The sequence below is a fragment of the Lygodium microphyllum genome, chromosome 17 (assembly GCF_053477565.2).
Source record: "Lygodium microphyllum isolate KBCC chromosome 17, Lygodium_microphyllum_v1.1.10, whole genome shotgun sequence".
Lineage (NCBI taxonomy): Eukaryota > Viridiplantae > Streptophyta > Polypodiopsida > Schizaeales > Lygodiaceae > Lygodium > Lygodium microphyllum.
In genome coordinates, this window is record NC_141151.1 from 79,776,178 (window position 1) to 79,848,266 (window position 72,089).

Here is a 72,089-nt window from a genome sequence, read left to right on the forward strand (position 1 = left end):
CTTGTAACATGTATTTGATAAATTGGGAAGATTTCAATATCAAAATTTTATCTTTAATGGAATATTTGCCATATGAAGTTGAGATGTAACAAGATTATGAAATGCTTTGATTGCAACTTATTCAATGTTTAGTTTATGTATGAATAATTTGAGCATATAGCCCTAAAATTTATTGGATACACTAAAGCTCCAAACATGTTTTACAACATCTATAGACAATGAGTCTTGATTTTTTAAAGGACTTTAATTTCATGAGTCAAAATCATAGCATGTATTAGAACTAATATGTTGGCAATTATTTTAGAGATTGTTGATTAAACTTATACATTAATTCTTCTTTTGTTTTTTCTTATCTAGGATAATATTGACAAGCATTGGCTGTTGAGATATCGAGCTCCACTCGTGATACGCCAGGGTGATCGTTGTGTATTTATGTCACCGACTTGTCAGTTGCAGATGCGGTTGGTACACCGCCCATGAATAATAGCTACATGATAGCTATCCTTATCTACTCTAGTTCATGGCTCAGTTAGTATGCCACCTTAGTTAGTTGAGTTTGGTTTGAGACCCATATATAGGGTTCTTCTATTTCTTTGTATTAGAGTTCTTTTGGCTTACACAACTAAGAAGAGAAAAACTGTTTTTAGCCTCCACCCTTGTGTGTATTCCCCCATTATGCAAGCAAGAAAGCTACAAGTGAGACTCCTTCCTTCTCTCCCACAATCGTGACATGGTATCAGAGCCTTGTTCGTGGTAAGGAGCTCAAGAAAGCAAGCCAAGCTCGCGGTGTTCTAGTAAGAGGAGCAGTGTTGCTTTCATTTTCTGTTTTGGGAGCAGATCTCTGCAGGTAGCACAGCCAAAAATTGCAAGAGTGCATTGTCTCAGGTTGAGACGCCCTTCGCGGTGAAGCAAGAGGGCAGTATATGCTGCGGGTGAGAGCTCTAGCTCACGGCGACCCTGTTTTTTTGATTTGAGGCCATTTCGGGGCCTGTTTTGAAGGCGGAAGTTTTCTGCACGCACTCAGGAAAAGGCCCTGTTTTATGCTGTGCGACCACTGTTCTACAGGTCGGTGAAAAGTTACCACAGAGATTGCATCGTATGCTTGTGTGCAGAGACATTGGGAGTTACAGAATCATCCCTGTTGCCTGTTGATGCAAAATCGTCACTAGGAAGTGACTGTGTGGTCAAATACTACTTTCGCCAGTTTTGCAGATTTGCCCTTGTGAGGGTGAAGCTGTGTTTTTTACAGTGACAAATTTTTTTGCAGTATTCTGTAATGGCATCTGATTCTCTCTCACAGATTGTCACTGAAAAGCTTGACAAGAACAACTTCCAAGCATGGAAGTTTAGAATGACGAATTTCCTTATGGGAAAAGGATATTGGGAATTTGTTGCAGGAAATGAAGAAGAACCAGTTCTTCCTGATGTTCCCAATCAACAGCAAATGCATGCATTTAAAGCATGGCATGAGAGAGCCAGGAAAGTTATGTACTGGCTGTCTATCAATATTTCAGACTCTATGATTGTGCATATTCATGATGCAAGTATGCCAAAGGAGGCATGGGATACTTTGTCAAAAATGTGTAGTACAAATACTCAAGCCAGGAACAACTCAAGCAAGAGTTGCATAATGTGCAAAGAGAAAATATGAGCATCAATGACTACCACATGAAGGTGAAGAAGATTGCAGATGCACTTGCTTCCATTGGGTCGCCAGTGGAAGATGATGATTTAGTTTTTGTGACCTTGAATGGTCTAGGAAAGGATTATGCACAGTTTCGAACATCCATTTCTGTCCGTGAAAGATTTCCTGATTTTGAGGAGTTGATTGCTCTTCTAATTTCTGAGGAGCAGAGAAATGGTGGTGCATCTTCTTCAGGAGGAACTTCAAAAGAAGCTGTCTTCTACTCAAATGCTGGAAGAGGTAGAGGCAGAGGTAGAGGAGGTCGATTTGGAGGCCGTGGTAGAAATCAGAATATGCAGCAAACTCAAGAAAACCAGTCCTATGGAGGAGGACGTGGTAACTCTAGAGGCAGGGGGAGCCAAAGAGGTCGTGGTGGATGGCAAAGAGGTCAAAATGCAAATAGTAATGTTGAATGCTACTACTGTGGTAAAATGGGTCATATGGCTAAAGACTGCTATAAAAAGCAGAATGACATCATGAATGGAAAACTACAACAAGGGAATTATGCATCTTCTAGTAGACAGGGTGATGACAGAAATGAGCATTTGTTCATGGTGCAGCACATGAACAATTCTGTGACAAGTGCAGAAGAAAGCAATGATGTATGGTATGTTGACTCAGGTGCATCAAACCACATGACAGGTCATGCAGAATGGATGGAGGATGCAAGAAAAATGGAAAAACCAGGATTTGTGGAGACTGGTGATGATACTGCACATCCTATTGTGCAGATTGGAAAAATTCCCTTGTCTATGCAGGATGGGAAAAAGAAATACCTGTCCGATGTATTTCATGTCCCGAATATCACCAAGAATCTGGTTTCTGTTGATCAAATGGTTGAGCAGGGCTTGCAGGTCAGATTTAATCCTCATGGATGCTTTGTTGAGGATATGAAAAATAAAGGTCGCTTGATAGCAAAAGGAAAGAAGAAGGGTAGAATGTTTACATTGGATGCAGACATGCCTGAATTGAGTGCATCAATGTTTGCACATGGGACCGGTGTAGTTGCAGATATTGATATCTGGCATAAACGCATTGGTCATGTTAATGTACATCGACTTAAATCAATGCAGGCCCAAAACATTGTTGCATGATTGCCTAAATTCAAGGTTGCAGAAATGCATAAGGTATGTGAAGCCTGTCAGTTTGGAAAACAGGCAAGGAAACCATTTCCTAGACATGTTCAAGAGAGTAAGAAGCCATTGGAATTAATCCACTCTGATGTGTGGACTACTAAAGCTGCATCTCTTGGAGGCTGTCATTATTTTGTCAGTTTTATTGATGACTATAGTAGAAAAATTTGGGTGTATTTTATGAAAAAGAAAAGTGAAGTTTTTGGGCATTTCAAAACTCTTAAAGCTATGGTTGAAAAAGAAACAGGCCTGCAAATAAAATGCCTAAGGTCAGATGGAGGGGGAGAGTACCTCTCAAATGAGTTTGCAAGGTTCCTGCAGGAGCATGTCATAAAGCAGCAATATTCATGCAGTCATACCCCACAACAAAATGGAATTGCAGAAAGGAAAAATAGGCATATTGGAGAGGTATCTCGTGCCATGCTCAATGAAAAAGACCTGCCAGATTTTTATTGGGCTGAAGCAGTTGCTACAGCAGTCTATATAATGAACAGGACTCCCACTGCAACAATACATGGGGTGACTCCAGAGGAGAGGTATACTGGTAGGAAACCAGATATTTCTCATTTGAAAATTTTTGGTTGCATTGCCTATGTACATGTGCCAGATGAGTTGAGATCCAAGTTGGATCCAAAAGCTGAGAAGTGCATCTTTATTGGTTACTCTCTGCAGCAAAAAGGGTATAGATGCTATAACCCTTCTACTCGTAAGTTTACAGTGAGCAGAGATGTTGTTTTTGATGAGATGAGTAGCTGGTATAAACCAGTAAATGTGATTGATGATGTAGATGCACAAAATGGTAATGCTACACAGAATTCACAGCAGCAGTCACAAAATATCAGTGGACCTGGAGTGTCCTCTAGCAGTGGTTCACATTCTTCGCCATGGACAGGCAGATTGAGATCAGGAGAATCTTCTCAAAGTAATGCAGATAGTGGTATGCAGGTATCACGAAAAGGAAAAGAGAAGGTTGATCAGCCCATGTTTGATGTGAATGCAGGTCACTCTTATGTGGATGGTGAATCCAGTGGCTCAGAACAGAGCATTGATGATGAGTTGGGTATTCCTTCTATTGTTACACCTAGAGTAAGGAAGACCAGGGATGTTTTGAGAGCACCTGGGAGTGAAGCCACTTTGTGCAGGTCTACCAGAGTTAGGTATCCTGTGGATAGGCTGAAATATGATGGATTTACAGCCATTCACTATGCATATATGGTCAAGGTGATACAAGAACCAGAACCCACCTCTTTTGAGCAAGCCATGGGAAAAGAAAAATGGGAGAAAGCCATGGATGAAGAAATGGATGCCTTGGAAGCAAATGCTACATGGGTATTGGTACCTTTGCCTAAAGGTAAGAATGCAATTGGCTGTAAGTGGGTTTATAAGGTGAAGCACAATGCAGATGGTTCTGTGAACAGATACAAGGCAAGATTAGTAGTCAAGGGGTATGCACAAACATATGGCATTGACTATGAAGAAACATTCAGTCCGGTTGCAAGGATGGCAACTGTAAGAGCAGTCATTGCTATGGCTGCATCAAAGGGATGGTCTTTACATCAGATGGATGTAAAGAATGCCTTCTTGCATGGTGATTTGCAAGAAGAGGTATATATGGAGCAGCCACCAGGTTATGTGCATGCTGTTCATCCTGAGTTTGTTTGCAGGTTGAAGAAAGCCTTGTATGGCTTGAAGCAAGCACCTAGAGCATGGTCTGACAAGATAGGACAGTATCTTGTCACTATTGGCTTTCAGATTTCCAAGGCAGATTTCTCACTTTATGTGAGAAAAACAGAGAAAGGTATTATGCTACTTGTCATTTATGTTGATGATTTGATTATGACAGGTGACAGTGATGAAGATATCCTTCATGTGAAAATGCTATTGAAGCAGAAGTTTGAGATGAAGGATTTGGGAGAGCTGCGTTATTTCTTGGGCATTGAGGTGATTAGATCACCAAGTGGGATACAGCTCTTGCAGAGGTAGTATGGATTGGACATGCTATCCAAATATGGGATGACAGGCTGTAAGCCTATTTCAGTTTCTTTGGAGCAGAATGTGAAGCTGAGCACAGATGCAGGTGAGCTTCTGGAAGACCCTACTATATACAGACGCATAGTAGGAAGTTTGATTTATATGACTATTACCAGGCTAGATTTGAGCTATGCTGTTGGATTGGTAAGTCAGTTTATGCAGGCTCTAAGGAAACCGCATTTGGATGCGGCTAGACGCATACTCAGGTATGTGAAGTCCACATTGCAGTATGGACTATTTTATGAGACTGGGGTTTAGATACAGTTGCATGGATACACTGATGCTGATTGGGCTGGTAGCATTTCTGATAGACGATCTACCAGTGGATATGTGTTCTCTTTTGGGAGTGCTGCAGTCACTTGGAGCAGCAAGAAACAGCCTACAGTTGCCTTGTCGAGTACAGAGGCTGAGTACAGGGGTGCAGCAATGGCTGCATGTGAGGTAGCTTGGTTGCATAAGCTACTTTATGATATGCATCAGTTTACAGATGGGCCAGTTGTCATTTATTGTGACAAGATGAGTAGTATACACTTGGCAAATAACCCAGTCTATCATGCTAGAACAAAGCACATTGAGGTGCATTATCACTATGTGCGAGAGAGGGTTTTACTAGGTCTTATTGATCTAGTTTATGTCAGCACAGAGGATCAGGTAGCTGACATATTCACGAAGGAATTGGGCGCAGAGAAGCTGCGCAAGTTCAGAGACCTGCTTGTTGTGCAGGAATTGGGATTGAGATCGAGGGGGAGTGTTGAGATATCGAGCTCCACTCGTGATACGCCAAGGTGACCGTTGTGTATTTATGTCACCGACTTGTCAGTTGCAGATGCGGTTGGTACACCGCCCATGAATAATAGCTACATGATAGCTATCCTTATCTACTCTAGTTCGTGGCTCAGTTAGTATGCCACCTTAGTTAGTTGAGTTTGGTTTGAGACCCATATATAGGGTTCTTCTATTTCTTTGTATTAGAGTTCTTTTGGCTTACACAACTAAGAAGAGGAAAACTGTTTTCAGCCTCCACCCTTATGTGTATTCCCCCATTGTGCAAGCAAGAAAGCTACAAGTGAGACTCCTTCCTTCTCTCCCACAATCGTGACATTGGCATCTCAATGTGAGTGGCACTAAAGTAGGATATTGGATGGATGATTACATTTCAAACCTTCAAGAAGAAGGTGACCTTGTTACTTCTGGCAGTGTAGTGGAACTTAAAAGCTTGCACCCCCACCCTAGCACTGTTATGGGTTTTGGAAACTTTTCTTCTAGTAAATTTCCATGGGTTGCATACCAAAGAAGGATGTTTATCATGGATAATAGTAACAATATTATTGAGCCTACAAGTGACATGCTCACTTATTCTATTAGTGATGAGGGTTGCTATGATGGTAGATATTTCATAGATGATAAAAATAACTCTACATGGGGATCATATGTGCTCTTCATTGTATGAGCTACACAAAATGAACCTCTTGGAAGATGATGTGTATGGAATTGTGCAAAAGGGGTTTTGACTAATCTTTAAACACCATTTATTTTTTATCATAACCTTTAGATAGGTTGCACAAATGGCTAAAGTCTTCCCTATGTCCAAATCTCTTTTGTAGGCTAATCGAGATTATTATAGGAGTTAAAAGAATAAAACTCAAAGTCTCATAGGGTTAAAATTTAGCCTCCAATGCTAAAAGCTACAATGTAAGGCTTTATTAACTCTTAAGACACCATTTTTTTAAATGTTAGACTACATATAAACATTGCTATCCCTCAAGCAAATCAAGAGACTGACATTCCTAGTCATAAGCTAGGTGGTTGTAACTATATAGCAGTAAGTCAAGTCTACACTTAAGGGTATGGATCTTCAAAGGGTTTTTGCTAACATTCAAAACTAACTACATATAAACATTTACCTGAGCATTATCACTCATACTACTTAGGGGTCCTAGTCGATAATGTCTAAAAGATAATCTTACCTATGCCCTGTAGGAAAAGTTGTAGTAAGTATTTTATAACATGTAAAAATACTATTGTGGTTTATATTTCCTTAACATAGAGTATATTAGGCATTACAAGATACATATGTATCTTCAAGTCTAGTTAAAAGACCAAATAAAACTACTATAGGTTGTTACCACCACTGTATACCTAATAGTTGTAACATAACTTATCTATGGTTATCCTAAGTACCATTATGCACATTATCTTTATGGCAATGTTTACTTACCATATCCAAAAAGAGGGAATCAAGTACAACTATGTAATGAAAGGGAATTATACCTTTATTTTTAGTGAGAGAAAATACTCTAGCCACAAAGACATGAGTATAATATGTAAGGGGATAAATATTTGTATTATTCATTCAGTAATATAAATCCTCTTTATCTTTGAGATTCTTTCTCAACATCTATATCTTTCTCTCATTTCTCTCTCTTCTTCTTGTCCTTTTCTCTCTATTTCCAATCCTTCTCTCTCCTTGCTTAGAGTTTCTCTCTACTTTGCAAAAATTTTCTCTCCTTTCTATCTCCTTCACAAGTAGCATCAAAGCTTAGTGCTCTTGACCCATTGATTTCTTCAATTTTCATATAATTTTTCACTAGTTTACCTCATAAAATCCATTATTGCACTATAAGGGAACATGACAAGTACTTATGAACTATCTGCATGAAGCGAAGACTAATTTGGGAGCCTTGACATGAGTCATGGAGGAGTTTAGCGGGACTTAGAGAGACTAAAACTTTAGTTACTTTTTGAAGTAGAGATTTCTTTGTTCTTCCTTTAAGCTTTTCTTGAAGCTTTCATGGAGTTGTATAAAAAATCTTCTCCTGCTTCATCTATCTTTATTTCCCTTCAAGAATGGATGGTACTTGGCTTGCATTCAAATTTCTTGCTATGTAATTTTTCTTTGTTCATTCACGTGGATTTTCCAACATGATTTGAAAGTATTGCAATCAAGAATTAGTTCAAGCCTCAACACCTTCCACGTATGCAATCCTAATATCTAGTATATTAGAGGAATTTATTGTACAGTATTATAACCAAAGGCTTTTTTTGATAGCTATAAACAAGATAAATTGATGGTATTATTACCCTATTGTATGCAATCAATATTATTGACTAACATGCATAGATTAAACACACCCATAGTATATTGTCTCTCTCATTCGAGGAGTAATGTGTTGCCTAGATTGGTTGAATGGCCTATTACATACACAAAAAAATGTATGTCCAGTTCTATAAAAAACTTGGAGCTAGGCTTGAAGAGCCATGGTCTTTAATGACTTATCATGAATATTTTGCTAAGGTGTCATAATAGTAATAACACATAACATATTCAATAATGTCTAGAAAGAAGTTTTCTATGTCCATGAAATTCATATCTAAGTTACCTAGATCTATTTTTTAGCCTATTAGATGCATAGCATGATGATTGTCCAATTCAAACTTTAATGATTTGAAAGTGCCCAGGTTAAAGTTCATCATGGCTATTTTGTTGATTGCTAAAGTGTTTAATGGCATCATTTCACTAATAGCCAAAAGAAGGATGCCTAAAAATTTAATTGCTTGAGCTAATAGGTTGATTTGTTGCATTGATGTCCAAAGTATAATTTATTTCTAGAAATGGTTTGTCATGATTCTTGAAGGGTATAAGGATAATGGTGTATGGGTGCTTCATGATCACCTAACTTGAAGCATTGATTATAGCCACAATATTATAGGCTCCTAGGAGCAAATAAAGCTAACATTCTTTTAGGTTGATGTATATACTTGTATAAAGCAAGGATATTATAAACTCCTGAAAGCAAAAAAGCTAAAAAAAATTTAGGCTAATGTATATACTTGTAGAAGGGATTTTTGGAAATGTAAAATTTTTTAATATTGGGATGCCTTTTCTTATCCTTAGTGAAATTATCCATGACCATATACATTGGAGGAGAGTTGTATTAACATATGCTTACTATATTAGCATCAACTACTTCTGAGTTGCTGATATATGGTTCATGAATAATCATTTATGTATTAGGATGCCTATTTATGTTTTCTTCTATCTCACTAATGGTGTGTGTGTGTGTACATACATACATACATACATACATACAAATATAGGATATATGGCTAGGTTGGTACTTAAGACTATAGCTAGGCACTTGCTTACAACAAAATATATTTTATGTCTAGGGACATAATAAGGAAGTCATGAACTTAGTTGAAATTGAAGGATTTGGTTTAAAACCACGAAACCCTTGCTAATGATGGCCTTGATGGGCAATTCATATTTGTAGCACGATACCTATATCAACATATGATTACGATATAAGAATGACCTTTCAATTGATGTCATGGTTTGTTGCACTACCAATTATATGCATGTTGTATTAACATATGCTTGTTGTAGTAGCATGGCCTCCTTGTGACTTGCTTATAGCAGGATATACAACTCATCGCTAATCAAATACATATTAGGATGATTGTTTATGTTCTTTTGTGTCTCACTATTGGTTATATACATAGTAGGATGCCTATATCAACTCATGATTGTTGTATACACATGAGCTTACCGGAGGATATTTCTTAGTCATGAACTTGTTTGAAACTGATGGTTTTGGTTTATAGCTTGAAAACCTTGCCAATGATCCTAAATAGCTTGGAAACTCTTTCCAATTATCCAAGATAGACAACATACATGGATATATGGGGTGAATATTTGAGTGGTTTTCTTTAGGTAAAAATAGGGTACCTAGATATTGCCACTTCATCACAAGTTGTGCTAGTATTAGTCTAACCTAGCACCAATTGTAGCAGTTTGGGTATTACAAAGGCAAAAATTCATGGGCATAGGCACAACTAATATTTTAATTAAGAAACCAATGCTATAGAAGCATAATACTCTTTTTGACTTGCTTGCATCATATATTGTATATTGCTGGTCATACACATCACAAGAAGCTTGGGTATGATATGTTCTATTTCTTTGCTTTTTGACTTGCTTACGAAGCTTGGGTATGATATGTTCTATTTCTCTGCTACTTATATACATAGCAAGATGTTTTGGTTTATACCTAGAAAACCCTTGCTACTAATGGCCTTGATGGGCACCATACATGGATATATGGGCTGAATACTATAGTGCTTTTCTGTAGACAAAAATGGGGTATCTCTTAACTACCTTAGTATAGCCACTTGATCACATACATGAATAATAAAGTAGTTTGTCTGGATAATATTCTAAGTTGGCATAAATTGCAGAGGGAAACAATCCATGAGCATGTACATAGCATGATGCTTGTATTACCAAATGAAAGCTGTAAAACCATAACCTTATTTTTCCTTTCTAACGATATGATATATGGCTAAGTGCTAATCATATACATAGTAGGATGCATGTGTATATTATTTCACTATACTTAGTAGGATACTAATGCTCAAGTATAATTATTTGGTCTTGAGTGTCTTTAATATAGATCCAATCTTGAAGGACTTACACAATTGAGTTACGTATTTATGATACCAATAATATGGCTTGTTTAAACTTATAGGGCAATACTAAACTAAAAGTCTACATGTGTGACATTGTGTACTTGTTTAAACTTATAGAGCAATACTAAAGTTAAAGTCTACATGCGTGACATTATGTACTTGTTTCTTCTAACGTGGAACCTCCTTTTTTTTCATTTTAGATTTAATAGTGCTCATGTTGGAAATGATACTATTTATATCAAAATCCCTCATGGGGTGTAGCCTATTAGTTTAGTAAGGTATCCATATTTGGTACGAGGATAAGTGTGTTCATGGATGAAAGTAATTGTAGCTTTTAATAGAAGTCTTCATATATCAATCTCATGTTGATATTACCTTAACTAGTAGCCCAAGTATAATACTTGGGCATGACAATTAAATATTGTTGAAGTTAGAGATTGTTATTTTATAATTGATGTTTGCAGTTCTTTATCCTTCATATCTAGTTGTAATAAAGTAGCTATTTCACACGTGTGCATTTTTAGCTAGGCTTATTCATCTTGGTTCCTAATGGAAGCTTCTTCATGTTTTCATGGTGGTCCTTTATACCCACTTAAATGAAATTGACATAGTAGTTTTTCCTTTAGGAAGCTACTCTTAAATTGAATGGTTGGTTTTCCAACCATCCCTTAGTATGGAGTTAAGAAATGTTTCTCTAACAATATGAGACTTGTTTGAGTATAGGGTTAATAGGGTCAGTAGTTAGTGTTATTATTGATATTGATAACAAGTGTTTAAAAATGATAAAACCTGTAGTCCCACAAATGCGACTAGGTTTTTATCTAATGATCTTTGGTGGATGGATGCATGTATAGTTTTTAACATTGCAATACCAATGGTTGTGGATCATAACTACCTCAAACTCCTACAAAAAAATAATGTTGAAGACATGTTGCTGTCTTAGATTGTTTACATATTCACAATATTACCATCATCCGTTTGATTTAATACAATTATCTATTGTTTTCAATTATTTTTATACTTTAAATATATATATATAGTTCAAATTTTACAGGGATTTGTTTATTCAATGCAAGATGGGTCTCCACCATCCCCGTCGAAGTCCGTTCTACCCTCGTAATTTATTATTACTTTCACTCATACCTCCTTGAAAGGCTATTAACAACCTTTAATATTCTTCCTCTACTTCATCCCTTTTGCCCAAACTTGCCAATACACCATTATCCCCAATACCGTTGAACTTATCCTTTGACCAACAATGAAAGAGAAATTTGGCAATAGAAGAATATTGGCTTCAATGTAAGCAAAGCGTTGGAGTAGTATGACAATCCAAAGGTAGTAAGATCCCTTCCACATAGAAATATTAAGTTCTTGTGATTATTTAGACAAAAAACGGAATGCAAAAGGTTTTTTCATACTACATTTACTAATAAAGTCTTTGACTACATGAAACCGAGATGAAACCTAATGTTGTGTTTCTTGAAGTAGCTACAAACTTTGGTTTTAAATACAAATTGCTCAATAGTTGCATTGCTTTTGGTTGGAAATTTACTAGTTCCATTGGTAAATATGCATACAAATGGAAAGAAGTCTTTGATGAACCATTTAATACTTTGAATGACTACAAGTCTAGAAGTAATTTTGATATATTCAAGCCTTTTTGCAAAGAATTTGATGATTTTGACATGAAATATTATTATTGAGGATGTGCGAATCTTTAGCTACCCCTTTCCAATAGAAAACTTTAACATAGGCCTTAATCACATACTTAGGGTTTGCTTGAACCCATTTAGTCCTATTGATGAACTATGGATAGGATAGAAATCTCCATGCAAGGTCTTAAATATTGAAATATATCACAAACACAAAAAATTTCCTAAAAGCATTGTTTCTACTGCCTGATACAAACAAAAATAGAATCCTTGGTCTTGTGATGATAGGCTAATGGATGAATTTGAAGCTCTAACTAAAAACTTAATCATATCAAGGGTGGATGAGCTACCCAAACTCCCATATTTATGTGCAAGAAGGTTGGCTACTCTAAAAAGAATCAATGGACTTGAGTTTGTTGACATTGAACTAAAAGTAGATACCTTTACATGTTGGTTACCTCTACTTATTAAAGAATTGAAACTTCCTATGATGCCTAATATGTCTCTCACTATTATTATGGGAATTTATTAAATCCACCAATTTTTTTTTCAAATGGATTACAAGTGCACATAACTATTATTTCTCCTTAATCACATCTCTCATTGCAAAAGTCCTTCAAGCCCTAGATATTGCTATCCAAGAGTATATTGAGGAGTCTAAATACCTTTCCACCTTCTCCAAAACTCAAACCAATGCATGTTGGATCATTCAAATTTAGTATGGCTTCCTAATTAATTTACTAAATCTATACACTCTATACACACATTTGATATTACTCATGCTATGAAGCAATATCTCATTTTGGTCAATACAACCTTATGGAAACTATAATTGGGGTGGTGAAATTTTCCCAAAAGTAGGGTAAAAATGGTTAAAAGAAATAAGGATGTTCAATCAAGTTTGGAGAACTTCACTGAGCTCAATCAAGAAGTACTTCATAATTGCTTTGTTCACATTAGGCACACTATTAAGCAACAAATCAAATCCCTATGGGTTACCCATGCTCCCCATTAAGATGTAATCTCTACTTATGTTTTTTGAAATTCAATTCATAAAAAAATTGTTAGGAGTAAAGGCACCTCCGCCTAGCCACCCGTGTATTACTACATTGACAGTACCCACGCCGTACACTGCAGGTGGCAGGCGCCCGTCACCGTCACTTTATTCTTTATTCTTTTAGTGACACATGAATAAAGGGAAGGTCAAACACACATTGTGACTATTGGAGTTTCCACATTGTGAGTCTCTCTCTCTCTCTCTCTCTCTCTCTCTCTCTCTCTCTCTCTCTCTCTCTCTCTCTCTCTCTCTCTCTCTCTCTCTCGCTCTTGCTCTCTCGCCATAGCTCTCCCGTGCAAGCTTCGATCCTTCTCACCTTTCAGCTAGTATCAGAGCATGGTTTCTTGAGCATTCGAGATTGGTCAGTGACCCCTTCAGCATTCATTCGAATCCCTACACCATTGGTTCTCACTCTTGGCAACCATATCTGACTCCTTCGAGCTCGATCACTCCCCGGCTTCCTGAGCACCTACCCGGCCCATTTGGACACCCTCATGGAATTCCTTTAGAGGTATTGAAGCCTTCTTTTGAGTGTTTATTTTTGTTTGCAAGGTACAGTAGGAAGGGATAGCCATAGCTCCAACCATTGGAGCTCCCCCATTTTATATCTTGGTTCGTGCATGATTAGGCTTAACAAGGCTTTGTATATGCATCCTTTAGGTCCTACTTGAGGCCCCCCTTCCACCCCATTAATGCCACATGGGACTAGCAGCATACCCAACAACATTAGCCCTATTTGCACCAACTTGAAGTCCTGCAAAAAATTCATTTTTTACTTCATCCCTCTCTTGGCATTCATTGGCAGCAGCTTGAAAACACTTCATTTGGCACTTGGGAACACCCCCTTGATGCTCGGCATTGGTGGTTTATCATTGGCATTGATTTTGGACTGATTTACTTCAGTTCAAGACTATTTTCCATAGTCCACAGGCAGCCACAAATAGTATTATATTAGCACTTTATGTTTATGCTTGGATAGAATTGAAATTTGATGCTCAGTTGGTCCCGAATGGTCCCCGAATGTTAGGGGGAATGTATGCCTATTGATGCCATCATTTGGAGCTGATTTAGTGGCTTGAAATACTCAATTTTACATAGTAAATCACTACTATACACTGTAGGGCTGAAGCTTACTTAGTCACTTTATGATTTTCTTATTAGTCACGAGTGCTTTCCAGGTGTTTCTTATGACTATTGGGATGCAAATGAAGGTTGCAAAATGCTTTGGATAGTTCCATAATGTATTTTGAGCCTTGTTTGAGCTTTGCATTGGTTGACATTTACTTGACATTGGTCCACACTGGCATGCTTTGTTACAGAGGTTATACCTATGGTCTATGTATGACCCATTGGTACATGCTTGATGCTTATGTTACCTACACATGCTAGTTACTTTGTTTGGACTTGAATGCTACTAGAGCTTCATTTGGGCTTGAATTTGGATATTTTGGAGCTTATTTTGGTCTTTCTTTGGCTGGTTAGAGATTGATTGGGATTGTCTTCACGATATTGGATGCTATCATTGGATACTTGATCGCTTATATGCTCTAGATGTCTTATACTAATGTATGATCTTGGATACTCCATCACTGCTGCTCTTACATGCTTTGTTTGAGCTTATTTGCTTGACACTTATAGCTTTTGTGCTAGTGGAAGCGTCTTTGTACGCTTATCAAACATTGAGCAGTGCAGGTTATGCATATTGAAATTTTGGATATTTGAGACCAGGCCTTCTTGTGGATGATGTATGGTTGATATGCCTTGGTATGTTAGATGTACTTGGGCTGATTTGACTTTTTATTCACTAAGCAAACATCGACTTGTGTCAGGTCTTAGCAGTGGTATGTACATTTTGCCCTATTAATTGGGGGGTGTACTGACTTTACTGACGAACTTTGTCTCACATGCTTGGGTGTTGGCTCATGTCAGTTTGACTGTTACATGCTTGTTGATACCCGCTTAATGTTGGTTTTGTATTGATAGTCAGTGATTGACTTTGAATATTGGGTTTTGCCTACTGTTAGCTCTCATTGTACACTGCTGTCATAAATTACAGCAAGCATATATCTCCGCGTTGTCATGTATTTTTCATGTTGAATCATCCTAGTTTGATATAATTTTGATGGTACTTGGTGGGTAGCATCATTAAATACTCGTTTCTCGCCATTTTGCCTTGGTTTTGGTGGTTTTTTGGTCATTTTTTGCCGTTTATAGCAAGCAGTTTTGAACCGTCTACATTGTTTCACCTTGCAATATGGCATCTTCTTATCTTCTTCCACTGATAGTGCTATCTTCAACATCACTAAGCTTGATGGTACGAATTATGCCTATTGGAACAGCCAAGTTTGGCAAGTGTTGGTTCAAAAATCGCAAATAAAGACACTAAGATTGAGTGGAGAGCAGCCTAAAGCTATAACTAATGACAAATGGATGGAGCTTGATGAGTTATGCAAGTTCACCCTCATCTTGTCTCTCACTGAACAGGTGCATTACAATGTGATTGAGGAAGCACAGAGTGCTTGGCAGCTTTGGGATAAGATCAAGAACCTCTGTGACAAGCAAAGTCCTGCAAGTCAAATGTTTTGGCTAAAACAGCTTATGAATCTCCACATGAAAGAGAATGTGACCATGTCAACTCATCTGAGCCAATTTCATGCTATTCTTAAGAAGTTGGTTTCGCAAGGCATTGATTTCAAAGAGGATGTCACTCTGTTGTTCTTGCTTGGAACTCTTAATGAGGATGGCTTCGCAAGGCATTGATTTCAAAGACGATATCACTCCGTTGTTCTTGCTTGGAACTCTTAATGAGTCTTGGGATATATTTCGCACTTCCTTATGTGCTTCTACCACTACTGTGAAGCTATGTGATGTTGAGAGCTCTCTTTTGCAAGAAGAGATAAATTGTAAGAATTTGGATGCCTCTCATGTGTCTCATGATTTGACAGTTAGAGGTCGACATGATGGAAATGCAAAGAATGGCCATGGTAATGGCTGTGGATAGGATTCGCAGAAATCTCGGTCCAAGTCGCGTGGCAAGTCATGTAGTAAGTCTCGTGAGAGAAATGCAAATTTGACTTGTCATCATTGTGGGAAGAAAGGCCACATAAGGCCATAGTGTCATGAATTGTGCAATGAAATGTGCAAAGACAAGGGGAAAGAGAAAGTTTGGAAAAAGTCTTCTAATCGTAGCATAGAACCTACTAAGTCAAGTGTTAAAATTGAAGAGATCAATGTTATGTAGCTCGAGGATAGTGATGGGGATTATATCCTTGCAATAGCTTCATCTAGTGCTTCGTAGATGACAGAGATACACTCTATGTATGCACAGTGTTGGCTCTTGGACTCAGGTGCGTCCTTTCATGTGATACCTTGCCAAGAGTGGTTCCATTCATACCATTTTATTTTGGATTTTATGCACTTGGGTGATGACATGTCTCTTGAGATTGTTGGCATTGATGATGTTAGGCTGCAGTTTCCTTCTAGCATCAATTCTATTATGCATGATGTACGTCATGTACCTGCATTGACACATAGTCTCATGTCTGCTGGACAATTTGATGATGCATGATATCATGTATCTTTTGGAGACTCTGCATGGAAGATTACTCGTGGCAGGATTGTGCTTGCGAGAGGTGCCAAGGCTGGCAGCCTCTATCCCTTGGTTGTTTTTGGATCTACAGTTGATCATGCTTTGTTTGTGGGGTCTTTATCTCATGTATCTCTTTGGCATGCCCGTTTGGGGCACATGCCTATTAAGGGAACGAAAATACTTTCTGGTTTGCTGTACTTACCGCCCCTTGACTATTCTCATTTTGATTCTTGTGATCATTGTCTTTATGGCAAGCAGACTAGGTCTACGCATAAGAAATTTGGTATGTCACGCATGAGTGAGGCCTTGGCTTTGGTTGATTCTAATGTATGTGGGTCCATGCCTTTTCAGTCTATGGGTGGTGTGAAGAATTTTATTACTTTCAGAGATGATTTTTCATGTAAAGTATGGGATTATCCCATAAAGCAGAAGTCCAATGTATTGGCAGTTTTTCAAAGATGGCCTGGTTAGTCTGGGCATAGGCTAAAATGCCTAAGGATAGATAATGGGGGTGAGTATGTCTCACATGCTTTTGAGCGATCATGTGATGAGAGGGGTATTAAGTGTCAGTTGACTGCCCCCTACACCCCTCCCCAGAATGGTAGGGCTGAGCGGATGAATAGGACCATCCAAGAGAGGGCTTAGCCATGTAGGCCTACCTAGCACTTTTGGGCTGAGGCAGTTGAGATTGCCATGCATATCATTAATAGATCACCTTGTAGTGCCATTGATTTCCAAGTTGCAGAGGAGGTATAGACAGGAAAGCCTTCCTTTTATGCACATTTATGTGTCTTTGGATGTGAGGCATTTTGCCATGTGCCCAAGGATAAGCGTAACAAGCTAGATCCTAAGAGTGTTAAATGCATATTCCTTGGCTATGGAGATGCAAGAGAGATGGGTTACCATCTATGGGATCTGCAGGCATGGAAAGTCATCCGTATCCATGATATAGTCTTCCATAAAGAAAATATGCATGTGCAGAAATACAAGGCTAGATTGGTAGCAAAGGATTTTAAGCAAGAGCATGATGTTGACTTTGATGAGATCTTCTCTCCTATGGTTAAGATGACCACCCTGTGCTTAGTCTTGGCTTTGGTTGCATAGCTTGACTTGGACTTGTACTAGATGGATGTCAAGACGACTTTCTTACATGGGGACTTGCACAATGAGATTTGCATAGAGCAACCTAAGGGCTTTGCAGAGCTTGGCAGGGAGCACCTAGTGTGGAGGTTGAAGAAAAGTCTTTAGGGCTTGAAGCAGAAACCTAGGGAATGGTACCATAAGTTCAATACTTTTATGCAGTCATAGGGCTATAGCCATAGTACTATGGATCTGTGCTTGTACAGAAGAAAGCTCGTGATGGATCTTTGCTTATTTTGGTACTCTATGTGGATGACATGCTATTAGGAAGGAAAACTCGTGATGAGCTGGATGCTCTTAAGACTCAGCTCAAGAAGAGCTTTGAGATGAAGGATCTGGTACAAGCCTCTCACATACTTGGTATGCACATTAGATGCGACATGCATCAGGAAATCCTCTACTTGTCACAGAGGGAGTACATTCATAAAGTCCTTGAGAACTTTTGCATGTAGGACGTGAAGCCTATTGGTTGTCCATTGTCTTCTTATGTGAAGGTATCACAAGCCGATTGTCCATAGACATATGAAAAGAGGGCTGAGATAGCCAAGGTTCCCTATGCATCTGCAGTGGGCAGTCTTATGTATGCCATGATAGCCACTCGTCCAGACATTTCCTTTGCAGTTGGTGTTGTGGCATGCTATATGGCTACACCTGGCAAGAAGCATTGGGATATTGTGAAGGGTATCATGAGGTACCTGAAGGGCACAGCAGATATATGCATATGCTATGGTAGCTAAGATACAGAAGTCATGGGGTACACTGACTCTGATTATGTAGGACATGTAGATAGTAGGAAGTCCACTTCTGGCTATGTGTTCACCTATACTGGAGGTGCTGTCTCTTGGATGTCGAAGGTGCAGAAGTGTAGAACTCTTTCCACCATTAGGGCTGAGTATGTTGCAGCCACCGAGGCTTGCAAGGAGGCCATATGGTTAGGATGTTTGGTTCATGACCTTGGTATCAATGCTATCCCTACACTGCATTCGAATTCTATGAGTGTTATTTAGTTAGCCAAGAATCCGGTCTTCCATGTGAAGACGAAACACATTGAGGTGAGGTATCACTTCATACGTGGAGTTTTTGAGGACAAGTCTATTGACCTTGTCAAGATCTGGACTGACCAGAGTCCTGCAAATCTGCTCACCAAAAGCCTCTCTAGATTGATGGGCATGGGATGAGATGACGTCTTTCCTCATCCTATTGTACATGTGTACATGTTGTACTATCTTTTCTTTTTCTTTTTTGCTCCTCACTAGGGCAGGTTTACCTTTAAGTGGGAGGTCATTGGGAGTAAAGATGCCACTGCCTAGCTACCCTTGTATCACTACACTAACAGTACCCGCATGGCCTGCACACTATAGGCGGCGGGCGCCCATCACTGTCACTTTATTATTTATTCTTTTAGTGACAGATGAGTAAAGGGAAGTCCAGTCACACACTGTGACTATTGGAGTTCCCACATTGTGAGTCTCTCTCTCTCTCTTGCTCTTGCTCTCCTGCCATAGCTCTCTCGTGCAAGCTTCACGATCCTTCTCACCTTTCAAAAATATCTAAGTTTAGGAGGTTCGCCATAATATCTTCTTTTGAATTTTTCTTTAGATTCATTGATGATTAATGCTTTGTGAATAATAAACTTATATACTGAATGTTTAAGAACAAATAGGCAATTATTTATGGATGACCATATAAATATCTATCCGCTTCACATAATATGCATACAACTAAAACACATATGGTACTACATTTCTAAACATAAAATTCAAATTGGTTCAACCATACATTGGGGAATTCATCAATTATATTCATGTGAATAGTAATTGACCCAAAAATGTGGCCCAAAAGGTATGCTTATTACAAGTATTATCAATTTTATACAATGCTTCTTTGATCTTTGAGGCTTTTTAAAATTTATTACATTTAATTTATTAATTCCTTTGAGCTATATTTCTTATCAAGATTTATTACATTTAATGTATTTGTTTTAGAAAAAAGGCTTCTTTGAAACAACTATCACGAATCACATGATAACCTAAATACTACTCTTCTTGGATGTGTCATTGTGCTGAGGACTTTCCTGTCTCTCTATTCTAGGCCTATCGGAATGGGATCTAGATATCTCCATCATTGAACATGGTACATGAAGACTATACTAGACATCTACATCCTATTCAAAGTGTTAACCTAGACTTGAGTTGCATTCAACTCGCTTGCCTTGCAATTTATCTTTGTTTCTTCGTGTGAATTTCCATCTCTGCATGGACTATTCAACATCACTTGAAAGTATTGCAATAAGAATGGCCATAATTCAAGCCCCAACACCACCTTTTGAGGCATAACATTCAACACATAGGAGGAATTCATTGTATGGTAGTGCACACAAAGGCTTTGTTGGATGGCTATAAAAAAGATAAGATTATGATACTAGAAGCTTGTTGCTTGCAGTCTGTACTCTCATCCAAGCAGTAATGTGTTTCCACGATTGGTTGAATGGCCTGTTACAGACACATAAAAACGTCTGTCCAGTTCAATTTTTAAAAAGTTTAAACCAGATTGGAAGAGCCTTGGCTTTCAATGATTTATCATGAGTATTTTGCTAAGCTATCATAATAGCACTACACACATAACACATTTAATAGTGTCTAGAAAAAAGTTTTTTATGTCCATGAAATTTAAATCTATTGTTTAGCATGTTAGATACATAGCATGATGATTGTCCGGTTCGAACTTTAATGGATTTGAAAGTGTCTAGGTTTTGGTATAATTCATCATGGCTATTTTGCTGATTGCTAAAGCCTTTAATTGCATCATTTTAATAGCACCCAAAAGAAGTATGCTTAAATATTTATTCTCTTCAGCTGATGTCTTGATCTGTTGCATTGTTGTCCAAGGTACAATTTATTTTTAGAAAAGATTTGTTATGATTCCTGAAGAATGGCATAAGGATATGGTATATGGGTGCTTCAAGATCAGCTAACCTTCTTTCAGGTTGATGTATATACTTGTAGAAGGGCTTTCTAGAAACATGTACAATTTTTATATTGGGATGTCCTCTTCTAACCTGAGTGAAATTATCCACATGAACATATACATTGGAGGAGGGTCATATTAACATATGCTTGTTGTAGTAGTATGAACTACTTCTGACTTTCGTCTATATGGTTCATGAATAATCATTTACATATTAGGATGCATGTTTATGTTGTCTCTTGTCTCACTGATGGTTATATTATATATACGAATGCTTGCATCGACACATGACTACTGTATAAGCATGACTCCTTTTTGATTGGCTTAATGTAGGACACATGGTTATGCGAGTACTTAACACTATAGGAAAACCCTTGGTTTTGGGTTATACCATGATAAACCTTGCTAATGATCATGGATGACCAATATTCATGGGTATATGGGCTGAATATTGGAGTGTATTTCTTTGGAAAAAAGGCGTATTTTACAACTACCTAGATATTACCATTTCATCACACATGCATAGTGGTTGGCTTGTCCTAGTAATAGTCCAAGCTAGTGCAAATTGTAGCAGCTTTGATATTACTAAGGGAAAAATTGAGGACCATAATGCCAATGTTAAGAAATGACTATTGTGGAAGCATAATCTTCTTTTCACTTGCTTCCAACAAGATATATTGTTCAAAGTTGTATGCTTGGACAAGATCTTTTATGTTTCACTACTGCTCATGTACATAGCTTGTATATGAATGCTTGTAACTTGCTTACAATAGTTTTTTTTTGGTTTGGGGATGTAACAAGGCAGTCATGAACTTAGTTGAAATTGAAGGATTTGGTTTAAAGTAAAAAACCCTTAGCCTTGATGGGCAAGTACAATGCTTCTTTGATCTTTGAGGCTTATTAAGATTTATTACATTTAATTTATTTATTTCTTTGAGCTCTATGGCTTATCAAGGTTTATTACATTTAAAGTATTTATTTTAGAAAATTGATATATTTGAAACAACTATCATGAATCACATGATAACCCAAAGACTATTCTTCTTGGATGTGTCATTGCTAAGGACTCACCTATCTCTCTATTCTGGGCCTATCGGTGTGGGATCTAGATATCTCCATCATTGGATAGGGTACATTAAGACTATACTGGACACCTGTTCAAGTGTTAACCTAGGCTTGAGCTACATTCAACTCACTTGCCTTGCAAATTTTCTTTGTTCCTTTGTGTGAATTTCCATCTCTGTATGGACTATTCAACATCACTTGAAAGTATTGCAATAAGAATGGCCATAATTCAAGCCTTGACATGTTTTGGATGCAATCAATACTATAGATTGACATGCATAGGATAAATACACCCACATTATATTGTCTCTCTCATCCAAGGAGTAATGTTTTTCCTAGATTGGTTGAATGGCTTGTTACATACACAGAAAAACGTCTGTCTAGTTCAATTTTTAAAAACTTTAAACTAGGCTAGAAGAACCCCAACTTTCAATGATTTATCATCAATATTTTGCTAAGGTGTCATAACAGCACTACACATATAACAAAATCAATAATTTCTAGAAAAAGGTCTTTTATGTCCATGAAATTTATATATATTTTTCAGGCTGTTAGATACATAGCATTATGATTGTCTGGTTCGAACTTTAATGAATTTGAAAGTGTCCAGGTTTTGGTATAGCTCATCATGCCAATCATGTTGATTGCTAAAGCCTTTAATGGCATCGTTTTAGTAATACCCAAAATAAGTATGCCTAAATTTTTAATGGCTTTAGTTGATGTCCTGATCTGTTGCATTTTTGTCCAAGGTACAATTTATTTTTAGAAAAGGTTTGTCATGATTCCTAAAGAATGGCATAAGGATATGGTATATGGGTGCTTCAAGATCATCTAACCTTCTTTTAGGTTGATGTATATACTTGTAGAGGGCTTTCTAGAAACATGTACAATTTTTATATTGGGATGTCCTTTTCTAACCCTTAGTGAAATTATCCATGGACATATCCATTGGAGGAGGGTCGTATTAACATATGCTTGATGTAGTAGCATGAACTCCTTTTGACTTTCTTCTATATGGTTCATGAATCATCATTTACATATTAGGATGCATGTTCATGTTGTCATTTGTCTCACCAATGGTCATATTATATATAAGGATGCTTGTATTGGACACATGACTACTATATAAGCATGACTCCTTTTTTACTAGCTTAATGTAGGATACATGGTTAGGCTAGTACTTATTAACACTATAGGCAGACCCTTGGTTTTGGGTTATACCATGATAAGCCCTGCTAATGATCCTGGATGACCAATATACATGAGTATATGGGCTGAATACTAGAGTGTTTTTCTTTGAAAAAAATAGGTATTTTACAACTACCTAGATATTGCCACTTCATCACACATGCATAGTGGCTAGTTTGTCATCGTAGTAATAGTCCAAAATGCCACAAATTGTAGCAGTTTTGATATTACTGAGGAAAAATTTGAGGATCATAATACCAATGTTAAGAAATGACTATTGTGGAAGCATAATCTTCTTTTCACCTGCTTGCAACAAACTATATTCTTCACTGTTGGATGCTTGGACATGATCTTTTATGTTTCACTACTACTTATGTACAATAGCTTGTATATGAATGCTTGTAACTTGCTTACAATAGAATATATTTTTTGTTTGGGGATGTAACAAGGTAGTCATGAACTTAGTTGAAATTGAAGGATTTGGTTTAAAATTAAAAAACCCTTGCTAATGATGACCTTGATGGGCAAGTCATATTCGTAGCATGATACCTACATCAATATATGGCTATTGCATAAGCACGTATTTTTAGTGGATGCCTTATGTCTTGTCCTATTACACTGCTAATCATATGCATGAAATGAGGATTGTATTAACCCATGCTTGTTGTAGTAGCATGACCTCATTTTGACTTGCTAACAACATGATATATAACTCATGTCAAATCAAATACATATAAGGTTGGCTACTTATGTTCTTTTTTATCTCACTATTGGTTACTGTGACATGGTTAGTCATGAACTTCTTTTGATGATTTTGATTTATAGCTTGAAAGCCCTGGCCAATGATTCTATATGGACATCATACATGGATATATGGGCTGAATACATACAAAAATAGGGTAACTAGATATTGCAACTTCATCATAGGTTGTCTTAGTAGTAGTCTAAGATGGCACAAATTGCATTAGTTTGGGTATTACAGAAGTAAAAATTCATGAGTACATGCATAGCATAATAGATGTATTAAGAATCCACTACTATAGTAGCATAATCCTCTTTTTGACTTGCTTACATCAATATATATAGTGCATTATTTGTCTTGAACACAGCAAGAACCTTGGGTATGATTTACTTTATTTCTCTATTGCTTATATACATAGCATGATGCTTTCGTTTATTCCTAGAAAACCCTTACTACTAATGGACTTGATGGGCACAATACATGGATATATGGGCTGAAAAATGTAGTGTTTTTTTGTAGATTGCAGGTAGACTGCCGAATACACTAGCTACACCCAACATGTGCATGCTTGTCTGAGTCACAACAATCAAAATGGGGTATCTATTAACTATCTTGGTATGGCCACTTGATCACATACATGAATAATAAAGCAATTTATCTAGAAAATAGTCTAAGTTGGCATAAATTGTAGAGGGAAACAAGCCATGAGCATGTACATAGCATGATTCTTGTATTACCAAATGAAAGATATAAAAGCATAACCTTATTTTGTCTTTCTGATAGTAGGATATATGGTTAACTACTAGTTGTATACACAATAGGATCCATGTGTATATTCTTTCAATATACTTAGTAGGATACTAATGCTCAAGTATAATTTTCTGGTCATGAGTGTCTTAAGTATGGGTCCAATTATAAAAAGCTTCAACAATTGAGTTATGTATCTATGGTACCAATAATATGGCTTGTTTAAACTTATTGAGAAATATTAACTAAAAGTCTATAGGCCTAACATTGTGTATCTCTTCTTTTGACATGGAATCCCCATTGTTTCTTTTGGCTTTGGGCTTGATAGAGCTTATTTTTGGCATGATGCTCTTTATATCAAAAGCCCTCACGGGGCATAGCCTATTGGTTTATCGGGCTATCCATGCTTGGTACTAGGATAAGTGTGCTCATGGATGAAAGAAACTATAGCTTGCAACAAAAGTCTTTATATATTAATAACATGTTAAAATTACCTTAACTAGTAATCGTAGTATAATACTTTGACACGATAGTTAGATATTGCTGAAGCTAGAGATGCTTCTTTTATAATTGATGTTTATACTACTCTACCCTTCGTATCTACATGTAATAAAGTAGCTATTGTGCACAAATGCATTTTTATATAGGGTTATTCATCTTGGTTCTAAATGGGAGCTTCTTCATTTTTGCATGGTGGTACTTGGTACCACTTAAATGAAATTGATATACTCAATATTTTCCTTTGGGGGAGCTATTTTTAAATTGACATGGATGGTTTTCTAACCACCCTTACTATGGAGTTAAGACTAGCAATTCCTTTGTGAAACTTATTTGAGTCTAAGGTTAGTTAGGGTCATAGATAATAGTGTACAAGTGGTTAAAAATGATAACACTTGTAGTCCCAAAAATGTGGCTAGGTTTTCACCTAATGTTTTTTTGTGGATGGATGTAGGTATAGTTTTTAACTTTACAATACCAATGGTTGCAGATTATAGTTGCCTTACGTGTTTGCAACAAAAAAAAAAAATGAAGAGATGTTGATGTTTTTGATTGTTTATAAGTTGACACTGTTACCATCATCCATGTTATTTAATACAATCTTCTCTTACTTTAAAATAGATTTTCATGCTTTTTTCTTACATATAGATAGTTCAAAATTTGATGGGATTTGTTTATTCAAACACACACATACACATCCATGTAATGCTTACTTTATCCTTTATCCATAATAGGTTACATATAAGTAGTGATAAAGATAAGCATATGTTTAGATGGCATAGCTTGCACTTACTAAGCAATGATGGGATAAAGTTTTTGTTGTAGTAGTTGCTAGGAATCTCCCTCTTTTAACCAAAAGGGTAAGGTTAATTTTACACATGACTTATTATGTGCTATATTTATGAAAGAAACATAAAAGAAAGATAGGGATACATTCAAAGAATCTTAATTGGCCATGTGATACACCCATCAAATATATATGACCTAGATTCTTGGCACTAATAGAGTACATTGCTTTGAGGGAGGGATGTCAGCCCTTGTCTAGCTGATGAAGAAAATATTCTCAAGAGGATATCATTTCAAAGTAGAAAGAATTGAGAATATGATAATGCGTTTGTGGAGAAAAGAATTGGTATTTCATAAGATATATAGTATAAGTCAATGTGATGATGGTGAAGCTTGAATTTTTTTTTATACGCTCACTATTTAGCTTCAGGATTAGTGTTTGAATATTCAATACAAATAGTCTACCCTTAAAAAGCACAATTTGATGTTTTAAGGTGAACACCATTGCCAAGCATTCAAGCTCTGTCATCATTGTGTTGTTTCTTTCTATGTTAGTTACTTTTCGGCTTGAATAGTAGATGGGTTGATCTAACTTTGAGGAGCCTTTTTGGCATAAGACTATGCCTAGGCCTTCAACAGATGCATTAGTGTGCACATGGAACTCCTTCATCCAATCAGGAGGTTGCAGGATGGGTGCTTCAATAAGAACTACTTCAAGGTGTTGAATGCTTCATCACAATCAACGATCCACATAAACTCTGCATCTTTTCTTAGGAGCTTAAGCAAGGGGGCTACCTTTGTTGTAAAGTGTGCAATGAATCTTCTATAGTAGGACACATGGACAAGGAATCCCCTCAAAATTTTGAGGTTAGTTGGCATTGTTAGAGCTACAATTTTCTCAATCTTTGCAAGGTCTATTGCCATCCCCTATGCAGAGACAATGTGGCTCAAAATAAATCCTAATAACAAGATTTCGAAGACACATTTTTCAGGGTTGAGAAAGATCCCATACTCTTAGCACTATTCTAGGTGTCCCCAATGCTCACGGATTAGGCTATAGACATAGAAGTCATCTAGGTATATCTCAATGAGATCATGTAGATGATTTTGGAATGGGGCTATCATCACTCATTAGAAGGTAGTAGGAGCATTACTATAGAGCCCAAACTGCATCACTCTATAAGCATAGGTTCCCCATTCTATTGTGAAGGTTGTTTTGGATTAATCTTCTTCTACGATGTGGACTTGGTTATATCCACTAAATCCATCCAAGAGAGAATAGAGTTCATGACTTGCCAATGTGTCCAATAGTTGGTTTGTGAAAGGGATAAGGAAATGATCTTTCTTAGTCTTGGGGCTAGCTTTTGGAAGTCCACACATATTTGCAACTTTCCATTCTTCTTGGGTACTACCACGATAGGTGAAACCCATTCACTTAGCCACTATATAGACAAACTCAGCTTCAAGGAGTTTCAGTAATTCAGCTTTCACAAGGGTAGAGTAATTTGGATTCATGCGCCTCTATCTTTGCCTCATAAGCTTGGTATTAGACTCTAGGTCGATGTGATGTTGACACACTGTGGGATCAATTCCCTTGAGATCTTTGTAGGACCATGAAAACGTGCCCAAGTTCTCCTTCAGTAGGTCATGCAAGACCGATAGCTCCTCTTCTCGAAGTTTAATACCCACCTTTAGGTGACGTTCCATACCATCAGAATCCATGAAAGTTAATTGCTTTTCACCTTCCACTTTGCGGTTGAAGGTCCCACATACTGCTTCTAGGTACATATTCGATTCCTTCAAGGGGGTGGTCTCGTCTTCTGATGCTCCATTGGGACAAATTTCCTCTTTCAATGGAAACTTAATTGGCTCTTTGGGATGCTGAAAGGGTATCAAGGGGGCTGTTTTGGGTTTGGTTTGGAAATTAGTTACCTCATGGCTTGAGGACTCATCTTCTAAAAATGCCTCTAAGAACATCACGCAATAGGAACCTTTGGAGGTTTGTTTGGACTGTCGAACTGGTGGTTGTTGGCAAGGTGCATCATCACCATCCTCTCTTGAGAAGGGTGGTTTAGGGTGACATGAGCCACTGCTCAACTGGTGGTTGTTGGCAAGGTGCATCGTCACCATCCTCTCTTGAGAAGGGTGGTTTAGGGTGACAAGAGCCACTGCTCAAGGAAGGCTTATTCTTCCTAATCCATTTCTTGTGGATAACTATGACTTGTTTATGAATCCAAAGGATACCAGAGTCACTCTATCTAACAGCATGCGATCTTCTGCTTCTAAGGCTTTTGGAACTTCTTTCTCATTTGTTCCTTCTGTGGGTAGGATAGATTCTTCTAGCTCTCTCTCATAGTCTTCTTCTTCACTTTCATCTTTGTCCTCTTAAGACTCTGTTTCGGCCTTTGTAGGGGCTTAGTAAGAGAGTAACAAATTCTCTATTGTGTCCTCTACCTCTACCTTTGCATCTAGCTTTGCTTCTGTTTTTGTCCTTGCTACAGTCTTTGTCTTTGTCTTTGTCTCTACTACAGCCACGTAACAGAGAACAATACCTGCCATCTCGCTATCAGAGGTGACTTCAAAAGTCAACTCGGATTTAGGCAAGAGGTATTCGCCCATTAAAACAAAGACTTTGCTTCTTTCGGGAGTTGGCTTATAGTGCCCACTGTCAAGGACCATGCCTCTATTTTCTTAGGAAAGATCTGTTCCACGGCTTCTTCATCTCCTAATGTGCCATCTGTTACTTTGTGGGAAGAGTCTGTTAAGACTTCAATGGAAGTGGATCCATTACCTTTTTGCGATCCATACAACTTTAGCACCACTTCGTTGGGTCCTTTGCATAGGATTAGGATTCATTTGAAACAATCCATTCATGCTTTTGCTTCAAAAAGCTATGGTCTTCTTAGCAACAAAGGGTATGAGGTCCCATAGGATTTTGGTTTTACCACCAAATAGGTCAGCAATCCAATAGTCTCTTCTTGCAAGGGTTTTTTTCACATATGGGACAATGCCCAAAGGCTTAGTTCTGCTTTGGTCTGCCAGTTTGATAAGCCACTATGTAGGCTACATACTTTGCAAGCCTAAATCCTTCATTGTCACATCTGCCATTATATTCACTGATGAATCTCCATCAATCAATGTGTCTGCGATAAAGTATCCTTCAATCCAATGCTAATATTTAGGGTACCAAGATCCAAAAAGGCATTAGCCACATCCACTTTTTTCACAAGCTCTACGGCCTTCTTGGACTTGGTTGCTGTTGAGGGAGCAATCACTAGACCTTTCTTTTGGTCAATATGCTTTTGAATTTCTTTTGATAGATAGGAGACAACATTAGTAACTGTCGGAATGTTAGGTTTGGTTTAAAGGTGTCTAGGTCTTTGACCAAGTCATATTCTTTGAGAAGATCCACAGGTTTCTCCAATCGGCTAGGAAATAGGGGAATCCCCACTTTTATCTTTCCTCTTTCTTCTAGAAGCGGAAACATTTGCACTTCTTCTACTACATGAGGTACTTTGGCATCCTCCATCTCTTGGACCTCTGGTCATGTCTTTGTAGCTCTATGTGGCACTACAGTGCTCTGTAGTATTGTTTTGCTTTGTATTGTTCTGTTTCTCCTTGGGAAGGTTGAACTTCACCATTTTGGTAGAGGAACATTCTCTTTTGAAATTTTGGGTTCTCTTTTCTTGGTACACATTATTGTAGCAATCTCCAATTCCACCAAGTTGGAGGTAGGTTCTTGGGTCTTCTGTTGAGTATTAGGGGTAGCTTTCACAAGAGCCGAACTAGGACAGTCTTTTGCAGTGTGGCCTTCTTCTTTGCATCGACTACAGAGGGGCTTGTAGTCCATGGACCTTCTAGGGTTTGGATAGTTTGGTGAGATATGTCCCTTTTCTCTACATCTATAACACTCGGCTTTTGATCTCTGGCCACCTTTAGACTATCATCCTCTTTAAATTTAAGAGGGAAAACTCCTTGGGCCGAAATTAGGACCAAACTCTCTAGGCTTTGGTCTGATATCTTGAGTTGTCATCTTGGATTACAACAAGTTGAATCTTGCTTCTTCATCTTTCTTCCTTCTTTCATGCATCTCCTTTAGAAAGCAAATATCTTTTGTATGGTTCTTCCTTAAACAGTACGAACAGAAGGCTCTAGGGATAGTTGGTTTTTGGGTATATTCACTAGCTAAATGGTTTTGATTCAGAGCTCTTGTTGAGACTCGGGGTTGTTGGTTCCAGTTGGTAGGATTCCATTGTTGTTGAGTTTCCATTGGGGGAACTGTTTGAGGCCATTGTTTTTGTGGTTGAACCATCATTTGAGGTACTATCGTTTGCAGCCGTTTGTGGCCCACTATGGATTCGGTGCATTGTATTGCGGCACTATTTGCATTTGAGGGTAGGGATAGGGAACTATCTCTAGGATTGCATTTGGTAGGTATACCATTCCTGGCATGGGAGGAGGTAGGACTCCTCTTCCTGAGGTCATTGACATCCTTGCTTCAACTTCATCATATAGTCTTGTGCCTTCCACTACAGCTTGTAGGTTGAGTGGTCTTCTTAATTCTACAATCTTACAAACTTCTAGTTATAGGCCTCTAAGAAAAACTCCCTTCTAGATGCCAAGTGATGGTTGGCCCATCTCTTCAGTATGGATTCCATTCTAGAGACATATGCTTCCACTCGTTCACCAAAGGGCTGACTTAAGTTCATAAACTCCTCTCCATCTGTTCTTCAAAACCTTCACACTTGAATTTAGTAAGAAAAACCAACTTTACATCATCCCATGTCCCAAAAGTTCCTCTTGCTTGTCTCCTCATACCACTGAAACACTGCACCTTTGAAAGTGGTGGAGAATATCGCCAACCAATGCTCGATGATTCTAGTATTATTAGCTATACACACCACCATGAACTCTGCTACATGAAGATCAGGGTCCTCACTGTACTCTCTCTTAAAGATGGGCAATGGGACTATATTTGTTGGCCTCATCAATATTTCCAAGATGAATCTGACTAGGAAGGGGACCTTGAGTTGCCATAGGGACTTATGTAAAGAGTACCGCTAGGGTGTCAAAGGAGGCTTCTGCTGCTAGCTTGTTCTCAGCTTTGATTTTTGCCTTTTCTCGTTCTAGTTTGCTTGCCTCTTAATCGCGTCATTTATCAGGGAGCTAGCTCAATGCAGTTTGTTTGTACTCAATAGGATAGAATTAGAAGGGCCTCAATCTCTAGAGGATTCTCTATCCAACATTTCTTCTACTTCCTTCTTTTCAACATCTTTGAATTAACTTTCATTCTACTACAAAGGGGAATATATTAAGTTTTGAATGTATCGAAACTCATTCTTCTAAGCATCGTTGTGGTGCCATCATCATAGTAATGCCAACTTCTGATGGTTTCAATAGTGTATTGTGAAGAACACTCTGTCTACTACCTTCCAGTGGGTTGCTAATTGGACAAATAGAAGGTTGTCAGTGCACCAAGCATCCCACATATCTTGTTATTGAGCATCCATTAACAGATTCCAACTCTTTTCCTTCTTATTCTCGTGAACTTCAACCAACCACGACTCTTGAAGCTTCTTCACAATCTCCCATTTGATGATTTCTAGAAATGTTTCAATGAATGCTAAATCTTGTATGGATGGTCATTCTCTCTATTTTTACCTCTCAATTTGCTCCCAAATAATTTTCCACCAAGATGCACGCCTTTGTTGCTTCAACAGGGAGAGGAAATAGTCTGCCACATAGAGCTTGCGTCAAGATGGTAATATATTTCCACCATCACGGGATGAATTTCTTATAGAAAGTGGCTTTGGAAATGATGATTTCCAATTCTTCAGTGGTAGAAGGGACTTTGCAAGCATCCATTGAATTCTTATCCTCTCAGCAATGCCATTTTCTTCATTTTCAGCTCCTTATGATGCCTGTTGATGAAAGTTTTCCCTAGCTATGCACCAAAAACATGGAGCCCCAAGAGGAACACCAAGAAAATAGGGAATCTATTGCAAGAAAATTGATCTTGTATCATCAACAAGCATTCTATTCATATTTTATGTGACCACAACAAGGAAAAGAATATCAATCTTCTCAAATCTTCACACAGCTTTATATCAATTATGCTCTTCATATTCTTCATATAATTCATTAAGATACCACAAAAACACAAGAGAATACACCAATTTGAATGGAAATCATCACATAGAATTCTTCTTCAAAGATCCCATAGCTTTCTCTCACAATCTCTCACTCTATAGGTACATTGTTTTGTATAGATTTGGCTATCTTTCACACACACACACACACTCACACTCACACACACACACACACTCTCTCTCTCATTAGTACATTGGGATCATAAAAAATAATTATAAATAACCCCTCTTTGGTCGTGGATACCCCTCCCAAGAGGTATGTCTACTATAAAAGGTCACCAAAGCCACTATAGTGTCCTTTCATAGCTCAACAGTGTCACTGTCACTTCAATCTTCACTCGAGTCTTTAGGAACTACTTTTTTCACTTATTTGAGCTATTTTGAACTTTTATTCGTCTCTTCCCAAGGTTTGAAAACTTCCTCAAGCTACACATTCATCCAATCCGATGCATATAGAACAGAAACAAAATACAAATAGAGACTCTACAGAGACGGTCACAAAGGATTAACAAAAAGTCATCAAAAAGCCTTTAGGTCAACTAAAATATTCAAAACCATCAAGAATCATTCATAGATATCCAAGCTACCAAGGATCGACATAAAGCGTATGTTGATCTAGGAAGACAAGAAATGATATTTAAGGAGGGAGATATGGTTTTCATTCATGTTCATCCTAAGAAGAGATCTTTCTCCTTGTTTGGGGCAATAGAAGAAGCTAAGCCCAAAATATTGTGGGCCTTATAAAATTATCAAGTGTCTAAGGCTCAATGATTACAAGCTACAACGTCTTGAACACCTGAAAGTTCACAATGTATTTCATGTTAGAACACCATATTAGAGATTTTGGGAGTTTCCCAAGTCCCACTTTGAATGAATGTCTTATTTTTGTGAATGAAAGAGAGCACTATATTTATGTTTATCTTTAAAGGGCACTTTGTATGTTACAAATATGATATCACACATCTTGAGAGCTTAAATGATGAATGTAAGCTATGTGGCTATTACAAGATTTGGATTTCACCTCTATCTTTTCTAGCATACTAACAAAATATGATGTTGTATGGTGGTGGAAACATCAAGGAGGCTTAACTAGTATATACCTAGGAAATTTCCAAGTTTAATGTAAGAATACAAAGGTTTGATGGAGTGGAGAGAGAATTTAGAATACAAGAGCCTTAAACATTGTATGAAAATATGTTATCATGGACAAAATTTATAATGTTATAGATTTGAAGATATTATAATACGAGTTTTTCTTTTAGATATAGCATCATTTAAAGTGACATGTATAAGCTTCATGAACTAGGACCTTAAAAGAGTCACCACTAACTAGGTGTGGTTTAATAACTTGATCTAATACCATATAGTAATAAGTTTGGATAACCTATGATGTGATGGTTCCTTTTTTGTGTAAACCAATAGACACAAGTATGTCAAATAATTGCTCATCCCATTAATATTTTTTGTATGTAAATGCATGATATATAAATATCTTTTATTCAAAAATTCTATCTATCTTGACAATATATGGACAAGATGGATATTGGCTTTGGCCAAAATCAACTAGCTTCACACTTTGACTAGCTAAATGAACTGACATATCATAAAATGAAGATTTATATACCAAGCTAGAAGTTTATGATTTTTTAAAGACTAAAGATTTAACCTTTGACCAATGGTTTGTGTTTCCAAAGAAATAGACATAAATTTTATTATCAATTAAGACTTATTTGTTAGCTAAGACATAAAGTACAAAATTGGACTTAAACCACTTTATAAGAAATTTCAACACAATTAACTAATATTATTGAAAGAATAAAATTAGTCCATATAGAGTCACTGTCTTGTTGCATCATGTATATTGGAAAAATACAACTTTTGTAGATAGCTGCACTACTATTTATGAAATGTTTGTGATATTCTAACTCATGAGCAAGTTGCATTGCTTCCATATCTTTCAAAGTAGAGACTAAAGGAGTCTACTTCAACATGGATAATTGTGAGTTGTTCAATGTAAGTGATAGACGATGTGAGGCATTTGTTGAGTATGTTTGTATAGTAGATGGTTATAAAGTACAAAATAGGATTTAAACCACTTTATATGAAATTTCAACACAATTAACTAATGTTATTGAAAGAATAAAAAACATCAAGTAGATTCTCTCATTGATATTGGTGGTGTTTAGAAACACAAAGGTAACTACATAAAATACTTTAAAATTCTAACAAGCATATATTTCATAGCCATACAAAATATTTTAATGTAAGGGATATATTTATTATGAAAGTGAAAATTAGTCCATATAGAGTCAGTACCTTCTTGTTACATCATGTATATTGGAAAAATACAAATTTTGTAGATTTTGTATAAAATATTTAGTTGCACTACCATTTATGAAATGTTTGTAATATCCTAACTCATGAGCAAGTTGCATTGCTTCCATATATTTCAAAGTAGAGACTAAAGGAGTATACTTCAACATGGATAATTGTGAGTTGTTCAATGTAAGTGATAGACGATGTGAGGCATTTGTTGAGTATGTTTGTTAATAGACTGTCATAAAGTACAAAATAGGATTTAAATCACTTTATAAGAAATTTCAACACAATTAACTAATGTTATTGAAAGAAGAAAAAACATCAAGTAGATTCTCTCATTGATATTGGTGGTGTTTAGAAACACCAAGGTAACTACATAAAATACTTTAAATTTCTAACAAGCATATATTTCATAGCCATGCAAAAGCCTTTAATGTAAGGGATATATTTATTATGAAAGTCAAAATTAGTCCATATAGAGTCAGCGCCTTCTTGTTACATCATGTATATTGGGAAAATACAAAATTTGTAGATTTTATATAAAACGTTTAGCTGCACTACCATTTATGAAATGTTTGTGATATCCTAACTCATGAGCAAGTTGCATTGCTTCCATAACTTTCAAAGTAGAGACTAAAGGAGTCTGCTTCAACATGGATAATTGTGAGCTATTCAATGTAAGAGACAGATGACGTGAGGCATTTGTTGAGGATGTTTGTATAATAGATGGTCTCTTGAAGCAAGAAGTAATTGAAGGTTGAACATATATACTATCTTTATCCATCATGGTCTCGTGCGGTGCTGATGATGATGATGAAATGCCATCATTCTTTGCTCTAGTCCATTCATCAATGACAACCTTGAATTGACATACAATTCATGTCCATATTGTACTGGATTTTGTCCATATCGATCAAACTTGATGACTTCACGTGCATCATGGTATTTGCTTAAGCGAGTCAAGTATGGTAGAAGTTCTTTGATCAAGATAGAGTCTTCACGATCAATATCAAATGTTTTTGGATAAATGCAATTCTCAAAAGGATTTGGACATCCTTTGTAAGGACTGTCATCTATGAGAATAGTCTTGCTATGTTGACAAACATCTCCATATTGATCCCATACATACTTCAGAGGCTTGAACATTGCTTCTACTCCCATCTTATCTAGCCTATATATGATTTTGAGTCGATGTCTATGGCATTGTTCTTGGCCCCAAATCATGAATAAATGATACTTCCTTTTTGCATGGATCTCCAAGCACTTAATAACTGCCATGACATTCTTATGTAAAGCTGTTGACCAAACTCCCACTTGGAATCTTGCAAATAAGGCTTCAAGAAACTCCATATATCCTGGTTGAAGAACAAGCCATTGCTTTTCCATTTGAAAGCTTTGAAACCTTTTAGACTTAGCAAAGCATCATTGTAAAAAAAGACCATTGAGATCAAGTATTACACATAATTATGTTGCATTTCTTATCAAGGAAACATCAATCACATCATTGTGCTCTACTGTTGTTGAATTTGTTAGATATCCAACCATAGATGTCTTATTTAAAGTTACAAAGAAAAAAAAGAAGCACATTAGATTCATTTACTTCCTCATCATTCTACCTAATGTTTGAGCTATAAACTAGCTTAGAACACTAAAGCAATTTAACTTCACATTGATAAATACATAAATAGGTACTACTTAATAAATGATGTCTTAAGAAAAGAGATTTGACCATGTGGTCAAATCTAATCAAGAGTAATATCATGAGGTGAAAAAAATATATATGATGATTTCTTTGAAGTAAAATCTATTCTAATAAATTCATATTTCCATACCTACTTTTTATCGCTAATTATAAGTATACTTGAGATACTAACAATAGATTCTTGTAATTAGTTGCACAAATTATATTATCATTATAATATTTAATATACTCAATATTTAAAAAGGCATTCAAAATGGCATGTACAAAGAAGGTGTTTATTAGTCCTAATTATTAAAAGAAAATTTAAACATGATACTTTTGATCATGTGACCAAAATTATGTCACATATAAGTGACACATGACAATTTAATTGAGATAAGTTATACTCTATTTGGATAAGTTTTCATAGTTTCTTCTTAAGGACTAACCATTCTATTTTTGAACCATAGATATTTAAACTCACGAATTATAACAAGGATTTTACCTTAATATTCCATATACACATCTCAAAAGATACATTGGAGAGAAATCTTTGTTACAATATTTACTACTGAGGTAAAACTCCTTTGGGAGGTGCAATGAATCTTTTTTGGGGTGTGCAATATATTGTTGGCTCTCTTATCCTAAGGTACATGCATAGACATACACTAGTGATGTAGTAAAAGAGGCTATAAGAGATAAGAGATTTGACCATGTGGACAAATCTAACCAAAACTAACATGACAAGATCATAACACAACACATATAAGAGCTTAATTGAAATAAGATCTAAAATAGACTTAAGTAAATTTTGCATAGCTAGCTCAAAATTTTCATTATGATAAGTATTCTTACACACTAGATTACAATTAAACAGTTATCCTTACAAAGGATTATAAATTTTAATGAGCTCTTTAATATTGATTTGGTAAAACATTTACTTAAATCAAATTTTTAAACCAAACATGCTTGGTACCTTTTTTAAAAAATAAAAAAACTAAAGACATAGTTTCTTTTATTAATATCATCAAAGAAAGAAAATATTGCAAATGCTAATGGAAGTAACTTCTCAAGAAAAAAATCAAAAGTACATCAATGTGTCTTCCTTGATAAAAGGAGAAGGAACTGAGTTTAAACACCTGAAGTAGCCTTTAATTTCTCTTTCATAATTAGACTTGCTATATCTTGGTTTGATTCTTCTATGCCCTCGGGTGGTACTTCAAAAACTTGAACTTCAATAGGAGGAACCTCTTGGGAGTTTGAATTTTGTTTGGCACTCTCATGGACCCTCCACAATTGTGCTTCAACCTCTTTCAACAAGAGCTCTTCATGGGAAGGTCCTGAGCCATCCTACCCCCAAGCTATAGGCACATTGGAGCTCATTCTCAAGATTTGAAGGCTTCTTGGAAGCAAGAAGGCATTATGGAGTGCTCATTTGGAAGGAATCACCCCCTTGATCAGTCTATGCAAGCAATACCCTTTCCCCATGGAAGAATCCTTCTTCCCTAAGCTTGACTTCATCCTTTCTTGAAGGAGCACAACCATTTTGGAGCTATGGAGCATGCGGGATCAAATTGGAGCTATCATGAAGGACTGAAGTGGCATTAGTGGTTGCCTTCTTCTTCAAAAGACTTAAGGTAATCGATTCTTGGCTCTCATTCTCTCCATTTAAGCCTCTTGTTGAATCCTATCCACTTGTTTGAGAGAATGTATGAGTCCAAGTAGGTAATAGGAGTCCTAGACATTGTATGCATGCTGAATATTAATCTCAGTCATTCCCCTTTAATCTTATGGCATTGGAATGGATTCTACTCATGCTGAAGCTTCATTGAGATTATATTTTTGCTTACCCAAAACCCGTTTGGCTTCTTGTGAATTGGCTGAGCCAAGAATTGATTTAAAAAAATCTATTGTATAAGGGTGAGTAGGCAGTGAGTCACTGCTGGTAAGCTCTCTATCCCTATTCCCCATTCCAATTCCATGCACTTCATGAAAAGCCCAAAATTTTGATTCCTAAAATGCATCTCATGTTGGGTGTTTAATTTAATAAATGTCTGCCATGTATATTCCGGGTGAGAAAAAGCCCGATGCCAGGCAAGGTGGCAAGACAAAAGAGGGGTGACCCCCCCTTGCCATCAAAGACCTTGAAGGGGTGCACAACCCGGCCCGGGGGGAAATTTGCCCTCCTCCCAATGATCCGGAGCCCAAAACTCATTTGCAGGTGCAGATACTTCTTGGGAAAATTGGGAAATGGACTTGGCATGATGGAATTTTGATGACTATGACATGACACACTCTTGTGTGTATGGGATGTACGGATGTACCTCAGCAAATGTACCCTTAGATATGCATGCAACCATGTATGTAGTGATGTATGGGAATGCATTGCCTTACTTGGGTTGAAGATGGATGTATGTATCATTGGATACACCTATGCAGTCACGTATGCAGTAATGGTAGTGATAATGCATGTATGAGAGCCTACCTTGTTGATACGGTCATGGAAATGCTTATTCTCATGCTCAGTAATGCTGAAGTGATGCCAAACATGCTAAAGGGTTCTCAAGTGATGCATGATACCAAGCAAACAGTGAATCCCACAGTGCAATAGAAGGAGAACCCAATTTCAACCCTCTTATGACTCTTTTAGAGTGCTGGAGAAATTGCTTGCAATTGTAGAGGTGTTGCCACTCCCAAGAATTGAGATGCTGACCTTGGAGAGTACCTTCAGGCCTTGCTAAGAACTCCATTCAGTTTTGGATACCCACTTGGAGCATACAAAGTACCTACAGCCCATAACAGGCCTTTCCTAGGTGTGGACAGGGTGCTGGACTGCACAGAACAGTCCCATATTTTTTATTACAGAACTTTTTGTATAAAACTTGGGAATGAGTGCTTATTCTCATCTCAAAGAGGGCATCGCTGCCTCCGTTTTGAACAAAAAAGTAAGTCAATCGGAGTTGTCTAGCTCTAGTTATAGCCAAAGCAGTGAGAGGTGGTCTCACGGGATTGCACCTAGACATGGCGGGTAACATGGGGGAAAACAAAGCAAATGAAGATGTTCAGCAACAAATAAGGGATGCACGCACCCCGAGGGATGACACCAACTTTGAGGTTGAAGAGGAAGACCTCTCCCACTCCATGGAAGTCTTAGTGCACTCAATCATACCCTCAGCTCACACGAGACTAGACATGCGGAGAGGCACAGGGAAATAATGGAAGGTCAAGCTCAAATGGTGATGGAGATGTGCCAAATGACCTCTACCATGGAAACACTTGTAGCCAAGTTCTTAATGTGGATGAAGTCCCAAATGAAAGGCAAGGAAAAAGAGGATAGACCAAGCATGCAAGCTGAAGGAGTGACCATTCCATCCATAAATGCAGCCTATACAAGTACCCAAGGAATTTTGGGAAGAATGGGCATTCCCAACATCAGCTTTGAACAAGGAGAGCCCTCTCAAAGGCATGAAGAGCCCACAAACAATGGGATAAGAAGTAATTCTCAGCCACCAACTGCGCCCATGCCACCTATACGTGCTCAGCCATCTTTTGGAAGGAATCACTCAAACAATGGATCATTTTTTGGCAGCCCAATGGATCAGCCCCATTTTGGGTATATGGGATAGCCCCCCAACCATGAAAGGGAGTTGAGAGACAAGATCATTTTCTCAAAGTTCAATGGCCAGTCATCCTCCCCAACTGAACTAGAAGAATGGCTCTCGAAGCTTGAAGACTACTTTGACATAATGCTAAGAAATGATGATCAAAAGATACACTTTGCCACGATACACTTAGAGGGCTTTGCCCACATGTGGTGGTGGTACATAAAGAGGGAAAATCAATAGCTTGTTGACACTTGGGGTGCATTCAAAGCCCTTATGATTCAAGTCTTTGTATCTCCGGTTGAGAAGGGGAAGCTTGCAAGGCAATGGTATGGTTTAGAGCAACGTGGGGTGACGGTGCGTGACTACACAAACCAATTCCTCAATCTCACAATGTATGTTGAGTCCATTAGTGACGATGCAAAGCTTCACAAATACATTTATGGTTTGGATCCCCAACTCTCGGCTGATGTTTCAGCTCAAAGCCCATCAGATTTGTTCAAAGCTATTGAGTTGGCTGAGAGGTACTCTCGTAAGTACCGCCGAGATGCTTCATTTCAGCATGGGCAGCAAAGAGGGGCATCTCAGCCACTATTTGGGCAGCAAAGAGGACCTATACAGTCACATTTTGGGCAGCAAAGAAGTGCTATAAGACCCGAGCAGTTTGGAGCAGGTTATGGTGGTGGAAATATGCCATTCAGCACCCCAAAGATCCCCACATACCCCACCTTTAATGCCTCTAGGCAAAATAGTAATTTTAGGACTGCAAACCAAGGGAGAGCTGAAAAATAGACAAGGGGACAACAAGGGGAAAAATGTCTTAGCTTTTGGTGGTCAACGCTTTATCCCGATTGACCTCTACAAAGAGAGGAAAGAAAAATGACTTTTCTTTAAATGCGGGGAAAAGTATACAGTCGAGCATGCATCTAAATGTGCTTACAGAAATGCAAAAGCAAGGGTACATAGCATGTTAGTCTTTGGTGAATTGGATGAGGATCATGAGGATGCTAGTGCCTTTGCAATCATGGCTGAAAATGATGAGGTTGAAGAGGAATGTGGGCAAGAAGAATTCTTTGACCTAGCTGACACCTTCCCATTTGACCCCGGCGGTCATGTGGATGTGAATATGGAAGATAAGAATGATTCACATGCTGCTGCCACTGTTTGTACTATCTCCCTGGATGCTTGGACAAGATCTAAGAGCCCCAACACTCTTCGTCTTCAAGGCAAGATTCATGGGAAAGATGTATTTGTCTTGGTAGATAGTGGTAGCACACACAATTTCATAAATAGAGCAGTCATGGACAGGCTGAAATGTTTTGTCTCTGATTTACAGCAACCAATGAGGATGCAAGTGGCCAATGGGAGTGAGGAAATTAGTACTCATGTATGCCCAGCTGTACCTATTAAGCTAGTTGAAAATTATGAGTAGAAAGTGGATTTGATTGCACTCAATATGGGGCCGATAGACATTGTGTTGGGCTGCGATTGGTTGAAAACTTTGGGCACCATTTCCATGGATTTTTCATTGCTGTACATGCAGTTTTTCAGGGCTAGACAGCTTGTTCACCTGCAGGGAATTAAAAATAGCAGTGAATTTTAGCTTATTACAGCCAAGCAACTCAAGAAAGAGTTCAAGAAACGCTCCCAGATTTTTGTGCTGCAATTAAACAAGGAAAACACAGATCAGTCCCGGAAAATGCAGGATAATTCAGCCCTTAAGGCTCTACTTGCGGAATATGGTGACTTGTTTCAGCTACCTACAGCATTACCTCCCAAGAGAGCGATTGATCATCCCATTGATTTGGAGCCCCATTCCAAGCCGGTCAACAAACCCCCTTACAGACTGTCCAAATGTGAAAGAGAAGAAGTGGCCAAGCAGGTCAAAGATTTAGATATGGGATTCATTGAGCCTAGCTCATCCCCTTTTGCATCACCTGTCTTGCTGGTCAAAAAGAAAGATGGCACTTTCAGGATGTGCATTGATTACAGATATCTGAATAAGATCACTATCAAACATAGATACCCTATTCCTAAGGTGGATGACTAGTTAGATGAGTTGAACTGAGCTAAGTATTTCACAAAGATTGATTTGAGATCCGGCTACCATCAGATATGCATGCGTGAAGGGGATGAGATAAAGACTACATTCAGGACTGATCGTGGGTACTACCACTTCTTAGTCATGCCCTTTGGCTTGACTAATGCACCAGCCACGTTTTAGAGTCTCATGAACAAAATACTTCAGCCTTACTTATTCAAATTTGTATTGGTATTTTTTGATGACATCCTTATTTATAGCTGCTCACAGGAAGCTCACCTTATGCACATGAGGCAGATATTTGATATACTTAGACAGCATAGACTCTTTGCTAAGGAGACAAAGTGTTCGTTCATGCAGACTGAGGTTGAGTACTTGGGACACATTGTCAATGAAGCATGCATTAGAGCTGACCCAAAGAAAGTGCAGTGTGTCAGAGATTGGCAAACGCCTGCAAACACCACCTTCTTGAGAGGATTCTTGGGTCTCTCCTCATTTTACTGTAGATTCATTCAGCACTATGCCACTATTGCAGCCCCTCTCACTGATAGGCTGAAGAAAGAAGCATTTTTCTGGGATGCATTGGCAGATAGAAGCTTTAATCAACTGAAAGATTTTCTTACTTCAGCCCCTATCTTGGTATGCCCTGATTTTTCTAGGGAATTCACCATTCAGTGCGATGCTAGTGGGAGAGGAATTGGTGCAATTTTGCTGCAAGAATATGGGGTCATAACGTTTGAGAGCCGAAAGATGGCTGAAAATGAGAGGGTTATGAATGTCTATGATCAAGAAATGCTGGCCATCCTTCATGCCATCAAGAAATGGCATCACTACTTGTATGGCAGCCGATTTAGAGTGAAAAGTGACCATAGAGTACTCAAGTACTTCTTGTCTCAGTCGAATCTGACTCCGAAGCAAAGGAGATGGGTAGCCACCTTACAAAACTATGACTTTGACATCACCCACACTCATGGGAAGGACAATGTAGTGGCTGATTCCCTGTCTAGAATGTGGGCATGTAAAGTCTCTACTATCATGGAATTACACAGTGATTGGATACATGAGCTTCAAGAGGCTTACCTACTAGATCCTGATTTCAGCAATGCATTTCAGAAATTACAGCAAGGACAATGCGTGAAAACTCTTCGTATCAGCTGAAAAATGGGCTTTTATGGTATAATGGCCGAATTGCCATCCCTCATACCTCCCCATTCAAGCAGAAAATTATGCAGGAGATGCATTCAGCCCCCATAGCTGGTCATTTGGGAGTCTTTAAGAACTATGACAAAATTACTAAAAGCTTTTACTGGAAGGTCCTTTGGAAAGATGTGAAAGACTTTGTCTTGGGCTGCGTGCCTTGTCAGCAAAACAAGGACAGTACCTTAAAACCAGCTGATCTACTTCAGCCATTGCCTATGCTTGAAGGCAAGTGGACACACATCACCATGGACTTCATCACCGGCCTATTGGTGACCAAGAAGGTTGGGAAAGCATCTATGTAGTTGTGGACAGACTCACAAAGGTAGCCCATTTCATTCCCACGAAGACTCAGTATAATGCTTCTCAAGTAGCCAGCCAATTCACGGAATATGTTTTCAAATTGCATGGCTTACCACAGGTCATTGTGCATGACCGACATGCTAAGTTTATGAGTAACTTTTGGCGGGCAGTTTTCAGCTCTATGGGCACTCAATTAGCACCTTCCACTACTTACCATCCATAGACAGATGGTCAAACAAAAAGGGTCAACAAATGGCTGGAAACTTACTTGAGGCATTTTTGTCATGATGTGCAGCATGCTTAGGACTCATGGTTGCACTTGGCTGAGTTTGCCTATAATAACTCCAAACATGCTAGCATTGGAGTTTCACCTTTCGAGGCCTTGTATGGCTACAGGGTGCCCCTTCCTGTGGTGATCTTCAATGATAAAATAAATCCACAAAGCAAGGAAGAATTGGAGAGAATGTAGGCCTTACTTCAGCAGTGTAAAGAAGCTAACTTGAAGAGAGCCCAAGATCAAATGAAGTTTTATGCTGAGATGGGATGTGGAGTTTCAAGAGGGGGATTTAGTGCTCTTGAAAGTGCCTAAGTCACGATATGCCTCCCTTAAAGATGGGTCTAGCAATAAGTTGGCACACAGGTTCTATGGACCATATCGAATTATCAAGAGAGTGGGAGACTTGGCATATCGATTGGCATTACCCCCATCTACAAAGATCCATAATGTCTTCCATGTGAGTCAGTTGAAGCCCTTCATTAGCTCAGATGTGGACTATGTTGAGGAACTCCCACCAATAGATGAAGAAGGCATTATTCAATACATACCCGAAAAAGTCATAGGACAAAGGGAAAAGAGGCTTTGCTCTCGCTCGATCATGGAATACTTGATTAAGTGGCAAGGTTTACCACTTGGGGAAGCTTCAGTTTTGGAAGAGTTCCCATACCTTTTCGAAGCAGATTTGGCTGAAATCTAGCTAACTATGGCCCTATTTTCCCCTAGACAGATTGCACACAACACTATGTTTTGAGCAATTTTTTTCTGCACTACGGACAGTAAGGCACACCCTACATGGTCTGAAAGTACTTCTTGAGAGCTCCGTTTTGATGTATAGCACACCCCGTTCGGAGTCTCCCACAGAAAGTTATGACAGATTTACTACAGTAGGGTCCTGTAGTAAACAACATGTTGTCCACTGTCTGCAGCCCACATTTACCCCAGATATTTGGGTCAAAAACGCATGTTTATAACTCCCCAATAAGGCCCATGCATCATACATACCCCATGGCCCATCATATACAATAATACCTCTTCATTCATCAGTATACCCTTGTAATAGTGCCACAGAGTAGTACTCTGATCGGGCCCTGCCAGTTACCATATGTTCCCAAATTGTTTTTGAGGGAAAAAACCTTCGGGTGGGGATGGAATGTAAGAGAGGGGGATTTAATAATGGGGAAATACTAGCTACACTGGGACTGGTATATAAGATGAGAGAGACTTAAATTTTCATCATCTGATAAATATACAAGTCTTCTTTCTCCTTCACCTTGCTTTTCAAGCTTCCATGTCTTCCTTCCCTCTTTTCTAGTATTTCTCTCTCCTCATAACTATCTTTCTCTCTCTTCTGCCCTTCTTCTTCTTCTCTGCAGTCTTCTCTCTCCTCTTTCTCTCTCCCAATTCCTCTCTTTGACAATATACATCAAATACAATCTCATGAGCATCATTGAATGCTTTGATTATTGTAGTTTCCATAACTTTCATTTTCTTTCTCAAAACGGCCTTTGCAATCCTTTGTTCTTCTTCAAGATCTTCATCATTGCACTCCTTGTCCAAGCCTTCAAAGTCCAAAATGGAAGGCTTGTTGGCATTGTTTATATATCGCTTAAAATTGATGAAGCTTATCTCCATGGTCACTAATGTCAAAACCACAAAAGAATCTATAGATCCAAAAGCAAACGTTCTATCCATTGGTAGGAAGTCAACACTACCAACTAGTATGTGATACTTGCAAGAAATGCTTTTCGATCAAGAAATGATAACAACATGAATTTTTTAGGTTCACATGCCATTTGTAGTAGAGCGGATACAACCTTTCCAAACTTTATAGAGTCCCATTTCATTCCCTCAATCCCATGTGCTGCATCTACAACAACCCCAATGGTAATTGGATCTCTGTAAACATTATATCTAAGATCAAAGGTTTCTAGATTGCATCCAAAAACATATACACGCCAAGGGGAAGTAGTGGAGGATTGAAGAGGATTTTACTTTTTTCCAATTAGGAAGTTCACAATATCTTTTGCTCCATTTGGTAGGGACCCTGCATCAGCTCCACGTGTGAGCTTCTTTGATACCCAATCATTGCAAATGCCTGAAATCTTTGTGTAGACATCATCATTGATATCATAATCATCAACAAGCTCTTCCCAAGTCTTCATCACAGCGCTACTTTCTAGAACTGAAGCATTGAAAAGAGTGACTAATTCCTCCTTTAGGACCCTATCTTGCTTGATTTTCTTAGCCCTTGTTTCCATGTCAATCATATCTTCCTTATCCCATTTGTTTCTAAGAAAAAGGATATGACCTTCATTGATCTCCTCTTGTAGTGTAAGGATGTCTCCATCCTTTAAACCCATAAGGCAACGAAATGCAGTAGGAGAAGGTTGTCTTCCCTTTTTTCTCGAACTCTCCTCTTGGAATATAAGTTCACCTCTAGAGTATCTCTTCATGATTTTGATCCAACTATCAAATATTTCTTGGGAGCTAACAATCATATGGAAATCTCTAGATGCACAAATTTCTCCAATGTATACCACAAATCTCTGCAAAAAAAAGATCAAAATAGTGAGCATAGAACAAAAGAAACAGCATCACACTAATCTTGACAAAAAGAGAAGGTAAGCTTATATGTGATTACCTGCCATGGTACTCTTTGAGAGCTTGTCTTAGAAAGCCCTTGTTGGGATTTTGGTGGAGAACCAAATGCTAGCCACTGATCTCTTAATTATTGAAGTTGCTCAACATAAGGGGCATTCTTCATAACATTATGTGATTCCATATTTGTCATTCGTGAAAGCTCAATGCACATTTCCGGAGGACAATCAACTAATATTCTAACATTTCTTGTGGTGTATAGATGCTTGGTTGATAGACAACATGTAGTATTACTCTGAATATATAACTTTGCTACATGAGTGAAGCCCCAATATAATCCAATAACTATAAGTGTCCAACTTATTAGCATCCACCTCATCACGATGCATGGGTCTCTTCTCATTGTTGTCTTGTACAAACGGCATAAGATATGTTGTTGTTGCTGGGTTCATGGGATTCTTTATGAAAGACATGGTTAGCTTCTCTATATAATCCCAACATAGTGACCTATAAGCATACAAAGGAGGTGCCTCATAACACCTTTCAACAAGAATAGGAAATTGTGTTGTTTGACCAAATGGAAAGAAATTTTCAAACATGTGAAATCCTGATTCTTCCTTCTTTCCCTACTTCTTAACTATTTCAGGAAAATCGAATGTTCTTTCTACTCCATTGACCTCAAGAGAAATTATTGGCTTTGCAGGTGTAACTTCCAGCATGGAAGGTAAAGTGGCATCATTCTTAGTAGTGTTAGCAGCCATACTAACAACAAGAGCTTGTGGGATTCCATGAATTATTTTCTTCTTGAGAAGAAGGTGAAGATCTCAAGTCTATTTGTTTATCTTGGAGCTTCATTCTTTTATTGGGGCGATCACCTTTTCTTGATAGGGAAAGTAGCTCACTATTTTGAACAGCTTGAAATGCTAATATAATGTCTTCTATGCCCTTTACCTCCTCAAATAAGGTCCATCCTATTGTTTTCAAAGAGTATTCTTCATCCTATTTAATACGGACAAAGTGAAATGACCAAGGATCAAGTTTGTATACTACATTTTTTCCCTTGATCTTAACAAGATTACATGGTATTCCCTCTTTCCTAGCACATCCATCTGTTATCTTCTCTATGACACCATCTTGTTGAAAAAATGCAATATCACTCTTTAAAGTGAATAAGAGAACATTGTCAACCCTTTTTCCTTGACTATCATAAACATCCACATACCATGGATACACAAAATCACCACTAACTCCATCAATGGTTTGGGTCTCCTTTTTGGATGTGCTATCTTTCTTTGCCATTGAATAGTTCTACAAAGAGAAAAGTTGTCAGACAAAAGTGGATTTAAAAATATTCAAAATTCACAAAACCCAAATAAATGTATAAGATTTCTAAGTTGAAAATTGAAAACACAACAACACAAGATTTTACGAAATATAAGACAAATGTTGTCCAAAGGGACTCTTCCATAAAATGAAATATTGAAATTTGAGATTAAGTGTGGTATGAGATCCAACCATAAATATGTGTGCTTATGTATCAAATCTCATGGATTATCCTGGCCCTAAGTTAGCATTAATTATGTTTCTCTTGCAAGAATCATATAGTAAAAACTTTGCGATGGACTTTGGTGAGAAGATCAAATTCTATTAATAGTGAGACTTGACCATGGGCTTAACCAAATGGTCAAGTGATAATGAAATGTTGAGTGTGAGTGTGGTATGAGATATAGTGAAAAATCATTGTGGTTATGTAGAAAATGTCATGGATGATTTTGTCCCTAAGTTAATATTGGATTTCTTCTCCATGTAAGTTTCTTATGCAAGGATCATACTCTAGGAACTTTGCTAAGATTTTTGGCCATGTGGTCAAATCCTATTTAATCAAAGAATGAGATTTAATCCAATATGAGATCCACCTATTTATCAATGTGGTTATGTAGCAATCTTACGATTCCATTTGGCCCAAAGTTAACATTTTAATTAGTGCACATGTAAGTTTCCCTTGAAAGGAGCTATATTGTAGAAACATTGTCATTGATTTTAGCCATCTGGTCAAATCCTATTTAGTCATAAGACTTATCTATAAGATTAGAAACTTTGCCATGGGTTTTTGCCATAGGGTTTTTAAAGGCTAGTTAAAGAGATGATGCGGTTTATTGTGATATGAGATTCACATATAAACAAATATGGCTATGTAGCAAATCCCATAAATGTCAATATAAGATAAAGTGAAAAATACTTAAAAGGTGGAGATTTTACCTCATGGTGAAACCTACAAGATAAGACGACTTCTATAAACTGGTTTTAACCATATGGCCAAATCTAGTTTCATAACCATATGAAGAAAGTGATTCATTTGTTGCAACATGCTGTGAAATTGGATTTGACTATATAGCCAAATATTGTTTTATAGTGGAATGAAAAATTGGTCTCATGGTTTGCAAGATTTATGAGATTAGATTTGATCATATGGCCAAACGAAACAAGAATGGGGGATTCTTGGATGCTAGCATTGATAACAAAATGAAAGATTTGACCATATGGCCAATTTTTATTTTGTAGTGGAATGGCAAAAGTGACTAATTTATCATGAAAAAATTGAAATGAAAGAAATGGTTTATGGAAACAAAGTGGTTTGTTTGTTGCACGACAAGTTTTGACCACATGGCGAAACTTCCTATAAATATAGTAGGTAATCAAGGAGTTCCAAGTAGAACATGGTCTTCCTTTTTGGAGATAATATAGAAGATGTTTTTCTTAAAACATTTTGCCATACAACCAAATCTAGCATACCCGAAATTTGTGTGATTGAACCCACCATAGATTTAGTCTTAATTTTTTAGGATCAAATTCCAAAAAAGTGGTTTGTTTATTGCAAGACAAGATTTGACCACAAGGCCAAATTATAGAAAGTAAGGAATTCTAAGTAGAAACTAGCATTTCCTTTTGGAAGTAAGCAAGGGTTGATAATATAAGAAAGAATTTGAGCAAATTGCAAAATATCATTCTTGTAGTAAAATGAACAAAGTGCTTGATTGGTTGCAAGATATTGTGATACTATAAGAGTCCTTATTTTGGCCAAGAGATAGCTTAAGGAGAAGATTTGGCCGCATGGCAAAATCTCACAGTATATCGAAAAAAATAACATAAATTACATCTTATATTATAAGAAAAGATTTGACCTCATGGCAAAATCTCAGATTGTATTGTATAAAATAACAAAAAGTACTTCTTATATTGTCAAGAATTTTTTTGACCATATGGTCTAATCTATAGAGTGATGAAAAATCATGATATGTGTTGTTAGAAGATCAAATTACATCCTATGACAAAATCATATTGAATATTTGTAAGTATTGTATGGCCATATGCTTATTGCAAAATTATAAAGATTGTAACCATAAAATCTGATGGTAATGCTTTTACTATGAAAATACAGTATAATGGAAAGTTTGATCAAATGCTCTAATATTACGAAAGGATACAAGAAATATAAGGCTAGGTTCAGCCTTGAGGCGAAATCTTAAGGTATATAGCATCACAGAATAGAAGGAAAGGCTAGTATTTTGAAAGCGCTCATTGATAAAAGCATTGCACAAACCATTTATTCCATATTCACATCTAAGAGACTTTTTTCAACATTACACAAATCATATATTTCATATTCATAGCAAAAAGAGTATTTTCAACAGTGCAAGAAATCATGTTTTCAATATTCACGTAGAGTGAAACTATCATTTGCAAGGTAGTGGTTGGACAACAAAAAAGACAAGCACTCCAAGAGATCAATCAAGCAATCGAGAAGAAGAAGAAGACATTGAATTCTCAAGAGTGAATGCCTAATCTCATTGCTACAGAAATACATATTACATTTAGTTTTCATACATGATTCTTATTTAGAAAATTCTTTTGGTGCTTGATCTTAATATTATTCAATCCTAATCATACAAAAGAGTAGTAGTGTGATTTGTAGTAATTGTATGGATTGAAATGGTCATAATCAATGTAGTTTAACTCAAAATAAAAAATGAAGTAGGAAAAAGTTGAAAACCTGTTGTAATTAGTAGGTTAGTAATGTGTGCCAACGTAAAAAAAATCACCCGTGAAGTAGAGCAGACACGGTGTGGACTGGCGATCATTCACTACCCTATTGAATTGCTGAAGCCTTGGAGCAAGAATTCTGATTTGAAGACGCAGGTAGTTTTGGTCATAATACCCTGATTCAAACCAGAATGCTATTTCAGTTTGAGAAAATGAAACAGTGGAGAGTAGTCAAAGAAGAGGAGGGGGATAGAATCGCCAAAGAGTAGGGGGATAGAATCACCAAAGAATAGGGCTGCAACACCTGTAGTGAGAGAGGGGCGACAGGAGCAGAGATAAAAACGCAGAGGATCAGATATGCGAAGCCTGCAATTGTAAAATCGCAACAGAGAAAACACTCAGGTTAGAGAGTTGCATGGAAGAGAGAGGAAGGAAAAGAGAAACTCATTTTGAAAAACGTCATGATTAGTTGTAAAGACCGACTCATGAAACAGATCATTTAATGTATCACGCTATTCGAATAACCATAACTTGTTACGGAATACGAGTAGATTTAGATCTTATTTTTGTGTCTATTTTTTAATTTTATTAAAGATTTTAAGTCGTGATTTTTTCAAAAATCACGTAATGGCTGTACTGCCCAAACCCCCACTAGGGGGAGCTACCCCCACTAGGGGCATTGTCCCCAGACCCCCACAAGGGGGCGCTACCCCCCGGACCCCTCGTTGGGGGTGTTGCCCCCAAACCCCCACCGGGGACACTACCCTCGGATCCTCGTTACAAGTGTTGCCCCCAAACCCCCATCAGGGATACTACCCCCAACCCCCTACTAGGGGTGTTGCCCACATACCCCCACCAAGGGGCCCTACTGCTCAAACCCCCCATTGCGAGCTTTGCCCCCAAATCCCCACAACGAGCGCTATCCCGAAACCCCGACTGGGGACATTGCTCCCAAACCTCCACCGAGAAAGACAATTGCCCTCAAACTCTCACCAGGGGCATTTCTCCTAGACTAGCTCCTTCCCCCTCGCCCCTCCTTAAGAACCCACCATTGGGATATTGCCCCTATTTCCACAGCTAGAGATTTTGCCTACATACTCTCTATCCTACCCTACTAGAGATTCTACTCTCGAACTATTACTAAGGTGGCTTCAAAATCCTCAATGATATTACACATTACATATTAGATACATTAAATATACATAATCTTACAAAATATGATTTAATATATTTAAGTTATACTTATTAATTATTAATAAATAAATAAATTATATATATATATATATATAAAATATATATTCCATAATATGCACATAGTACGATATACTAATATAACATGATTTAGACTAAAATAGTATAACTTAAAAATAAAATGTAATATGATACATTTTACGATGATCAACAAGTAGGTAGTATAAGATTTATAAATATTTAACCATGATAAAAATTATATTTCCTTCTCAAATAGCTTCTAATTGATGCTAAAATTTCCTCAATCTTTATAACTTTGTGTCATAGGGAATGAAATCTCCTATTCTTTAGAGGTCATTGTGGTTTCAACATTTAAGCACAAGGTCAAAGTTTCTCATAAAATATCTTTATCCTTGTTGTCATGTGGAATACATGAAATAAAGGTTTTGATTATTTGATCAAATATTTTCTAATGGAGATCACAGAGATTATTTATCCTTGCTGACATACAATAAAGGCTTTGAACATTTGGCTAAATCTTGTTCTATGGACATCACAAAAAATTATTATTCTTGCTATCATCTAGGTTAAATACATATTTTGACTATATGGCTAAATCTTTTCTTGTGGATATCACAAAGAATTTTAATCCTAAGTCTTGTGTAAAATAGCTGCAATAGAGGTTTTGACCATCTGGCTAAATCTTTTTCCATAAAGACCACAATGAACTTTTGTCCTTGTTGTATGTATTTGGCTTGAGTTTTGACCATTTGGCTAAATATTTTTCTATGGAGACCACAATGAACTTTTATCCTTTTTGTCATGTGAAATATATACAACAAAGGTTTCAATCATTTGACTATGTTTTCTCCTATGGGGATCACAAATAATTTTTATATTTACTATGGTATGGAATACATACAATAGATTTTTGACCAGGTGGCTGAATCTTTTCCTATACACATTATAAATAATTTTAATCATTGTTCTTGTGTTGAATAGATATAGTACAAGTTTTGAACATCTGCTATATATTTTCCCAATGAGAACACATAAGGAAGTTTTTGCTTACTCAAAGAGTAGCTAATAAAATAAAGTAAAATCAAGGGCAACTAAAAATAATAGAAGAAAATTTTCTTATTTACTTTAGGGCGGCATAGTTCATGAGAAAGTTTTTTTTTAGCCATATCGTCAAATCTATCCCCTTTCTGTACAATATTTCCATTAATACTTTCTATTATGGAAGTTGGACTCATTCTATCTAATGTTTAAGTACTTTTTTCGTTTCAATGAAATTTGATACTTCATTGTATTTAGCAATTTCATTACTATTTTCTTCTTTCTGAGAGGTGACAACATACAAATGATAAAATCTCCATTTTCTCACTTGTACAGGTATCATGAATAATGAATTTTATTTTGGAGAAACTGTGAATTTGCTAGTTGATCATGAGATTGTTGCACTTGGAAGAGTGCATGCAATACATCCAAATGAGATATGCCATGGAGAAACACTTGAAGATGGATATATTTCAATGGCTATTGATAAATGTTTAAATGTAGTAGCATATTTACCATTCCTAACAATTAATGCAATGAAGGTTCATGAAGCTGTAGGTGGTTTTGCAAAATGGGGAAAGAAAGATGTGGTGGTTGTTTCAAACTCAATAACAATTCATGACGGAGGAGATGATTACGAATCAAACCATGTCCTACCTTCTGAGGATATTGATGTGCTTAGCATTTGTGAAAATTGGAGAGAACGTAGAGTGATGCTATGGACAGAAGGCAACACTGTGTGTGTTGGGATAGGGGTTATATTATTGGCTTTTCCATATGATGTGATAAACTTTGAATTGCTAGGAGAAGAGGATGTTGGTATGGTGGTAGATAAATCCCTTGATCAAACCACAGGAACATACATAGATGACAACCTCCACTGTGTCACTTTGAAAAGATGGCTTATTAAACAAGTCACCTTTGATGATGGAACATCACTGCTACAACAACAATCATACATGCAATTTGTCTCTACAAATGCTTGTGCCAAAAACATGGAAGATACCAATGAAGATTATGTTTTTGCAAAAAAAATCAATTTTTGTTCAGAAGAGATCATATTGTATGGTCAATAGAAAGTCTCGAATTATTGCCCCTAAAGGTGCAAACTTGAGGACTTCTATGGACTCCATTTCACAGGTTTACATGATTGATTGTTGCCAAGAAAAGTGCTGTCAGTTTGCTGATAGAGAAGCAATGCAACAATTATGTAAATACTTTTGGGGATTGCAATTTGAAGACCGCACAAACTATGTTATGCAACATTTTCAATCATGCCAGATGACAAGTCCTACACCTTTCTTATTGACACATGTGCCTGACTTTAAGAGATACATTGAGGGATACTTGTGTGATTCGAAAGATACACTTGTTGGTCACTCAAAACCTCTTCAATTTCGGTTTTATATGCAAGGAGATACACCTGTCATGCAATACGAGATGCATCCAAAGTCCCCAGACTGGTTACCAAGAGAAGGTGGCATTGAATTATGGAAGAGAGACCTTGCAGGAAAGCCTACTCTTCCAAAGGGTGTTCCAATGTTGCTGCTCATGTTTAAGTACGTTAAGGATCATCAAGAAGTAGTAAGTGGAGTTAAAGATTATTTGAAGTATTGGGAAAGATGGTCAATTGTACAAGGACCTGAAGTAGAGTTCATAAAGTTTATAACACCAGTGATTGATTATTGGAAACATATGATCTACTCTCTTCAAACTCCAAATGTCCAAGAAGATTTATTTTTCATAGATTTTTGGCCAAGAACACAAAGTGATGTAACCAATATAGATGTAGATAATGCAAATGACTTCATTGGATTGGAAGAGTTGAATGATCACTATTGTGGTCCTTTGAGCAAACGACCCAAATATGCATTTGAACCAATGCCTGATGTTAAGAAAGATGACTTTGTGCTTGTTAGACCTTCAGATCCAGTATATCGAATATGGCTTGGTGTTGCACAAAGTGAGGTTGATACAAATAGAAATTCCAAAAATTTCAATAAGGTACGTATACAATATTGGGCACCGGTTTGTAGTCGTCAAAATATTACAGATGTAGAGGTATATTTAAATTGTTGGGATAAATATTGGATGTGCAACAAAAAAGATCCTGAACGATGGGAAACAATAGATAGCATTGTCGTCTCTTGGATGAAGAAAGGTACAAAATCTCCCAAAAAAAATAAAATTCCCCCAAAGGTTGTATTGAAGGCTAAAGAAAGTCTACAAGAATCCATCGACTGAAGATTTTCCTTGAATATTTTCAAGGATATTAAAACTAAGGTGTTTATTAACAACACCTTTTTGAGTTTTTTTCAATCTCTTGGAAACAACCATAAGCAGTAATATGTTTAATTACACCAAGTTCCAAATTAATGAAATTCCCAAAATTCATGAAATCCATTTTGATTTGGTTTTCCCATATTGATGGGAAATTCCCAAAATCCCGAATATGGAGTTTTAGTCTTTTAAAAGATTATGTACCCAATCCTAATTATATTCTTGATGATCAACAAGTTGTGATACCAATCCAAGGATTCCTTGAGCTTCAACTTGACAATATACTTGATATAAAAGAATGCACCCTTACAAACATGACCATCAAGGAATATCTTGTCCAATGAAAGGAATATCTTGAGGAGGATGCCACTTGGGTGGATGAGGATATCCTATGCAAACAAAATCCCTAGTTTCTTTTGTAATAAAGGACTAGGACTTTGGAAAAATACTTTTCAACTATATTAAATCCTACACTTCCACTATAATTATTAATCCACCTCGTCCTTATAATCTTGAAACTTCAGTGATACATGTAGCCATGAGGTATAGCTGAAACATTAAGGAGTCCTAATCCACAAGCACTATGATCACCATTTTTGCTAGAATGAATAATCCTAAACTCCTTTGAGAAGGGACATCTCAATTCCTCTAAAGAAAGGAGGATGAACTGGTCCTTTCCCCCCCTTCACATGAATTGGTATTAAGGTGGGGGGATATAGACTAAACCTTAGAATAAAAAGGAAAAAAGAAAATAAAGAAGGTTATTTCCATCGACATTGATGTCACCTTCTCGAGCTTGCCACCTTCAAGATCGATATGGTTATCTTAAAATGATTGCACTTACCTAACAATTGGATGATCGAGGAGAGACTCAAAAATAATCAAAAAATCAGTCATGGAGGAGAAGATGCCACTTGCTTGGTCAATGATTAAGGCTATGAAACCTTAGCCTAATGCTCATGCAACACACACACACGCACGCACGCACGCACGCACGCACACACACACACACACACACAAAGGGAGGAGGGGAGGAGAAGGAAGCAAAATAAAAGAAGAAGAAGAAGTGGAAGGAGAAGGGAAAGGGAGGAGGGAGGAGGAGAGAGAAATAAGTGATGGGTGAAGAGAAGAGAAGAAGAGAGGGAGATAAGAAAAAGTAAAAAGGAGGAGAAGAGAAGGGGAAGAGAGGAAGAAGTGAAGGATGAAGAGAACAAAAGAAGGGAGAGGGAGAGAAGAAAAAGTAAAAAGGAGAAGAGAGAAGAGAGAAGAGAGAAGAGAGAAGAGAGAAGAGAGGAAGGAGAGTAGAAGAGGTGTAGAGAAGAAGGAGAGGAGGACGCAAGTTGAAGAATAAAGAAGGGTAAAGAGAGAGGGGAAGTGAAAACAAACAAAACATTTTGAAGCACAAGAGGAGTACCACCCTGTATAACAAGACCATCAAAGCCGGAGCTAGTGCCGTGGATGCCTTCTCACAATGGTCCCCAAGAGAAGATATTTAGGAGCGAGGAGCGTGAGAGCTACTAATGTGGTCACAAATATGGTCGACTTGCTACTTCATGCTGCATAAGATCAAATTCCTCGCTCCTAAATAATGTATATGGTCACAAATATGGTTAGAAATATATAAATAGGACACATAAGGCATTATTAAGTCAAAAATTGTATAAAATCTCATTGAATAATTATCTTAAGATGCTTATAAATAAATAGTTGCATTGAGAATAATTCTTTTTGCATGAGAACATTGAAAAGATAAAAAGTTGCATTGAGAATAATTTCTTTTCGCATGAAGACATTGGAAAAATAAGAATTTTCCTTGAGAATAAATTCTTTTTTCATAAAAACATTGGAAAGATAAAAAGTTACATTGAGAATAATTCTTTTTGTATGAAAACATTGAAAAAAATAAAAAGTTGTACAAAGAATAAAGTCTTTTTGCAAAACAACGTTGAAAATATAAAAAGTTGTATTGAGAATAATTCTTTTTATATGAAAACATTGAAAATATAAAAAGCTTTATTGAGAATAATTTCTTTTTAAATATAAACATTGAGAATATTTTTTTTTTGCATTAAAATTTTGGAAAGATAAAAGTTACATTGAGAAAAAAATATTTTTACATTTATAAATGATAAAAAACTAGGATAAGTGAAGTTGTATTAACAATAGTTATTTAGTTTTTACAAATCATATGAAGGTAAAGGATAGTAAAAATCATATCAAGGATAATTCTCTTTACTCTTATAAATTTTTGAAATACCCCCTTGGTATTTATAAACAAAGAAGAATAGCTTTAGCTTGTAACAAGTGAATTAAGAAGGATAAAATAGATGATCAAGATCATTGATTAAAGATAATTCTTGAGGAAGAAGAATCCCACTAGAAAAATAAAAATTTGATAAGTTTTTTCCAGTTTAGGATAATCTCTAGGATTCTTAATGGGATTAACAACCAATCCTTGACAAGAAATATGAACAAAAGATCGTACTCATAGACCTACAATAATAAGGAAAAACGATCAAAAAGAGGAAATCTAATTGAAGATTAAGAGAAAAAAAGGATAGAAAAATCCAAGCCGAAAGGAAATTGGAAACAACCTAAGAGTTAGAAGATAGTCAAGTTGGAAAGGGTTGCCTCCAAGTTAAGATCTTACTCAATTGCTTCTTGTTAAGAAATTTATTGTATTTGTAGCAATGCCATACAAGCTTGACTCAATACATTTAGGAAATTGATTGAATAATAGAAAATTCCTAATACACTAAGTTTGCAACATGATAAAAATGAAAACACACTAGACCACCCCTAAGGCTAGTTGCAGGTCCTTTCCCAAGGAGGAAATAGATCGGTGCTTCAAAGAGTTTTTGGACCGACCTCGATGGTGAGAGGTCACTCCATAGGAAGTCCTTGGGCAAGAGGAATAAGGGTACTAGGGGGGATTTGGTCGGTAAACTCTTAGACTCCTAAGAACTGCCCAAAATTCCAATGTGACTCAAGATGCATTTCTTGAGGTCTCAATACTAGCTAAGGATGGAAATCTTGGGTAAATACTAGCCTTTGCATCATTCTTCCATATGGGCAGAAGGTGAAGGCTTATATAAGAAATCTTATTAAATAAAGAATATGTCTTTCAAAGCGTTATTTTCATTGTTTGTGTGTTGTGATTTTAATTTACATAAACAAATACTATGATTTAAAGAATTAATTAAGGAAATTTATTTTATGTATACAAATTAAATGTGTTAGGTAAGTAGACAACTAAAACTACTCAACTAAGGGAAGTGGGAGAGTATGATCCTTGATGACTGATTCACTCTAAGGTAGGGTGGTCTTGGTAAGCTAAGAGCTTCTCATAGATTTGTTACATTAGAATATAGGAGAAATTGACCCTTGAATCAACTAGGACCCTTGACTCCGTATCGTTTAGGGAAACAAAATGAGACTTTACCTTATGGATAGAGGGGTTGATATTTTCATACTCTCCCTTGTTTCTCGCTCTCCTTGAACCAAGTACGATACCAATCGGCTTCAACTCGAGTGATCTAGCACAAGCAATTGCTCAAAGAATAATGCTAGTTAATTCCAAATATGAGACTTTTGTTTACATAGAAAAATGAAAAATGTAGATCGATTCTCATGGAAACAGTCAAAACCTTCCATTGCGAAGTGGACCCAAGAGAGTCCAGGTAGCAAACCTCATGTTGTTCAAAAGAATATGGAGTGTAGTGTTACCTAAGAAGAATCATCTTGAAGGACCACTAAATCGTGCTGCTAAGGATGCCTTAATAAACAAGTAGGTCGCAGGTGGTATCAGAGCAAAGTAAAACTAATGTATAGGAAGAATTGTTTACAACCTTGTTAAAATAATATTCGATGCAAGAATGAATTACTCTAACAAATTTGTGGGATCTCTTTTAGAACCATGAAGATTGGCAAAAAAATTTGGTATTTCAAGCAATGTTTACTTAAATGATGCATTCCCTTGACTTTGGTTGGCGGGATCACTTCATGAGGATCTTAGAGCACATATAAAATCCTTCACCACTATATCGAGAGCATTGATGGACATGAAGCGAGGTTTATTGCTTCATCAAATGCCAATTGACTTGCTTATCTTCAAAAAAGTCAAGGTTGAACGTGTCAAAATGCTAGAAAAGCTCCAACCACTTGATATTTCCACAAATGAAGTGGAAATTTATCAGCACGGATTTTATAGCTACATTTCCTTGTGTCCAAGGATGATACAATTCAATCTTAGTCATTATGGATATGCTAACTAAGGTTGCTCACCTTATACCAATTAAAACCAACTACAAGGCTTCAAATATTGCAAAGATCTTTGTGAAGGAAATCTTTAGGCTACATGGTCTGCCTAAAAGGATCATTAGTGATCGTGACTCTCTCTTCACTTCTCATTTTAGAAAGAGTTTGTTTGAGGCCATTCATACCCAACTTTGTTTTAGCACCACCTATCATCCCCAAACTGATGGGCAAACTGAACAAGTTAATCAAGTCATTGAACACATACTTAGAGCTTACTATTGTAGGAAGCTAAAGAAATAGATACAATACCTATCTTTGGTGGAGTTTTCCTACAATGCATCCTATCATCAAATCATCTAGATAACCCCATTCCAAGCTTTGTATGGACAAGAGTGTCTAATCCCACTATACTTTTCAAGCCCTACCTTAAAGGTAGAAGCTTCAAAGAATATGTTGGAAGAAATGGGCAAGTTAAGGCTATCAGACAAGACATCCAAGCTGCCAAGGATTGACAAAAATTGTATGCCGATCTAGGAAGATAAGAAATGATCTTAAGGAGGGAGACATGGTTTTCATACATGTTTATCCTAAGAAGAGCTCTTTCTCCTTGGGGCAATACAAGAAGTTAAGCCCAAGATATTACTGACCTTATCAAATTCTAAAGTGTCTAGGGCTCAATGCTTATAAGCTACAACTTCTTGAACACCTAAAGTTCACAATATATTTCATGCTAGTCTTTTAAAAGGCTATATAACCAATCCTAATCATGTTCTTGATGATCAACAAGTTGTAATGCCAGGCCAAGGAGTCCTTGAGCTTCAACCTGACAACATACTTGATATAAAAGAATGCACCCTTAGAAACATGACTACGAAGGAATATCTTGTCCAATGGAAGGACTATCATGAGGACGATGCCACTTGGGTTGATGAGGAAACCCTATGCAAACAACATCCTTAGTTGTAATAAAGGACTAGGACTCTAGAAAAATTCTATTCAACTATAATAAATCCTACACTTTCACTATAATAATTACTCTGCCTTGGTCTTATAATCTTGAAACTTTGATTGTACATGTAGCCATGAGGCATAGTTGGAACATTCTTTGACCATCAGATTGGCATTGGGTACCATTAAACATTACTTATCTAGTGTCATCAACTAATACTTATGGCCAAATGAATGACCTGGGCCAATAATTGGCACTAGACACAACCAAGTACCTCTGCAATAGCATAACTATTGGGTAAAGGCGCCTCCGCCGTGCCACCCCGTGTATTACTACACTGACAGTACCCACCACTGCACACTGCAAGTGGCAGGCGCCCGTCACTGTCACACTTATTCTTTATTCTTTCAGTGACTAGTGAATAAAGGAAGGCCCGGTCACACATTGTGATTGTTCGAGTTCCCATTTGTCTCTCTCTCTCTCTTTTCTTGCTCTTGCTCTCCGGCATAGCTCGTGCATGGTCTTTCAATCCTCTCATCCCTTTCAACTGGTATCAGAGCTTGGCTTCCAATTGCTCGAGCTCTTCTCGGTGCTTGCTTAGCTTCGCATCGACTCCCTTCTTGCATTGGATCTCCATCCCCGCAGCCATATCCAATCTCCTCGAGCTCCCATCACTCCCCGGCTTCCCGAGCACCTTCTCGGCCTATTGAGGCACCTTCAAGGCATTGGTATTGAGGTATTTGATCATTCTTTCAGGGTTTTATTTCAATCTATAGGTTGCAGACAGCAAGGGCAGCCATGGCTTCAAACCCTTGAAGCTTATTCCCCTCATATTGTGCCTTACACCTATCAAGGCTCAAAGAGGCTTGTCATAGGCCTTGGATAGGCCCTTCTTGAGCCCCCCATTACCCCCTTTCAGTCCACATGGAGCAGTAGCAAGTTCAGCACCAACAAGGCAGATTGCACCATTTTTCCAGGCTGTTAGCACTCGTCTACTTCAGCTCCACACTTGGCCATTGCTTCTTGCTCTCTACCTTGATCAAGAGGGCTATTAGACTTCATGTTTGATGTCATTCAAGCTTTGGGCATTGGTCTTGATCATTTGGGGCTGATTTCTTCAGATTTGGGACTATCATAAACTGCCATAACAGGCTGAAAACAGGGCAGCAACATTGGCATTAGCATTTGTTGCTTACATTCCATTCCGGTTGTGCTATTTGATGCCCGTATGCGGCCTACTTGATGCCCGAATGTCTTGGGAATGCATGCATTTGATTTACCCATGATTTGGCATTGTTGTTGGGCTGGAAATTGAAAATTTTGGACTGTTTAGAGCTGCTATACATGAGCAGGCTGAAGCTCATTTGTCACATGTATTGCTTATCTATCGATACCGGATGTTTGTTATGGGTTATGCCATGATGTATTACACTTTGGGGATCGACTTCGAACTCATGATCGTGAGTGGAATGCTTTTGAGCATCACATTTGCTCCGTTGTTATTGGTTTGTCATTGGCAGTTTGGTCGACTTGACTGGCATTTGGGCCGCTTATGCCTATTGTCTGTACTTGATGGATAAGCTCTATGCATTACATGCTTTGGTCCGTGGTTGATGCCTCTTAGTTCATCCATGCTTGACAGATATTTTGGAGCTCCAATTTGGATGTTTTGAGCACTTTCGACTCACAGGGATATTGACTTTGGGTTGCTATTGGATGTATTGACTTGACAGAGATCTTGCCATTGGGATTATGTCTTGCTCAGTGGTTGCTACAGCAGTTGCTTCATGTATGTCATGCTCTCTTGGATGCCTCTGACGCATTGACTTGGTCACTTGTCACTAGTACTTTGTCTTGGGTTGTTTGAGCTCTTTAGCTCGCCTGTACGTTGTTTGTGCCAGTGGGAGCATAGTATATGCATGACCAACTTTGAGTAGTTCATGTCTTGGGGGAGCTTACGACTTTGAGCAGATGTTTTTTGAGACTTTGGGATTACCCTCCGACCTTTGGATGTTGCATTGATGTATGTCTTGGTTTTCGGATTGCTTATGAGCTGAGTCTCTTGCTTTGGATCCGCTTTCATTTTGGGCAGACACCTATTTGTGTCAAGTTTTGGCAGTTGCAAATACATCTTGCCTAGATTGTCTAGGGGTGTGCCTCTTACTGGCAGATGCTATTTGACATGTCTCAGTGTTAAACTCATGTATTTTCACTGTCATTTGGCTTTGCTTTGTCCTTTTCATGCCGGCTTTGGACTAGCAATGTCTAGTTGACTTTGGATCCATTTTTGGGATAGTTTGCTCTCATTATTGCAGGTCTGCAATTTATTATAGCAAGCATTTATTGGTGGACTGAGCTGTACTTTTCATGCTGAAATGTCCTGATTTGGTGTATTGTACTTCATACTTGGTGGGCAGCAGCTTCTCAGTCAGTTTTCCAGTCATTTTGCCTTGGATTTAGTGGTTTTTTGGCTGTTTACAGCAGAAAACAGCAAGCAGTTTTTGAACTGTCTCTGCATTTATAGCCTGCATTATGGCTTTGTCTTTGACTGATAATGCCATATTTAATATCACGAAGTTGGATGGTACCAACTATGGCTATTGGAAGAGACAGATTTGGCAGGACTTGGTGCAGAAGAACCATGTAAAGCCACTTCGATTGAGCAGGCAGCAGCCTGCAGGTATGAGCAATGATGACTGGTTTGACTTGGATGCATACTGTAAGTCCACAATCATACTCTCTTTGACTGAGCAGGTTCATTACAATGTAGTGGATGAGGCACAGACTGCATGGCAGTTATGGGAAAAGATCAAGAATCTTTATGATAAGAAGAGCCCGGCTAGTCAGATGTATTGGCTCAAGCAACTCATGGATCTGCGCATGAAGGAGAATGTGATGATGTCTGCTCGTTTGAGCCAGTTCCATGTGATCTTGAAGAATCTGACATCGCAGGGTATCACATTTCCCGATGAGGTGACCCCACTCTTTTTGCTTGGGACTCTTGGAGAGTCGTGGGATGTCTTTCGTACTGCCTTGTGTGCTCGTGAGCTGAAATTGTCTGATGTAGAGAGTGCTCTTCTGCAGGAAGAGATCAACAGGAAGAACTTGGATGCCTCTCATGTTTCTCATGCTTTGACAGTTAGAGGCAGGAATGACAGGAATGACCGTGGGAATGGCCATGGCCATGACTCTCAGAAGGGTCAGTCCAAATCTCATGGAAAGTCACGTAGTAAGTCGTGTGGGCGCAACGCTAATGTCACTTGCCATCAAAGTGTAGGAAAATTCTTCTGATCACAGTATTGTACCTGTGAAGTCCAGTGTAAAGATCGAAGAGATCAATGTTACGCAGACTCAGGAGCCATCTGACGGTGATGAGTTTATCTTGGCAGCTAGTTCATCTGATAGCTCACAGTTAACTGAGACTCCTAGCATATATGCACAGTGTTGGCTTTTGGATTCAGGCGCATCTATTCATGTGACGCCTTATCGTGAGTGGTTCCACTCCTACCGCACTGTATCAGGGTCAATCAGGCTTGGAGATGACATGTCTTTGGCTATTGTGGGTAGTGCTGACATACAGTTGCAGTTTTCCAATGGCAGTTCTTTTGTACTCAAGGATGTACGTCATGTACGTGCGCTTACGAGCAGCCTTATGTTTGCAGGTCAGCTGGATGATGCAGGGTTTCACATTGGTTTTGGAGACTCTGCCTGGAAGATTACCAGAGGCAGACTTGTACTGGCCAGAGGTGCCAAGACTGGCAGCCTCTATCCTCTTGTAGTGGATGGTGCTACAGTTGATCATGTTTTGTTAGTGGGTTCTATCCCACATGTATCACTTTGGCATGCCCGTTTGGGGCATATGTCTTTGAAGGGAATGAAAATGCTTTCTGGTTTGCAGTATCTTCCGCCTTTAGACTATGCATGTTTTGACTTGTGTGATCATTGTCTTTATGGTAAGCAGAATAGGTCTACGCATAAGAAATCGGGTAGGCCACGCATGAGTGAGCCCTTGGCTTTGGTGCATTCCAATGTTTGTGGGCCCATGCCTTGTATGTCTATGGGTGGCGTGAAGTACTTTGTTACCTTCATTGATGATTTCTCTAGGAAAGTGTGGGCTTATCCCATAAAGCAGAAGTCCGATGTCTTGGCAGTCTTTCAGCATTGGCTTGCTCTTGTTGAGAACCAGACTGGGTATAGGCTGAAATGCCTTAGGACTGACAATGGGGGAGAATATGTCTCACGTGCTTTTGAGCAGTTGTGTGATGATAGGGGTATTAAGCGTCAGTTGACCGCCCCTTACACCCCACCCCTGAATGGTTTGGCTGAGCGCATGAACAAGACTATTCAGGAGCGTGTGTGCTCTTTGCTTAGCCATGCAGGCCTACCATAGAGCTTTTGGGTTGAGGTAGTTAGTACGGCAGTGCATGTCATAAACCGGTCGCCTTCTAGTGGTTTGGATTTCTAGGCTGAAGAGGAAGTTTGGGCTGGTAAGCCACCCTCTTATGCGCATCTCCGTGTCTTTGGATGTGAGGCATTCTGCCATGTGCCCAAGGACAAGAGGAGTAAGTTGGATCCAAAGAGCATTAAATGCATCTTTCTTGGCTATGGTGATTCAGGAGAGATGGGCTATGGCCTATGGGATCCGCAGGTGCGGAAAATAGTACGCAGCCATGATGTAGTTTTCCATGAACACAAAATGCTTAAGCAGCCTGAGAAGGTGGTTGAGATCCACAGAGTGATCTTTCAGGAGGAGCCTCGGGCTCCATCACAGCCAATAGTATAGCCTGCAGCAGTTCCTACACAGGGCCACGGTGTTGGACAAGCATTTGGGCAGGTAGCAGAGCCTGCGGTGAGACGGTCTACTAGAGATAGACGTCCACCTGATCGCTATGAGCCCTCTATGCAGTATGTCTTGTTGACGGATGCAGGAGAGCCTCTCACCTATGATGTGGCTATGCGCAGGGGTGACAGTCACTCCTGGGAGAGGGCTATGCAGTCTGAGATGGACTCCTTGCATAGGAATATGACTTGGGATCTTGTTGCCTTGCCTAAGGGCAAAAAGGCTTTACCATGCAAATGGGTGTACAAGCTGAAAAGGACCCTTGGGCACCCCAAGCCGGCCTATAGTCGTCAAGATGACTACCCTACGCTTGGTCTTGTCCTTGGTCATGCAACTTGACTTGGATCTTTATCAGATGGATGTTAAGACTGCATTCTTGCATGGGGATTTACATGATGAGATCTATATGGAGCAGCCTAAGGGCTTTGCAGAACATGGCAGGGAGCACCTAGTGTGCAAATTGAAGAAGAGTCTTTATGGCTTGAAGCAGGCACCTAGGGAATGGTATCATAAGTTTAATGCCTTTATGGAGTCACAGGGCTACAGCAGGAGTGCTATGGATCCGTGTCTTTACACGAAGAAAGCCTGTGATGGTAGTTTACTGATTTTGGTTCTCTATGTTGATGACATGCTGATAGCAGGGAAAGCTCATGCAAAGCTTGATGCTCTGAAAGCTCAGCTCAAGAAGAGCTTTGAGATGAAGGATCTGGGATAGGCTTCACATATTCTTGGGATACGCATTAAGCGTGATAGGCATCAGGGGCTTTTGTATCTCTCACAGCAGGAGTACATCCATAAAGTCCTTGAGCGCTTCTGCATGCAGGATGTAAAGCCTGCGGGCTATCCTTTGCCTTCTCATGTGAGGGTTTCACAGGCCAATTGTCCCAAACAGATGAGCAGAGGGCCGAGATGGCCAAGATCCCTTATGGATCAGCAGTGGGAAGTCTCATGTATGCCATGATAGCCACTCATCCAGATATTGCGCATGTAGTTGGTGTTGTGGCACGTTATATGGCTACACCTGGCAAGAAGCATTGGGATGCCATGAAAGGTATCATGAGGTACCTGAAGGGAACTGTAGATATGTCTATATGCTATGGCAGCCAGGATACAGGGGTCGTGGGTTACATTGACTCCGACTATGCAGGACATGCAGATAGTAGAAAGTCCACTTCTGGCTATGTGTTCACTTATACTGGAGGGGCTGTTTCTTGGATGTCCAGGGTGCAGAAGTGTACGGCTTTGTCTACCACTGAGGCCGAGTATGTTGCAGCCACTAAGGCTTGCAAGGAGGCTATCTGGCTAGGCCGTCTTGTTTCTGACCTTGGGATTGATGCTGTTCCTACACTGCATTCGGATTCTATGAGTGCCATTCAGTTGGCTAAGAATCTGGTCTTCCATGCGAAGACGAAACATATTGAGGTGAGATATCACTTTATTCGGGGTGTTGTGGAAGACAGGTCTGTTGACCTTGTCAAGATCTCCACTAACATCAATCCTGCAGATTTGCTCATGAAAAGCCTCACTACTGAGCACTTTGCCTTCCTTAGGAGATTGATGGGCATTGGATGAGATGTTGCCTTTCCTCATCCCTCGTACCTATGTACATTTGTACTGTCTTCTCTTTTCTTTTCTCTCTCACTGGGGTAGATTCGCCTTTAAGTGGGAGGTTGTTGGGGTAAAGGCACCTCCGCCGTGCCACCCTGTGTATTACTACACTGACAGTACCCGCCACTGCACACTGCACGTGGCGGGCGCCCGTCATCGTCACACTTATTCTTTATTCTTTCAGTGACTAGTGAATAAAGGAAGGCCCGGTCACACATTGTGACTGTTGGAGTTCCCATTTGTCTCTCTCTCTCTTTTCTTGCTCTTGCTCTCCGCCATAGCTCGTGCATGGTCTTTCGATCCTCTCATCCCTTTCAATAACTTATAGCAACTTTTGCCTTTGACATCTTGTGATTTCCTCGAGTATTGAGCTTGTAAATTTCCCCTAAGCCTAGTTACACCTCACTTGTGCAACATTTACTTAACTATGTGATTAAAAATTAATCCACATGTTAAGTGAGATTTCAAAAATGCATGTCCTCATGACAGCTCTCCCCCTTAAAATCCTTACAATCGTCCTCGATTGCATTGCCAGATGCATCAAAAGCAAAATACTAGACTAGAATTTCCACAAGGCATCATAATTAGCACAACACTACACACTATTACTCAACCATTCCATATGCCCAACACATGCTGAAAATTACCAACTAATCATAATATAACATAAGACTTCCAAAGAATCTCAAAAGCATTGTTAGATTATCATGTGACATGTCTATTTCTCAAGAGGTCAACTCATCTAGCAAAACCAAACCATAGCATAGCATAACCAAGCATATACCATGGCTAAAACATCAATGGCTTTATAATATATGCTATTGTTCATGAAACCAAATGTAAACCATTGGAAATTGAGCATATATGATTATAAATTGATCACTTGTGTTGATTTGAGAACTCATCATAAACGGCTACAAATGTAACTCCAAACTGATCACGAACTCACTACAAAAATTGACCAACAACAATCAATGTGAAAATTGATGCAAAACTAACCCCAAAAGTGACCATAAACAATCCTCAAGCTGATCAAAAACCAAGTTGAAACTTGCTAGAATTTTGTCTTAAAATTGAGGTAGAATTCATGCCAAATTGATCATAAGCTAAATCAAAATTATAGTTCTAGTGACTCGATGAAACTCATACTCATCTGCATACATTTCATTATGTCTAGTACACTAAGTAGTGATCTCATGGCAAACATACTGTCAGCATTGTGCCTTGGATGCATGCTGAATACATCCAAGATCAACTACATACGAGAGGTGTCCATAACTTGAGGAGTGGAAGTGCTATCTCCCCCTTAAGCATCAAGCAATACTCCAGACCCTTGCTCTGTTGAACCTGACGGAGCTTGAACTAAAGTTGGCTCTAATTAACGAGCATCTAGGTAAAGCTATAACAACTGAGGATGGTCTACCAAGTCATCCTCTTCTATCCATTTGGCATCCTGTGAGGTGCCTCCTCTAACAGACCCAAAGGAGTCCTCTTAGTAGTCGATTGAAATTCATATCCATTCACATCACCCTCTAGTCTCCCCATGGGAAGCCTAGGACTTAGTTGAACATGGGAATCTTAGTTCTACTTCACAGGGAAAACATGGACAAGTCACCCCTAACAACAATCTAACGCCCACCTAAGAAAGACTACTTTGTCATCAATCAAAGGCAAGAGTGAGGTTAACACCACACTTGGTTCAAAGAGAGTGAGATACGAGGGAGAGTGTAACTCGATCCCCATACCCATAAGGTAAAGTCTTAGCTCCGGCCCTCTAAAATGGTGTTAAACCTGGTAACTAATTCTATTAATATTGGGAGGGTCACGATTTAATCAGTTCTATCTAGTGTTAGAAATTTACCCGACTTATCGGGTCCACCCAACCATAGGCGTTCGATCGTCCTAGGATTGAAGCCTCCCACTTTCCTCGATTGGGTTTGCTTTATTTTTCTAATTAGCAATGCATACAACCATGTTATTTGGACATATTAAAAATAACTTTCTTTTATGACTCTGTTAAAATGGGTTCGTTAAACTCAATCTTTAGCACATAACAAACAATTCAGAAATCAAATACTTTATTTCATAATAATAAGTAGAACCATCACTCCGCAGAGTGGTACAAAATCCATCTTTCTGTAGAAAGACATTGTCCAACGCTAGGATAGGACCTTCCAATCCATCGAGAGGATTGGGCTATATGTGATCACACTTTGTCTACGATCAACAGGGAATTTACTAGCTCAGAGCCCCTCTAAGCTTCCATGAGCCTCAGGAGTTGTCTTACATAACAAGGGCACTTATCACTCGGCCCTTTGCCCTCTGAAGTGCTTGAGTGATCAAAAACCTTAAACACCTACCTCCCTCGAGAGCATAGGACTCCAACGTAAGAACCTAACTCCGCAAAGTGTTAGGGAGCATTGGGTTGGGGATCCCGATGTCCCAAACCACCACAATCCACAACTTGTTTCGGCTACTGTGCAAGCACGGAATCATAAGAGACATAATTCATCATTCACAAATCCAAAAGTAGTCATAACCATAAAACAATTTTAATACACTTGTCAATGTATGCAATGCATAGAATCTATCCCCCTCATCAATTACCATGTTCTTTTCTAAAAAGCAATTGATAATACTAACATGTTTTTGTAAATTTAAGTACATTCTAACTAATCATAATCTATGTAACAGACTTATCCTATGGGCTTTTCTAACACTACTAACTTATCCCTCATTTTATTGTAAGATGCAAAAAAAGTAATAGAAAAAGTAGGAAGTTGTAGATAGCTTAAAAGTAATCATTTTCTTATGTACTAAACTTGATTATCTTTATTTGGCGATCCATGGTGATTTGGGGGCATGACCGCAACCTCGGTTTGTTATGGTCCTTCGGGTTGAATGGATTCAGGGGTAACTTTTGCTTGTGCTTTAGCATCATGTTGAGTTCCCTGAGAGTGACTACTTCCTTGCGTTGGGGAGCTCTCCGAGCATGACCTCACTCAGCATCTCGATGTCTCTTGGGAGCCATGGAAGAAGCTTGATGGATTTGAGTAGCACTTTTGCATAGGTGTGGAGAGAGAGAGAGGCTCGACTAATTGTAGCAGAGCTTCATCATGTCAACAACAGAAAGTCTTCTGCATGGGTTGTTGTTCTGACGTGACGTTCTACCCCTATTTATATAGTAATCGAGGGGGAAAAGAGAGAACACTTGCTTTTTAGCGTTTTCGATAACATCATCAATGATAAAGAGAGAACACTTACTTTTAGTGTCTTTGATGACATCATCGATGAAGTTAGAGAGAGGGCTCCATTTTTATAGCGTAAAGATAAACATTTACGAATATATGGGCAAGCATCGTTCATCGTATCATTGGGTGGCGTCACTCCAAGGCTCACGACTAAGGCCACGAACAAGGAATAAACCTTGGCATCTTGGCCTTGGCATACTTGGAAATGGGTGACGAAGGCTTCGTTGGCACCATTGGCTACATGCAATAAGCTCCCACTAGCTTGTAGGAAAAGCTTCCTAGGAGGTCACCCATCCCATCAGTGTAATAAGCCATGCTGAAATACTAAAATTTGTGGCTTACGTGACAGTGCATCAGCCACAACATTCTTTTTACCATCAATATATACAATCTGAAAGTGAAACATAGATAGAAAATTTGCCCATCTCATAAGCTTCTCTGACAACTTTGTCTGCGTCAGAAAGTGCCTCAAAATTTGATGGTTTGTTTGCACTGTAAAATCAACCCCCAACATATAATGTTTCTACGTAGACAGTGCATAAAGTACAACCAAGAGCTCTTTCTTATAGACCTGCAAATTCTTTTCTACACCTTGGAGGATTTGGCTCTCATAAGCCACAACTCGGTCGTCTTGCATAAGAACAATCCCAATGCTATTATGCATCACATTGAACTATGAATGACTTCCTTAGATCAGACAATGCAAGCACACGATCCGAAGTAATCTTTTTCTATGCCTTGGCCATTACAAAGTTGATCATAAACATTGCAAAGTCCAAATTAGCAACATATTTTCTCTTTCATGGCATCCAACTGAGTGTGATAAACCATGCTGAGGGCTAAAATTTGTGGCTTATCTGATAGTGCATTAGCCACAATATTCTTTTTGCCACCAATGTATACAATATGAAAGTGAAACACAGAGAGAAAATTTTCCCATCTCATATGTTTCTCTAAGAACTTTGTCTACTTATAAAGTACCTCAAACTTTGATGGTCTATTTGCACTGTAAAATCAGCTCTCAACAAATAATGTTTCCATATAGACAGTGCATAAATTATAGCCAAGAACTCTTTCTCATAGATCTGCAAATTCTTTCTTGCACCGTGGAGAATTCAGCTCTAATAAGCCACAACTTGGCCATCTTGCATAAGAACAACCCCAATGTTGTTACCACATGCATTACACTAAACTACGAATGACTTCCTTAGATCGGGCAATAGAAGCATAGGATTTAAAGTCATCTTTTCCTTCAGCTTTTCAAATGCTGAAATTTCCACTACTATCCATCTAAATGGCATATCCTTCTTCTTCAAAGCATGCAATGGAGATGCAATTTTAGCAAATCCATGGACATACTTCTTATAATAAGAACATAAACCCAAGAAGCTGTGGATGTCATGCATATTTCTCAAAGGTGGCCATGATTATATTGCCTCAATCTTTGTAGGGTCCCGTGCGAATACCATCAACTGATGCAATGTGCCCCAAAAAGTGGATTTTATGCAAAAATATTTCACTTTTCTTGTCATTGATAATCAGTCTATGCTCATGCAGTTCATTGAACACAATGTCCAAGCGTACTCTGCCTCGTTCTTTGAATAGACAAGCATGTCATCAAAGAAAGTGTCCACAAATCCTCTATGTGGCCTAAAGATAGTATCCATCATCCAATTAAAAGTGGTAGGAGCATTTGTAAGTCCAAAAGGCATAAAAAGAAGCTCATGTAATCCAAAAGATGTCCTGAACACTATCTTAGGCACATCTTCTAGTCCAATGCGTATCTGATGATATCCACTTTTCAAATCTATATGGTTGCCCCTTGTAATCTATCCATAACATCATCAATCCGAGGAATTGAAAAGCAATTATTTATCATGATCTTGATCAGAGCATAACATTCGATGCACATGTGCCATGAACTATCCTTTTTTTGTATCAAAAGCACTGGAGAACAAAGAGGAGATGAGCAGGGATGAATCAATCCTTTTTCTAATAGCTCATTCACCTGACTCATAATCACCTCCTATTGGGCTCTGCACCAACTCTGTAGGTGGGCGACTTCTAGGGATAAGATCTATGCCATGATCTTTTGACGTTTCAAGTGGTAGTTGCCCTAGAACAATCAACATACATTTTCAAAAATGACATATGATCCTTCTCAAACTTAGACATGTTCCCAATATTCTCACTGTCAGATGTAGATACAACACGGACTGATTCACCTTTCAACTTTACATCAAGTGTGAGTACATTTTCCTTATGCTGAATAGTGATCATTTTTGCATGAGAATCAATCATTGCAAGCACATGGTGACACCATGGCATTCTAAGCAATACATCACAACACTCAAGTGAAGCAATGAAGAACTCTTCACTGTCCACATATCCGTGTATATGCAACCGAAGCTTTTCGATGAGTGGTATGATGAGCTCTACATGGCCTTTACATGCCATTCCAACTTTCCCCCTGGGTCCCATCTCATCCTCTTTGATGCCTAAATGGGCTGCCATGTCAATAAATTTAAAGTTGGCTCATGCACCATTATCAAAGAAAATCAATGCACGCAAATCCCTAATTTTATCCCATGCTCTACATAACTTAGTAGCATCATCATGGGGTTGATCACTAACAACATCAGCAGCACCAATCCCGCTGATGTTTTGGGCTTCTTTCCTTTAGAATCTCCTTGATTTT